The sequence below is a fragment of the Quercus robur genome, chromosome 2, assembly GCF_932294415.1.
Source record: "Quercus robur chromosome 2, dhQueRobu3.1, whole genome shotgun sequence".
NCBI lineage: Eukaryota > Viridiplantae > Streptophyta > Magnoliopsida > Fagales > Fagaceae > Quercus > Quercus robur.
Genome location: NC_065535.1, coordinates 71,818,574 through 71,890,662, shown reverse-complemented (window position 1 = coordinate 71,890,662; position 72,089 = coordinate 71,818,574). Strand labels below are relative to the sequence as shown.

General features: G+C 37.7%; 4 protein-coding genes and 1 non-coding gene across 11 annotated transcripts; all 5 read right to left on the bottom strand.

Moving 5' to 3' along the window:
* Nucleotides 1-3,469: 3,469 nt before the first annotated feature.
* Nucleotides 3,470-4,392, bottom strand: LOC126714875 (uncharacterized). The gene has a single exon (XM_050415276.1). The coding sequence runs from the start codon at nt 4,103-4,105 to the stop codon at nt 3,665-3,667; it is 441 nt and encodes a 146-aa protein (XP_050271233.1). The 5' UTR covers nt 4,106-4,392; the 3' UTR covers nt 3,470-3,664.
* Nucleotides 4,393-5,645: 1,253 nt separating this feature from the next.
* LOC126714874 (uncharacterized) lies at nt 5,646-20,315 on the bottom strand. Of its 7 annotated transcripts, none has more exons than XR_007651695.1 (4): nt 19,914-20,315; nt 19,425-19,831; nt 16,063-18,600; nt 5,646-5,989 (listed from the first exon to the last, which is right to left on the bottom strand). XR_007651695.1 is itself a non-coding variant. In XM_050415274.1 (2 exons), the coding sequence occupies exons 1-2, from the start codon at nt 13,998-14,000 to the stop codon at nt 5,923-5,925; spliced, it is 546 nt and encodes a 181-aa protein (XP_050271231.1). In that variant the 5' UTR covers nt 14,001-14,878; the 3' UTR covers nt 5,646-5,922. The 7 variants fall into 7 exon arrangements, 1 of the variants encoding a protein (XP_050271231.1); XR_007651696.1 differs by having other exon boundaries at nt 16,063-18,486; nt 19,914-20,314; XR_007651697.1 differs by lacking the exon at nt 16,063-18,600 and having other exon boundaries at nt 19,914-20,303.
* LOC126716254 (small nucleolar RNA snoR135) lies at nt 14,629-14,773 on the bottom strand. The gene has a single exon (XR_007652065.1). It is a non-coding gene; the product is annotated as a small nucleolar RNA snoR135 (small nucleolar RNA).
* Nucleotides 20,316-35,846: 15,531 nt separating the features above from the next.
* Nucleotides 35,847-45,420, bottom strand: LOC126714871 (probable phospholipid-transporting ATPase 8). Its single transcript, XM_050415272.1, has 11 exons — nt 44,430-45,420; nt 41,677-43,013; nt 40,493-40,603; nt 40,126-40,402; nt 39,828-39,916; nt 39,637-39,745; nt 39,348-39,557; nt 39,096-39,221; nt 38,496-38,594; nt 38,044-38,235; nt 35,847-37,130 (listed from the first exon to the last, which is right to left on the bottom strand). Exons 1-11 carry the CDS (start codon nt 44,820-44,822, stop codon nt 36,543-36,545), a joined length of 3,531 nt encoding a protein of 1,176 aa, XP_050271229.1. The 5' UTR covers nt 44,823-45,420; the 3' UTR covers nt 35,847-36,542.
* Nucleotides 45,421-56,550: 11,130 nt separating this feature from the next.
* On the bottom strand, nt 56,551-59,485 carry LOC126714870 (pentatricopeptide repeat-containing protein At4g21065). The gene is made up of 2 exons (XM_050415271.1): nt 59,370-59,485; nt 56,551-58,912 (listed from the first exon to the last, which is right to left on the bottom strand). The coding sequence occupies exon 2, from the start codon at nt 58,758-58,760 to the stop codon at nt 56,892-56,894; it is 1,869 nt and encodes a 622-aa protein (XP_050271228.1). The 5' UTR covers nt 58,761-58,912; nt 59,370-59,485; the 3' UTR covers nt 56,551-56,891.
* Between the last annotated feature and the right edge of the window lie 12,604 nt (nt 59,486-72,089).

Below are 72,089 nucleotides of genomic sequence, written 5' to 3'. Positions count from 1 at the left end.
TTTTAACACCATTACTTTTAGATGAATTGCATAAGCCTGATAAATAATCTCTCTCTCTCTCTCTCTCTCTCTCTCTCTCTCTCATTGTAATCCTTGCATAATTATATTTGATGATCAAAGTGTATTCTCAACTAGGATTGTTGTTTATAACTAAATTACTTATTGCCATTCATTTTTAAGTCATTGTCCCTTCAAGTAAAATAAATATATGTAAGTTTTCTTAAACTATATCATGCATCGTATGGAGTAGCAATTAGTCTATTAATCTATACTCTATATATAAATAAATAAATAATATAAAACCGAAGCATTGTAGACTTTTTGTTGACTCATAATATCTTGCCACATCATATTTGAATTTTCCACAATTTTCCATGTCAAACGTTTTTTTATAAATATCTACGATTTTCTGCCAACTTAATTTGCGAAAGGCTTTGCCTTCTCTATTGATAATAAAACATGCCTGCCTGCTGGCTTCTCAGACTCCTCTGTTTAGGGAGAGAAGAAGAAGAAGGAAGATGAAGAGGGTGCATGGTTTCAATTTTTATTCGTTCAACTCAAAATTAGGGTTTTTGTTAATTCGTTATATTTGTTTTGGTTGGAACGATACTGACTTTATTATTTCTTTCTCTTGAGTCACAAAATCTTCTTCTTTTTTCGTGCAATCTCAATACTCAGTACCATGGTACCCCTCTCTCTCTCTCTCTCTCTCACTCTGAATCTCTGCCTCAATCTTTATAGTATATGATACCATGCTCATCCTGCATAATCATATATAACTGAGTTATATTTTAGATCAAGTTACAATTTCAACTACAAATACTACTGACATAGGAAATTAACTTTTGTTTGAAAAATTCACATTACAAGATTTTTGTAATTTCCTCTGGCGGAATTATAGCTATAAATTGATTTTCTCATGCTCAACCTTCACCACTTATTCAATATCTCGTTTTCCATAGGATACTTTGAATAGCTCGTTTTATTCAATATCTTTTTTTCCATATGTTTTTTCAAACGGCAACATTATACTATGGAACAATGCTCATTTTTTCTTTGAGCCTTAGTTTCAAGCCTTTAACCCAAAAGCTAATCAAAAGAGCCATCGCTTTGCTACTCTCATGGGTTGCCCGTTGCCCTCACCTAATAAAAGTTATATAATAGAAATGGATTTTACTGTCCCATCCCATTGTAGTCATCAAAATCTTCATTATTAAATTGCAAGCGTTCGATTGATCAAGTCAATTTTCATGTGGGGATGTGTCAATGGCGGGAAGTCAACAAATTTTAATTCAATGGGATCAAGCTAGATGTCAAGTCTTTGAGTTGTCCGACTCATTGTGATTTGTGAGAGACCATGACCTCAATCTCCCAGGTTTTATATTGGGTCAAACCCACATGAATGAGTGAGATCATGATTTTGTCCCTCAAATAGTGGGAAGCTCACTTGAAATGTTTTGACCCCTTGATTAAGGGTTTTAGTTTTACAATAGAACCGCCACTTATTTTATTAATAAGGAAAAAATAAGAAAACCAAAAATTGATTTGAAAATTTAAATTTCATTGAATAATTTGATATTTTACATTTGACAAAAATTACAAGACCTTGGTCCTATATACAATCTCAAAAAGTACGTAACTTTTAGTCCTAGTTACATTCCATCAAAATGTAGAAATACATGAACAAAGCACTATCTAGAACCTAGCTAGATTAAGGATTGGGGACTAGGTTATAAGGTGAAAAGGTGTGAGGCACCCATATGAGAGTTATGCAAACAGTAGACAAACTGAACTTCTTTCCTTCATTATTCTCATAAGATAAGGTTTAGTATCCAAAATAAGCACAAAAATGAAAAACCATTTACTTGTGAACTGCAAAAAAGGGATCTGCTGGCTGCCCTAAGCTATTGCTTTAGCAAATATGGTGAGTCTTTACTTTATAGTCCATTATGCTTTCAGATGGGAGCAAACATTGAAAATTTTAAGTGCTCTTAGTTGGTGGTAATAGCACTGGAGTAGCCAAAACATCTACAAATCATGATAACAAAATGCCATATGTTTCTTAGTAATTTTCTCTTAATAGTGATCATTCACATTCGGGTAGTGATGACTCTCTCACAGGGCCAGCCCTTCCACTAGGTCAATTAAGCCACTGTTTAAGACCCCCAAGTAGAAGAGGGCCCCAAAATTTTGAAAAAGTAGTAGATTTTTTTTTTTTTAAAATTAGTTTTAGATAAAACTCCAAAAAATCTTATACATCTTTGTGACCAAAGAACAAAAAATCTAGAACATCCTTGTAAATATTGGTACCTAAAAAATTCTTTAGTCTAAACAAAATCAATTATCCCAAAAATATCATCCTTAACCTCTAAAGAAAGAAGAATTGAGAAGAAAGAAGACGAAAACATAGTTGAGAGTTTGAAGAACTGAGAAGAAAGAAGCATTATAAACTTACTAAACTGTAAAAAAGTAATAAATAAATAAATGAGAGAATAAATGCAATGGAAAAGTTGAGGAACAGAGGTGGCCATGTGGGTGGGAGCTTGGGAATGGAAAAAATTATTTGAAATGAAGGTTCTAGGAAGGTAGTTTTATTTTCCAAATTTGTTCTTTTATAAAAAATAAAAATAAAAATTAAATTTGACCACTTATTTTGAATATATTTTAAAACACTATTTTTTTATATATATAATTAAAATATTATTTAAATTAATCTATGTAATTTATCTATTATAGTAAAAAGTAATATTAATTACTCTAATATATATAAACTAGCCTCATCATATGTGCTTTGCACGTGCCATGAAGCTTTTTTTTTTTTTTTTTTTTTTTTTTTAGTATAGTGTCATAATTTTCCTTTTTTTTTTTTTTAAGTGGATAAATTTGTTTTGAAAACATGGATTAGTAGAAGAATATCCTATTTTGTAAGAATTTTAAATGGAGTTGGAGAATACCCCATTTTAGTTTTTGCCTAAGACCCCAAAATGTCTAGGGCCAGCTGTGCTATTCTCACATTCCTACAATAAGGACTGGATTTTGGTCCTATTTTTGCACAATCAGTAGCAGAAATGCCAAATTTCCAACTGTGGTTGCACAATTAGAGATTATGAATAGTGCAATTTTTTTTTTAAGTCTTTTCCTTTCCTTTTCTTGTTGGTTTCCTTTTGTATTTAAATAGAAGTTTAGAGTATCTTTAGGTGTTGAGCATCCACAGCCGGAATTCTCATCTCATCCTATTTTACCATCCCAAAAAGTCACTTTATCAGTTATACAATACAATTTTACAATACTCCCAACATCCCAACTTTTATTTTCCTATTCTACTCATTAAAATAATATTTCTACACAATAAAATAATATATCCTAAAATCCAAATAAAAACAAAAACCCAAAATCCAAAACAACTCTGCAACCACCTGCTACCACCATCACCGCGAAGAACATACCAAACGGTTGTTTTCTTGAAACCCCAGCCACAAACTCATGGCCATCGAAACCCAGAAACCCATAGAGAAAACAAAATCAAATCAAACCAATAGCAATAGCAAACCCCAACTCCGGCAACCACGGCAACCCACAAATTACAATTTCAATTACAATTACAAATACAAAAATAAAGAGATCGAAATCGTGATCAAAATGTACAGAAGGTCAACAATCACCGTCAATCTCCACCATCACGACGTTCCTTCTCAATTTCTTGCCTTTGTTTCTTTGCAAGCTTTTCGAGAGCCGATTCCACAGCATCTTGACCACCAAGAAGCAACCGGGTCACGATTTCTGGGTCGGTCTCGAACCAAGTAGCTTCGAACTCCTTCCGGGCGTTCATTCTCAATATGTCTCGCCACAGGAAGCCCCGCGAATCGGTCCACGTGAAGAACCGGGAAGCCCTGAGGATGTCCCTGTAGAGACTCAGTGCCTCGCGCCGAGTGCTTGTGAGTCGGCGACGATTTAGCAGCTTGGCCTCATCGTCGTCAAGGGTAGGTTTTTGTTCCTTCGCCAAGTGATGGTCCAAGAGCTCTTCATGGGTGTCAGGTCCGTTATGCAAGAGCCAGCGGATACAGATGACGTCGCAGTGAGCTATGAGGTTGTTCAAAGGAATCATCGATATGGTAGGCGAGAGAGAGAGGGGATGAGAAAGAGAGAAGGAAGAGAGAGAAAAGAAAGAGAAAAAATGAGCCAGGAGAGAGAAATTGCCGGGTAAAAAGCATTAAAAAATTATTTTTTTTTTATACCATTCAGCTACAGTACCATCTTACATTTGAGATGGTACTGTAGCTAAATCTAAAAAAAAAATTGGCTTTTACCATATGGCCTTCCGGTTGTGGATCAATTTTTGGGCCTGTATGCCAAATGTACTTTACATTTGGCATATAACAGGCCCATTGTTGATGCTCTTAGTGCTCAACTTCAAGACGCATTCTATTTGCTGTTGACGAATTTCCAATAATAATTTTATTGTTAAGAAGCTCTCCACGCAGGGGGGGATATTCTACTTTTTCTTCTTATTGTTATGGTTAAAGTTATTTAATACACACTTGTCAATGATTGGGTTGAAAAATTTTAATGATATCTTTCACAAACCTAGATTGATATTAACTGTTATTATTCAGAAAGTGCAAAACAATTTTTTTTTTGTTTAAGCTTATCCGTAGGGTGGATTGAAAATTGCTAGTTTTGCATAAATGTACAGTCAAGAAACAAGAGACATACCAGTTTTGGATAAATATACCGTCAAGAAACAAGAAACATACCAGTATGGAACTAAATGCACCATGCAATTACACCACTTCCTTTACAAAGTTTTTTTTATATTTTTAACTTTTTAACTTTAACTTTTTACTTCTTTTTAATATTTTTTTATTTAATAGTTGAGATTAAAAGTTACTTTTTGCAACTTTCAATCTCAATCATTGTTATTACATCGGTATTGCACCAAATTCTAATCCTAAATGAGTGAATGTTTTATTTAATTAGCTTTGCAGTTGAGCAAGGTGGCAACACTTACGATTATAGAAGCATTTGGTCTTGAAGCATGCACCAATTTTTTTTTTATATTGGTTATTCTGTAGGAAGGTATTATGATGGTGGGAAATGTCGTTCATTCTCGAAGGTCAACTACCATGTTTTCATTATAACTCTTATTACAATTGTTTTTTTTTTTTTTTTTCGTAGTGTATATTTTAATAAGATTTTGTTCATTTTGGATTCAAGTTTTTTTCTTGTTTACCTCTATCTTGGATCAGTTGTTTGTTAAATAGGCCACGCATCCTTGGAAGACTCTTGAGTTGTAATCCTTGTTTTCAAGAGAACATATTGAGCCGGTCAAGAAGTTGAAAGCTTTACCAATAATTAGAGCATTAATCAACAGCATTTGCATGAAATTCCATCATAAAAACTGCTTTTTGGTGGAGAGGCTATGTGGACAATTTGATATAATTCATGTTTTTTAGTCATGCTTTTGGATATACACCATTGTTAGTTTCTTTAAAATCTTCTCCCCTTACACTTTGTGTGTATGTTAAAATACTTAGTATTCTCAACAAAAAAAAAAAAAAAAAAAAAAAAAATCATCCCCAATTTTTAGTACTTACTCCAAGCTAAGACCCAAAAAGCTAATAACATAACTCCACCACAATATGCTATTTGTGTAACAAATTTGTTTAAATTACATCAATTTATCAACACAAAATCAGCTACAACATGAAGTAGTACTCCATCACAACATGCTATTTGTATAACAAATTTGTTTAAATTACATTGATTCATCAACACAAAATCAGCTACAACATGAAGTTACAACTTGCTCAACAATTCGATTATACAATAACAACAGAAGGGCAAGAAGAATTATAACATGGAAGATACAGGTTCAACCAGACTTCGAATTATCTGGTTCTGCCCATTGCATAAGATGAATCTTTAGAAGAGAATCAGCCAATTAAGAGAGTACTGGTGCATTTCTAAGCATGGTGAATCTCCCTCAACACTGCACAACATGCATAGAAAATAGCTTAACATCACTTCAAGTTTCTATCAGTGCATTTCCAAAATCAACATAAAAATAAAATAAAATAATCAACTACTGCCAAACCCAAACCACAATAGTAACTAACAAAAGGAATGGGAGAAAACTAATACATTGTGACGAACTCAAACTAAGAGCTTATTATTAAGCTAAGAAGCAAAGTTGTTTCAGTGAAAGAAACCAAGAAAAGGATTATTGTTAGTGCTATAAACCAAAGAAAAGGATGATCTTAGGCAAAGAAATATAATTTGGTATCAAGATTTCTTAATTGCCAAAGCCAAGAGACCGTACACACAACAATTACAAGAGGACCACTTTTCATTCAATCACAGCATTTGGCCATATCCCAAAACCCCATTTTTCAAACTCAAGCCAAAGGGGTTTTGGTCATGTCTAGAAAACAAATAAAAATTGAAACAAAAATAAAAAATGAAATAAAGAATATAAGAGATGGGGACCTGATGGCCACCAACCGTTTTGACGCCAGTGAGAAGCACCACTAGCGGCAGTGGGTGTGGGTTTAAGCAGAAGCTTGGCCACAACAGGACTTGAGAGATCAAGAAAACAAAGAGAGGCAGTGAAGGAGAGAGTATGGTACAAATCTAACCTGGGACTTATGAGATTGAGGACCAAATGAAAACGTGAGAAGGGAGGTCGGAGGTTACTGTCGATGGAAGTGGCGCGATGGTGGTGATGATGTTATGGCTACAACAATGGCTAAAGGTAAGACAGTGGCAGCCTGGCAGGCGGCGGCGACTATGGCTGATAGTGCGATGGTGGCTAGTGAGCAGTCGGGATTGAGAGAGAGCAGAGGGTGAGTCTAGGCAAGATAGAGGGAGAGAGAAAAAGAAAAGAGTTTAAATTTCAGAAGTGAAAATTGCAATCAACGCAATTGATGACATGTCATCCAATCAGAGCCGTAGGATTGAATGGATAGCCACAATCTAAGGTATTGCACGAGGTGGGTATTCCACCATATCTAAAACTGGAGGAACACAGAACACAGTCACATACTCACATACATCATTTTTTTTTTTTTCTTGAAGCTGTAACTCTTCTCCAAAAGTGAGTGTTGGACTTGGAACGCAACACATTTAACCTAACCAAATTATTTTGATAATTGGGGGAGGGGAAATTTAAACCCTGAATATCTCCGTTGGAAACACTAATAGGTACCAAAAGAGATAACTTTAAAGAATGTGAAGGTAAAGAATTTCCCTAATTCAACCTATCTATCAAGATGGTTTTATGTATAAACGTTACGTAATATACCTCACATATAACAATGGTTCCAATATTTGTGGGCTCTACACCCATATGACAGTGATGCTACATATCGCTGTTACAAAAAATAAAAATTCCTATATATAAAGCTGGTATGCACCATGATAGCAAAGAATATAAATCTCAACATGCCTGAATGTGTGGAATTCATGCCATGACAAATGTGATGATTTCCTACTCTTGGAAACCATAGCCCTTCACTATAGAAAATTTCATAACTTTGAAAACTACATGGACCAAAGTAACTGACTTACTGATACCAATAATGGTGCAATGTGGCGCAGTACAAGGGAACAAACAAAATCTGATTTAGAACACCTGGGAAAGATCAGGTATTGCTTCAATTGAGGGTTTAGGGTTAGGTTTTGGTGGGAAATGGCTGGAAAATAATAGGGATTATGGGGTTTCCAAAGGGACAAGGATTGGTAGGGTTTGGGAAGGAACAAAGGAGAAACAATTTTCTAGGTATCACACCTAGAGTTCCTTAGCATCACACCTAGAAGTAGTTTGCATCACACAAACCGTAGACAAAGATTCATAGCTCTAAACTGAAAATATTATTACAATTCTTCTTCAATAGAAGGTATTACAACCCTTTAAATATAAGTCTAATATGGATACCTATTCCTAGTAGAACTAGGATTTCTTAAAACCCTAATAAGACTTGGACTTTGGGCTTTGGGCTTTTATTACTAAGCCCAAATAAATAACTAAATTAAAATAAAACTAAAGTAAGACCCAATGGACCATTAGCAAAGCCCATTCTAGAATATTAAGAAATTACAAATTTTCCCTCGATACATAAAATCAAATAAAATATAATAACTATGTCTTTCCGATGTCTCCAGCATCACGATAATTGCCAAGCATAATTAAGGTGGTTGGATGGCTACTTGCAACAAACTATGAGATTAGGCAGTGTAGTAAAGTGTATGGACCTAGTAGGCGTGGCTCTTACATCCCACTTTTGGTTCTTTACTTTTTTGCTTTCAATTGATACCCATTAAAGGAGATTACAGTGACACGGTTTAACCTCAATAATAATGTAAACTTTGCCATCAAAGTACAGCATTTGCAATACATATGCATATCAGGATTCAGGACCCCTTAGCAAGAAAAAATTAACACACAAAAATAATGCAAATTCATCTTATATGCACTGACCTTAAACACTTTTCTGGTACTAAGCGTAACATCTGACTCTGACTCATCAAGATTCAGCTCAAGAGAGACAGAAATATTCTTCTTGCGATTACCACGCAGCACCCCCACGCATGATAAGAACATAACAGAAAACCAAACAATTATTTTTGCATGCTTTAAAATTTTCTATTATGCCTTGTAGATATGAGCTCATCATGCAATAATGAGCTCCATCTGCCTTGTAGAGTGGTGTTGCATGTGCAAGAACAATTTAACTTTTTGTTGACTTCTATCTAATCAAACCCTTCTATCTAATCAAACTCCAAACCTTCCACAAAAGGCCTCCACTCCTCTAACTCCTTGTACAAGTTTTTATAAAACTGTATAGCTTGGTCTGCCATCTCAGATTCATCCTTATAGATAACCCCATTCACCTCCAACATGCTAATATGATTATACCTTCTCCAAGAATTGGTCACCTTGTGGAAGAATTTGGTATTGTTATCTCCTCCCTTAATGCAAAGCATCCTCGATTTCTGTCTCCATGAGACTTCTTCCAATGAGAGAAGGTTTTGTATTTGAGATCTCAAACACAACCCTCTCACCTAACTCCACTTCAGAAAGGCTATGCTTCCCTTCCCTAACATCCAATAATTTCGAAGCCTCCAACAATTCTTTTTTTAGACGCTCTACATTTCGAAACTCACTCCGGTTCCACAGAATAATATCTTCCTTCAATGCCTTCAACTTCTTAGCAAGTACGAAACTGGGAGTACTTGAGAAGGAATATCAATTCCACCAAGAATGAACCCTATCTTTGAACCCATCCTTCTTTAGCCACATGTTCTCAAACCTAAAAGGACTTTTCCCCCTTAATATCCTTCCTGCTTCCACTAATATGGGGAAGTGGTCTGAAATAGGATGAAGTAAAACCCGTTGGATCACATCCGGATAGTGATCCTCCTAGTCATGAGAAACCAGAACCCTATCTATCCTAGACATCGAGGGCTAATCCGAACCACTCGACCAAGTATAACTCCCTTCTTCCAATGGCAGATCTATCAAGCTAAGCTCCTTAATGAACTTAGAAAAATTCTCCATAGCCAGGGTAAGTTGTGATCCTCCTAACCGTTCACTTGGGAAACGAACAATGTTGAAATCCCCTAGTAACACCATGGGACTTCCCAAAGTTGCTAAATTCCCATCAGCTCATCCCACATCTGCCCCCTCAAGTTATTATCATTCAGGCCATAAACCCCAGAACATACCCAAATAAAACCATCCCCCAAACCCTGTCACCAAACTGATACGGAAAATTGACCCACCAATACCTCTAGCTTTTCTAAAGCCCTCCTATCCCACATCATCAAAACCCACTAGGTGTCTGATCCGCATCCAATGCTACCCAGTCTACGTAGGGACAACTACACAAGCTGCAAATCAGCTGTCTATCTATGCCCGCAAGCTTAGTTTCTTAAAGGCAAACAACATCACAATTCCATTCCCGTAATAAATTTCTAACTACCAAATGTTTCCGCGCATCATTCAAACCTCGAACATTCCATGACACCATTCTTAACTTCATTGAAAGTGTAAACTCCCTACTACAACCTACAGTAATGCTATCAAAGAAAAAAAAACTATCTCCCTTCATAATTAACCGAAGAAATCAAATTCCTCAGCTCCCTCTTCCCTTTATCCTTGGAGACAGCTTTTCGGTGGGCAGCATTCCTATGCACCAGATTGGCCGCCTCAATCTCCGTCTCAAGTCTTTGTAGTAGCATAATACACCTCTTCTCATGTCGACCCACCCCATTATCTTACTGAACCCGAGGAGTCAACGTTTCACCCAATTAGAAACATTCAATGTGTTATCCAACCTCATCACCTCAGTGTTACTATTCAATTCAGCCATCACAACCAACCCGAGAGGATTAAAAGTCATCAAGGGAGAAGAGCTATCCACATCATCCAGGCCCTCATCGACCTCAGTCAATGCCAACACCAGCTGGTTAGTCTGATGGGGTGTGTCTATCCCCTGAATATCATAAGCACCCTCAACCGTACCACCTTCAACTCCACCCGGAACACCCAATTCCTCAATCCCAACTCTCGATAAACTCAGAACATAATTAGATAACACAAGACCTTTTAATGCCCTGCCACCCTCAGTTTCTGCCTTACCCAGTATGATCAAAGGCCCATCGGTGCTATGCCCAACAGAAAAAGGACACTCTGCCTCCACTGATGTCTCCGTAAGGCTACCCATAAACTCAATTGGAGGAACAGACATCGTATCTGTCCTCGTGGTGTGGAATGGAGCAAGATCGGCCCTATCTAGTGTCGCCGGTGAGTCCTCGGCGTGAAACTCATCGAAAAAAGGACCACGGTTCACCACCGTTGCCTTTGCAGGACAAAAGTTCATCACAGATTGACCCACCGAGCTCATCGCCGACTTCAAGGCATGTTGTCTTGCTGTGACGACCATTACCGGTGGCGCCAATGACTCCTCAGTGAGAAAAACATTAGCGCCTTTGACATTCTGAGCATCCGAGGTTGTGTGAGGTTCTTTGGACATCACTGATGCATGGGCTTCCTTATTTAAAAGTCTCAAGTCACCCACAAATGGGCTTACACCCTCTTCCATCCTAGATGGGCTGGTGGGCTCTGGAAAAGGGATCATTGGAAGGCCCACTTAGATACCATCTTGGTTTAAGCCCACCACAGGTTTGTGAACCTGTGATACACTAGAAGAACCCACCATGTGATCCCTCTGACCCCTTGAAACCCAAATAGAACTCCTCAGACCACCTTTTCTCCATGCCACACTCCTTTTTCCTTTCCCATTCACTTCTACAATCAAGCTTTTTCCTGTCCAGTCTGAGTTCCTCAGTTCACGTTTTTTTCCATAAACCTGTTCAGTCCAATTTGATTTGAAATTCAACGGAGATCTCCTTTTATTTCCTACTCGATATATCTTTCCAAAATTAAAGTCCTTTGTACTGCACTAAGAACCCCCTTTTGTACCTCCTAGAGTCGCTGAACCTAGTAAGTTTAGTGCCGTTTCGCTCAGCAGGTTTTGCTTCTCCCCTTTATTATCCCCTAACAGTCATTTCCCTTTATCATGGGCGCTTAACCGATAAGGCTAATTTCTGCCCCTTACCTGCACCTGATGCCCACACACCGTGTCGGCAAAAGATTTAAAAGGTTGAACCCTTAATCTATCCTTATGAAGTGAGCCACAAATTTCAATTGCCCAGTGCCACCATTCACATAGTTTTCAAGTTCTAATATCTTCCTTAACTCTAACCCAAAAACCCTCCATCCATTCTTTGCTTTGCCTACTAGAATAAAAATGGACCTCCTAGACCCGCCAACTTTAAATTCAGTCAGCAGTAGGAACAAGCCAAAAGAATTGGAGCTCCGTTGGAGGGTGTAGGCTAAATCACCTTCCTTAAACGTATAAAAATACTTTGGACTGACCCCAACGACAATATGTTCTATACTCTTCATCAACCATTGTGCCACATTCTTACCCATGAAGACCGACTTCATGAAGTACCTACTCCGCTCAAAAATCCTTAAAGAAAAATACAGTCCCCCTTCCTCTACCACCAGTTGAAAAAGTTTGGATTCAATAAAAAAGCAACTATCGCCACCCATAATAAATGACAAATCACTAAGACCACAATCTCTATGGAACCTCTCCTAGCTCAATGACAAAACGCTTATTGACAAATTATAATGATCTTATAAGGCTGCACCTCCACTACGAATTTTGCCACTAGTAGACTAACATTTTCCCTAGTTATTCTGCTCATTATGTTCCGTTTTTGTTTTTAAATTGTGTGTTTGCTATATGATGCCATTGTGGTTTTTAGCAGTTTGAAGAGGAATGGATCTGGATTCATTTGGGACGATATGGGTCACATTGTTACCAATTGCCATGTCATTCAGAATGCTTCTGATTTTAGGTTCGTTCATTTTTTTCTTTTCATTTCCTTGTTTATCAATTTTCTCTCTTTTTTTGGTCTTTTGTTCATTATGTTATTGTTGTAAAAATGGGATTCTTTTTTGTGCAATCTCCAAAGCTATGGAGGGTGGAGAAAGCCCGGTGTGCAACATATATTTCCTTATTGTTCATGGTGCTATTTATGAACAAGGTCACTATTTTTGACAGCACAGCTTATGATGCAAAAGTCGTTGGGTTTTGCAAAAATAAGGATGTTGCTTTGTTGCATGTGGAAGCAACTGGAAGGCAAAGTGAAACCTATAAGCATTTGTCACTCTACGAACCTACTTGTTGGTCAATCAGTTTTTGCTATTGGAAGCCCTGTGAGTATGAGTTTTTAACGCTACTTGCAAAACATATTTTTTTCAATGCACTATTGCTTGAAAGTGTATTGTTTATCTGGTAAGTGTAATTTCTACTTTACATACAAGATAAACAATACACTTTCAAGCAATATTGCATTGAAAAAAATATGTTTTGCAAGCAGCGTTAAAAACTCATAATCACAGGGCTTCTAATAGCAAAAACTGAATTACCAACATGTAGGTTCGCACAGAGACCAATGCTTAAGGCTTCACTTTGTCTCAAAGTTCTACCGCACGCAACATAGCAACATCCTCATTTTTGCAAAACCCAATTACTTTTGCACCATAAGTTGTGCGGTCAAAATAGTGACCCTGTTCATAAATAGCACCATGAACAATAAGGAAATATATGTTGCACACCAGGCTTTCTCCACCCTCCACAGCTTTGGTGATCGCACAAAAAAGAATCTCATTTTTACAACAATAACATAATGAACAAAAGACCAAAAAAAGAGAGAGAATTGATAAACAAGCAAATGAACGAACCTAAAATCAGAAGCATTCTAAATGACATTAATGACATGGCAATTGGTAACAATGTGACCCATATTGTCCCACATGAATCCAGATCCATTCATCTTTAAACTGCTAAAAACCACAATAGCATCATATAGCAAACACAATTTAAAAACAAAAACCAAACATAATAAGCAAAATGCGATAAAAGAGAAGAGAATAGTGTAGTGGACCTGGAGATTCCAACAACAGAGGCACAGTTCACACGATAAACCCGAATAGCAGGCTCATCCTCCTCCGGATGCATGGGGTGCCTGTGATCCTCCTCTGGATGCATGGTGGGCCTGTGAAGCGCAGGCTGATCCTCCTCTGGTTGCATGATGGGCCTGTGAAGCGCAGGCTGATCCTCCTCTGGATGCATGGTGGGCCTACAAAGGGCAGGCCAATCCTCCTCTGGATGCATGATGGGCCTGCGAAGCGCAGGCTGATCCTCCTTTGGATGCATGATGGGCCTGTGAAACGCAGGCTGATGCTCCAAGTGTATTACTTTTCCATTGAGGATTTCAGGGATCTTCATTATATCTCTCTCTCTCTTTCTCTTTGAAACAACAGAATCATAATCAGGAATTGTGTTTTTCATTCCCGTATACAACCTCATCCAATATATAATAATAATACTATAATACTTAGTAAGTAAATAGATGTCAATCATTATTTTGCTTTGCTTTTTGCTGAAAGCTTTTTACTAATGAAAAAGCTGGTGCCAAACAAAGAACGCTAGTAAGTAATGAACTTCCTTCCCGGAATCAAATATCTTCATCTGCTCGTCTGGGCTAGAGGCAGAAATTTGGATTGTTTACTGGCTTTATCTCCTTGGTTTCTGTTTTTGACGGAATTGATATGGGATTTAGCTTTGTTCAATGCATTTAAGGGTTTTCTTTAAGAACTCCTTAAGATTGCAGGTTAGGAAATTCACCTATCTGGTTTCTTTTCTTAGTTGCAGGATATAATTTCATTGTTAGTTTGTTACCCTTTGTAAATTCACAGTTCAGTTTAGAGAGGTTGTGGAGGAAGTAAATGAAATGAGATTCAATCCTTCCACGATGAAGTTTGCTTGCCTATACGCCTTTTGTGATTAATTTTAGCACATTCCCATTCCTATTATATCTTTTAGACAATCCAAAAAAACAGATTAAACAATTAAAGAACAATTTCAAATATAATGTTAAATGATTGCCCAAAAATAAACATTTAAAATAAATAAAAGGGCCTCACAAAAAAAAAAAAATCAAAGGGAAAATAAAGATGTTTTTATAAAAAAAAAAGAAAAAGAAAAAAAGCGATGTGGGGAAGATGATTGTTGAAAATATCAACGGTAAAGATGAAACACAACTGCCCACCTTCCCCAGATCAATGTTGCAGAGAACTCTTTCGGACACAGTGCACTTATTGTTGCACAACGCCGATACACACAATCCCTGCTTTAACTTACAAGCAAAACCTTTGTGTTTATTTACACACAAATTAAAATTAAACAGACATTGAAACAAAAACAATAACACAGAAAATAGAGACCGAGAGAGAGAGAGACACGAGAGGCTGAGTGAGTGTTGGGTATATATATATATAGGTGAAGGGGTAAGCTACGATTAGGGTTTTGCGGGTTATGGAGCATGAGGATGTAATTACTAAAGTACCCTTTTCTGTGGTCATTTTTTATTGGAGCGGGCAAGGGTATTAAATGGGCTTGGACTTTGACCCGGCCTGCTTAAAATGTTTCCGGGCTTATGTTTTACATTTTATTTTTATTTTTGGGAAACTATTATTATTATTATTATTATTGGTAATATGGCTATGCAAATATTAAATAATTGTAAATGAGTCTGTTACAAAAAAAAGCTACAAAATAGCACAGTCTCATCAAAAACCAGCAAGTTCTCCACCACATGCGGTAGGTTATCAAAATACAAATAGTCACTAGATTGGTTAACTCTTAACTTAGTAAATACATCAACATACTAGTTTACTTCTTTAAAATATGTTGAACTTTAAATATATGGAAATTTTTCAATAGGGTCATGCAATCATTGAGCAAGGGCTCAATTATAAGATTATTCAAGGAATGGTTGTACATTAAAGTATTATTTTATATTAATTCCTTAAAAAAAAGAAAAAAAGAAAAGAAGAAGTAAAAAACAAAATATTAGTTTATGGCTTTATGCAATTTTTTTGTTTGTTGACGAAATGGCTTTATGCACTTATTATATGAGTAGTGCATCCCATTATGACTATGACTCTTAAGAAATTTTAAGAAATTTCTTAACAAAAAAAAAAAAAAAACAAAATGAGATTAAGAAATTTAAGAAAGATTATCTTAACATCAAGCGGGAGAGAATTTTAACCGATAACATTAGCCAAATTTAAATTCCTTCTGCTTCTACCATTTATTATGATTATAAAACCATTTAAAGTTTATAAATGAGTAAAAGAGCACAAGAGCCATATAGGTTATATAACTTATAAGTTTATAACGGATAAAAGAATACAAATATTCATCAGAATTAATAATATTATTTGAGTAAAATAATATGATCAAAGAAGAAAACTTTCTTCTTTTTTCTTTTCTTTTTTTATAGCAAAAAACTTTCATAATTAGATATTTAGTGGACACATAAAAATCATTAAAAATTTATAAATTATAACTCATAAAAAGTAAAAACACCCCAGATTAGTAATTAATTAAATGCATACTCAATTCTCAAATAAATATGTACCTATCATTGTAAAGAGATCCAGGAAAATTCACTGCTTTAGTCAATGCTGCCCTCCACCTCTGAACCATCTCCACATCATCTAATTCTGCTTCATGTTTAGCAAAGTCTCTCTCCAACTTTTCCTCTATCTCTAATGGATTTACTCTAAAAATAACCGGTAATACCAATTGACCATTCTTCTCACACTCAAAAATCTTGACGAGTTCAGTCAAGCAACATCGACAATTCAATGACTTTGAGAAGTTCAGCTGAAATATTTTCTCCTCGTGGAAGACGGTCATTATCCACGAAGATGTAAAAACCCACGTCACACAAAGCTTTATATAAATGGCTAACAAAACCATGACGGGTTTCTTCACCTCGAAAACTCAAGAAAAAATCATACACCCATTGGCGAGTGGAAGAAGAAGAAGAAGAAGAGGTTCTTTCATCGGTCAGGATAGACATCGGGATGTATGTTAACTGAAGATTAAGAAGATTCAAAAAAAAAAAAGGATCGGAAGGTAAGAAAGTAAGAAGATCTAAAAAACAGGAGCTGTAGGTTAGAAAGATGATCAAAGATGTATTGAAAAGTTTTGCATTTGATTGGGAAATTGATGAAAAACTCATGATTTTCACCAATCGGAGAGAGATGAAATGTAGCTGGAAATTTGGAATTGATAGAGAAAAATATTGGGGACGAAGGACAATATATAGAAAAGGTAGGGCATCCCGTGCGATTCCTCTCTTCTCAGCCATAGATTTAATCTAATGGCTTTCAACATTGACACCTCACCAAAAACAAAAATACTACTTCACCCTTAAAATCAGTTCAGCCCGCCCACTGTTTTGTAAGTCTGAGTAAACCCAACCTAAAATCAAATTTCTCTCTCTCTCTCTCTCTCTCTCTCTCTCTCTCCCCCCTTCAACCCATTCTCTTCCTCTCCTTCAATCCGTTGTTACATCTAGTTGTGAGTATTGAATCTTTGCTTACCTTTTCAGTTCTACCAAAATTTTGGAACTAAATGTGCTATTCTTCATATTTAAATGATTGAGAGGACAGGAACTGTAAAATAGATTATATATTAATTAAGAATTCGAGAATTCACCCATTATACACTTTAGAGAATGATATGAAGTGGACTACTTTAGAGAATGATAGTGTACTATTTTGAAGTGGACTACTATTTATTCTTTTCCTTTCCTTAATGAGCTGACTTTCTAATCTTGCCCAAGATATGTATTAGTTATTTCTTATACCCAAAAGAAAATCACCATTTTTTTTTGGCTAAATTTCCCTATCCATTGGAATATTTAGGCAAAACATAATTTGAGTTGAAAAAAGTTACTTTTTGATACCAGGGTTTATTGTAACTATCCACCATAAACTATAGGATTATTTGTAATGTCCATCCTAAACTATAAATTTTTGTGATCAATATATATTCAATACCCAGATTGGAGATCAGTTTACCAATCAAAATTAGTGTTGAATTTACCAAATTAGTGGGCTGGTTTATGTGGTAGTGTGCTGTAATGTATCAAAATTAATTTGTAATGTTCACCCAGGTGGGCCTTTACTAAATTTTGCATTTTAATACTGGTATTAGATATTGGGATGGGCATTGCAAGTTAATCTTGAATTAAGGTGTTGATATTGCAAAAATAATTGTGGGTTAGGGTGGAAATTGTAAATGAGTCAATGGCCATGTAGGTTAGTATCAATACGCAATAGCTACATTGAACCCTTAATACCAGAATTGCTTAGCTTCCAATTAGCCCTGAAATGACCCCCTTTAAGTCTTATAAGATTTTTAGATGATTTTAGTAATTCTATTTGTCCCACCAGTAGAGGTCTACTCATGATTGAAACCTTATTTTGTCATATAATTCAGGTAATTGAAAAATGGATAGTTGTTTCAGCGTTAATAAGTTTTGCATATTTTCAATAATAACTAAATCAAAATCTTATCATTTATGACTTTATTCTCTCTCAAAGATCAATGAATACAAATCATCCTCAATAACTTTACTGATGTCTTTTACATTCTAATTTGAAGTATCACTTGTCAATTGTCAATGTGTTTTTCATTGTTTCCTTGTCCTATATAAGTTTCTATCCTTTGGTTCTCTTCTTGAATTCTGAGCAAGACTGAAATTTAAAATTCTGTTAAAAGTTTAAAAGCAAGACCCCACCTCCTTTAGGATATTGGAAAACAAATGTTTCTGTAGGTAGGAAGGAATAGTATCTCCCAAATGGCCATCATAGATAGCAAATAGTCCTAATTTATGTCCCTCAATCTGCATAAATTTAGCAACATGGTAATCCTCCATGGGATGATTAGATTTCCCTTTTACTAGGCTGAACCAAACTTGATTAACCCTTCATGGCTTCTTCCTTGGCCAGAGCTATATGAGGAACACCCTCTTGGCTATGCAACAAAACTATAAATAACAAAAACCTCAATATTAATCTTGCGTGTTTTAGAGGCAGTTGTATGGTACAGATGCAAACAAAAGTAGTTGCAAGTTGCAACTTTGAAAACCATTTGCATGAGGCTGCAAGAAGAAGATTAAACGGAGAAATTACTATATTTAATCAACAACTATCATTACAAACAAATGAAGCATTGAAAGTTATCAAGATAAGAACTTTTTTTTTTCCTTCTTATTTTGGTCTCTATTACTCTATTTTGCTATGTTTATGATGGTTCTTTTTTGTTTTTCTTTTTTTAAAGGGGGGGGGGGGGGGGGGGGGGGTGGGTGTGGGGGGTGGGACAGAGGATGAAAGAAGAGGGTCACCAAAAGTTAGTTATATAAACTGCAAGTCAGAAAACATGCAGTTGGTTCAATTCTGATCATTAGTTCTTCCTAAAATATGTGGCCTAACAGTGTAAAAATGTCAAAATCTCTTATACCCAATTTCAGCAACCCTGCAAATATCAGTCCAATTCTGTGCTAAAAGTCCCCCATCAAACTCACTAAAGAAGCAAGAAGATAACTTGAACAGTTGAACCACTCAAACTAACTAGATGTGCCGTCATCACCTTCAAAGCCCCCCAATTATCCATTCTATACAAGTGATTATACAACAAAGAATGATCAATAATCTCACTAAGAACCTGCAAACGTTGAATAATTCAACTGAATAACATCACAAAATTATCATATTCACTCAAGAGTCTATACCCCTACTAAGAAAATTGGAGACACAAATCAATCACACAACACAAATAATCCTCTAACAAACAATTAAAGACTATGCCTTTCCAGCTTATTGGTTAACCTTTTCACAACACAGAACATATTGATTGGTATTAGAGACAAACTTATAGACACATGAAGTTAAAAAAATAAAAATAAAAAAAAAAAAAAATCTTTACCTTAGAGTAGGAACCACTAAAACAGCAGAGCCTATCCATAAAAGGAATTCAACAGCCACTTCAACTTCTTCAACTAAAATTTCAACATCCAACCCCTGTAGCCACCTTCAACCCAAATTTCAACCAAACCCACCTCCCCAATTTCACAAACTGCACAATCAAAAACAATAGTTGATCATTATAATATGAAATGAACAAAAACCCTTCAACTATTAAAACCCTAAAGCCTTAAAGCCCCCCAAGAAAAAGCCACAAAAGCTAAAAACAAGTAACAAGAACAAATCAAAACTGGGTTATTGAGAATTTCCTCTTATCGATCTAACTGAAAGCCAAAAATGGCTGAACTTCGTTGTTTTGGTTGTGATTTTTAAGCTTGCTCCTCTTGTTGTTATTAGCTCGCACACAAGCTACAGAATAAAAAAAATGATAATTTTTATTAATAAATAAAATAAAATAAAAGAAGAAAAGAAAAAGGGAGAGAGAACTCACCTCCTTGCGAAGTCCGATGTAGGAAGCGGTGATTTTAGGGATTTCCGATGAGAAAAAGGCTAGTATCGTTGGAACCGGAGAGCCGGGCTAGTGGCTGTGCCGTGAAGAGAGAGCTTCATCAACTTCTCTACACCTGATTCTCTCCAAACCCCAACTGTGCTCTCTGATCTGGGTCTAAAAAGCGCTCTACGAGGCATGGAGGTTTGGCTTCAAATGGTGAGTTGATGTTTTGGCTTCGATTTTGCTGATGAGTCTGAGTTCAGTACGCTGGTAGCGGTGACGATGAGGTTGAGGGAAGCGTGGAGGTTGAGAGAGTGGTGGAGGTGAGAGAGACACTGGTTGAAGTGGGAGAGAGAGAGAGACAGGAGAGAGTGTTTTACTGAAAAGTGATGCTAAAATGAAAAGAAAAGTGTGAGCACACGGATTGCCAGCGTGGATTGTGAGGTGTCAAAGGCTTAAGCCAGTAGATTAAATCTATGGCTGAGAAGAGAGGAATTGCCCACCGTAAAAATGATTACATTATAGTGTAGCCATTGTAGGATGTTTATCCGTAAAAATTGTTTTAGGATTTTTACCTGCATGTGCAACTAAGAATCTTGGAAATAGCCACTTAAATGATTCTGTCGTTTCATCATATAAAAGAGCAGCCTCAAAAACCGTTAACCCTTTATGGTGATTGAAACCGGTAAACACCTCTAAAAGTCTTAGCTCTTTATTAGTACCATATGTAGTGTCAAATGTCATCACATCACCAAAATTAGAATAATCAATAATCATTCTAGCATCAGCCCAAAAAATGTTTGTAATTTGCTCAACATTATCTAATTGTATTGCATATTGAAAGAATGGATTTGTAGTTAATTGTTCTTGAAAGTATCCTAATAAGCATGCCGCTTGACCATTTATCAAATTTTTTTGCCGTCTTGTTCTAAGATAATTATACTGATCAAGCTCAATGAATCCAAGATTAACTCTCCCACCAACCTCTCTACTCATTAACTTATGTGCTGCTTTTGGCTTGATTCCAGAAGAGGATGCTAACTCAATCAATCTTGCATGAACTTTTGAGATTTTCCGTTGAGATCTTATCATATAAATTGTTTCTGATAGATGAAGAGTGTGATTATGTTCTTCAATAAAATCAGTCACTTTATACTTTCCAGTTTCTCATATTAATGAAACATATAGCTTTACAGGACAATTAGTCCTTGGATCATCTCGGTTACGAGTGCGAATCATATCTTCTTTTTTTGGACCTTGAATGCCCTGCTTTGCACCTACAAATCCCCTTGATGTTATCTTTCCATCCTTCTTACTTTTATTTATGTAATGCTTTCTAACATCAAAGCCCATTTGTCTTCCATATTTTAACCAAAATTCCCATGCATATCTAACGTATCGAATTCCATACCAACTCTAGGACTCAAATCTTCATTGGCATCCATGTTTTGAGAGAATTCTCTCACCATACTATGCAATGAATTAAAGAATAATCCTGTAATTAACAAACAAATGTACAAAAAATCAACTATTATAAATACAATGAGGACCTAAAAGCATAGAATTCAAGAAGAGAACCAAAGGATAGAAACTTATATAGGACAAGGAAACAATGAAAAACACATTGACAATTGACAAGTGATACTTCAAATTAGAATGTAAAAGACATCAGTAAAGTTATTGAGGATGATTTGTATTCATTGATCTTTGAGAGAGAATAAAGTCATAAATGATAAGATTTTGATTTAGTTATTATTGAAAATATGCAAAACTTATTAACGCTGAAACAACTATCCATTTTTCAATTACCTGAATTATATGACAAAATAAGGTTTCAATCATGAGTAGACCTCTACTGGTGGGACAAATAGAATTACTAAAATCATCTAAAAATCTTATAAGACTTAAAGGGGGTCATTTCAGGGCTAATTGGAAGCTAAGCAATTCTGGTATTAAGGGTTCAATGTAGCTATTGCGTATTGATACTAACCTACATGGCCATTGACTCATTTACAATTTCCACCCTAACCCACAATTATTTTTGCAATATCAACACCTTAATTCAAGATTAACTTGCAATGCCCATCCCAATATCTAATACCAGTATTAAAATGCAAAATTTAGTAAAGGCCCACCTGGGTGAACATTACAAATTAATTTTGATACATTACAGCACACTACCACATAAACCAGCCCACTAATTTGGTAAATTCAACACTAATTTTGATTGGTAAACTGATCTCCAAATGAATTCCGTTCCTATTTTCACTTCAAATGAATTCCGGACCGAGAGAGAGAGAGAGAGAGAGCGAGAGGAAGAAGAGGCCCCCGCTCCAGTCCAGTCCGACGATCGCCGGCAAACCCTGAGCTCCAGTCCGCGCCGATCGCACGCACCAATCTATCTGGCGAGCTCCAGTCCGATGATCACACCGCGTCGCTAGATCTCGCGAGCTCCAGTCCGACGATCGCACCGCGCCGATCGCACCTTCGATCTCGCCTCCGCGCGATCTCGCCTTCAACCCACCGATCTCTCTCTCTCTGTGATTTTGATTTTTGTTGTTGTTATGGTGGTGTGGTGGTGGTGTTTTGGTGGTTGTGGCTTTTGATTGCCGGAGTTTGCTGTCGTGGGTTGAATTGCTGTGTGAAAAATTTGTAGGAAAATAGCATTTTCAACCATACAACCAAACACCAGAAAATATTTTTCACAACATTTTCTGAAATGCAACCAAACACTTAAAAATATTTTCCTTTCCGGAAAATAGCATTTCCGAAAAATAAGTATTTTCCGAAAAATCACTTACATGAAACAAACACAGCCTTAGTTTCTTACACTCTAATGTAATTATTTTAGGAATTAGTGAAGACCATGAAACTGGCTTTGTTCATGATTTTTTTTTTTTTTTTTTTTTTTTTGTGTGTGGAGAAATTGTTCATGAAATTTTAGATATAAAGAACATGACTCGTATCTGTTTTAGTTGATCATAATCAAGATGTAGCTATTTTGGCTTTCTTGAAACACTGAAATCACATATGTATATTGTGAAACTAATTTAGCTAAGCTATAAAGCCTTTTTGTTTTGGGTTTTGTTCATTTGGTCGTCGATTAAAATTTCAATGAATTTTTGTTGTTTATAACAAGTGAATCTGGTGGCCCTACTACTAGCATAAATGGTTATTTTCTTTTGTTATTACTAGATGGTATGTGAACCATAATTATTAACTTGTCTTTGAGAAGAAATTATTAGCTTTTATGTGCTTTGATTGTGCCTTTTATATAAGCATTTTTTAACATCTGATGAAAAGAAACCACGGCACCATGTTACACTTAAGAATTTTGATAAGCTCATTGTGTTCTCATAATTTCCAAAGTGGATTGTTTTCCATTGCATGCACATGCTCATTACTGAGATTTTACAGAATGACAAGACTCACAATGTTTTCTACCATTATGTGGCTCCTATTTTTGCAATGACACCATTTATAAAGTATGTAACTTAGCCTTCTATCAGAGAAATGGAATACAAATGGGATCAATCCAATTCATTGAGAATATCAAATGCACCCCAAATAGACACTTCTAATGTCTTTGCATTGTTATTTTATTAATTTCATGTGTCATCAAAGTTTCAATAAACAATTGAAATTTTGACTTGAGGTTCAAAAACTCGCATGTTTCCACAAAAGGTCAATCTTTTGATGCATAACATAGTTCGTTATCAATGGCCAAATTTATATATTTTTCATAAGGATCTTTTCTCTTCAACAAAGCCATATGACATAGCTGGCCCACTATTAGCATTAACCATTAGCAACTGTAATCACTTGCATTCAGAAAATGAACAACAGACATGCCATTGCATTTAAAAATATTAATCACTTGTATATATAATTAATGTCTAATTAGAAGTTATTCAAATATGCACTTGAACAATCTAACATGTTTGAATATCTTCTTTAGTTACAAAAAATTATCCAAAAAAATTGTTATATGTGCAATCAATTATCTAAGTTGTCAAATACACTGTTCAAAAAACTATCCAAAAAATATTGTCCATTGTGCAATATAGTCATGTCCATTATGCAATATACTCTCGACAACCTGCTAAAAAATGTTGTTCAAGCCATGTCCACTCTGCAATATACTCTCAGACAACCTGCCAAAAAATATTATGTCCACTGCAATATACTATTAGACAAACTGCCAAAAAATGTTGTCCTTCATACTACAAAATCAATATTAGCCTAAAAAAATGTCAACAAAATCAAGTTACATTTTGAACTTAAACAAACATGAGAAAATTTCACTATAATTGAACTTACCATTTATTAGATTTTTACATACCAAAAAAGTGTTGTATTTGCAGGTAAGCATTTGTATTTTCAACACATGGAGTTAGTCAATAATTGAACCTAACTTCATTTCCCTGTGTATATATATAAACAAATAAGTTTATTCATTTGGTGAGTAGAGAGGATATAAACACATGGATTTATTTTTTACTTGACCAATATTCATTTGGTGAGTAAGAATTAAAACTAAATATTTTAAATTTAAGGGACCAAAACCAAACATGCCTCAACCAAAAATATAATAAGTCACTCACCAAATTGTTACAGGTGGAACTCATACAAAGGGACAGTCAGAAATGACCTTTTAATAAAGTCACTCACCTTAGGTCAAGCCAAAACCCAAATCACCCATTTCCAAGTATGCATAACCAAGAGACGATCAATAGCCAATCACACCCAAATCATCTATCACTATCAACCATCAAAGAGCCAACCCAAATAACAAGACAACACACAGCTAAGCCATAACAATATCCCAACCCATCAACTACCTAATTGGCAGCCAAGCCCTACTTAAATCTTATGCATAAAGCCACTTCAACAAAAACTTTGTAATACAAATCAATCAAAAAAATAGACTTCAAATCTACCACACAAATTCAAAAGTTTCTAAATAGTTACTTAAAACATGAATATACATCACACAAATCTAACAAGTTCATGAAAAAAAAAAGGGGGGGGGGGGAAGATTGGTAGAGCTCAATTGAGGGAAGATAGTCACTTAAAGCAACATTTACATTTTACCTGAAAAACAGCTGTATCATTTGACACTTGAGACAATGATGGAGTTAATGGTGCCTATATAATCACAATGATCATAAGAGAAATAATTTACGAAATTATCTAATTACTTATAATTGCAAAACAAGTAAACATGTAAGTTTTTTCAAAATTTCATGTATGAAAACATTTACATTTTACCTGACTAACATCCGCAAGATTTGATACTTGAGACAATAATGGAGTTAATAGTATCTATGTAATCACAATGATGAAGAGAGAGTATAAGAAATCATTTAATTACTTATAAGTGCAAAACATGTAAACAAGTATGTTCACCCTTAAGAATGACGTGAAACTAGTTTGGTAACTATGGATTGGTCCCAATTCAGATGTCATCATTGGCGTGTAAAAAACGACAGGATAAGTCTGCTATATCACAAAAAAGAAAACCTTATTAATAAATTCACAAATGAAAAGGCAAATGTAGTACAACATCTAACTTCACAAATTACTAAGTTATTCCACTACGAATAAAAAAATATCTTACTTGATGCGAATAATGTTCTCCATGTGAGCCATAATTATTGTATTGCATGTTAGGAGCAAAACCAGGTTCCTATATGAGAAAAAAAAAATATATATATATATATATATATTGTAAGGTTGAATTTATTCAACCATCTAATTGGCTTTATTCCGTGCCAAATTTGCTTGTAATTCAGCATTTAGTAACCCTGTATTTAGGTGGGTTTGTTGTAAGGGTAGTGAGTGAGATAGAGTGAAGATTGTTCAAGAGTGTGCAAGAAAACAGAGACTCGCGGCTGGGACTCGCGGGTGACTCGCGGCTGCAAGCCGCCAGAAGCAGCACACGTGCCAAGCATGCTGGAAGATGAACAGTCATGCTAGCTGGAGCACTACAGGACAAAACAGGACAACTGGCCATACGGTTAACTCGCGACTGGATCTCGCGACTTAGTCAAGCCGCGAGGTCAAGCCGCGAGCCACCCCTGTTTTGTAAAACCTGACGTTTCACATTCCTCTCCCACTCCAGTATAAATACCCCTTTTACCCACGATTGAAAGAGAGCTTCCAAAGAGAATTTTGAGAGAGAAACCCTAAAGAAAAACCAGATTGCTTCACCCACAATCTTTACCTTAGAGTCTCTTCAAATTCCTCAACTCTCTTCCTCTCCATTGTCAAATCCTTGAGAGGCATTATACCAAACCTGGTTCTCACCATCATCATCACTGTGAGACAGTTGTTTGGATTTCTGGGAAGCAGTTAGGAAGGAACCAATCTTCATTGGTTGATGCTATGGTCTAGTAGCGGAATCCGGGAAGCTAGAAAAGAAAAAGGTTCGGCGCAACCTCGTTGGAGCAAGAAGCTTGGAGGGCTTAGGTGCACTAGGTAGATTAGGCTTGGAGGGTCTATTGCTGTCCTTGTATCCCAACTATATTTTCTAGTGAATTGATTACCGCTTGGAGGGCGGCGGAGAGGTTTTTCGTCGAAGACTTCGGTTTCCTCTTTGATAACACATCGCGTGTTGTCTTTGTGTTTGCATCTTCCTTCCTCTCTATCTTTGCCTTTATATTCCTGCTGTGGTTTTATTTTGTTATGGCTTAGATAGTATTTAACCAATTTCGTATTATAGCATGTGTTAAGTTTCCGCACACTAGTTGTTTGACATATTGCTTGTATTGGTTAAGTTGTATTTTGGGGGTCTAAACGTTCAAAGGTGTTTTGTACACGTTTTTGAACTTTCATATATATATATATATATATATATATATTATTAGCCATAACAATATAAAAGTTTACCAACAATGGAAACTTAGTAAGGGACAAAAATAAATAAAATTTACTTTGGAAAACTATTGGCTAACTTCATCATTTAATCCAACTCTACCCCCTTTTTTTTGCTTCTCAACCCAACTTTTCTTTCTTTTTCCACCCTTGTGGCCTTCTTTTTTCTTAAGACCTTTTGCTCTTTCAACCAAATCTTCCAAATGTTGGTTAGGATCAAGATTTTCTACACCACTACATAATGGCATTTGATGGGGCAATTGATGACCAGTCACATTTTTTGTTGCAATGTCTTCAACCTTTTTTTCATATTCCTCTATCATCTTCTCTATTAATGCAAATGTTTTTTCATTGTCTACCGCTCGAGAAGCTAATCGTACCAACTTAGGACATAATCTTCTATATTGCTGTGTAACACTTAAGTTGACATCCTCTTTCACATTTGTTCTCTTATTGTCCAAGATACATCCATTTTTTGTCTCTCTTATCCATCTTTTTAAAATGTACATATCAAGAATTGTTTTTATATCAAGGAAGTCAAAGACTTTTAGAACATGGAAATATAAAATCCTAACAATTTTAAACTTTCTACAACTACATGAAAATGTCTTATCTATAGTGTTATGATAGACTATGAACTCACCAGGCTTATGCATAAACTCAATAGTGTATGTATGCACTAACAAGTCCTCTTGGCGATTTTTTATCCTTGTTGCTGATGCAAGATCATATTGATCGTGAAGCATTCAAAATATTATAGGTGTGTACACTTGTACAACTTACTTCAATAATGGAGAATTTTCCAAGCCTAACTGGGGAAATTTTTGTCTTGCATTAAATTCAGCTTGTAACTCTCTTTCTCGTTTTTGCTCAATCACTCGATCAAAATGTTCAAAAAATTCTGCCACATCCAAATCAGATGTCAAGTGGTCTTTCCAATCTCCATTCAAGCTTTCACTGAGTTGGGTACCTCGTATTCCCAATGTAAATTCATTCTTTCATACAACACTTTGCCCATTTTCCTTTCAATTTGTAGACAGTATCCAACCAACTACGATCATGTATAGCATATGTGTCAATCATGTCCTCCCAAGTTTTTTCAAATTCAATTTCATCATTAAACTCAAACATACAAGTTTTAAAAACTTGAAGAAAAGAAAAACCATCTTTCATCAAATTCCCCAAATGTTTTATCCCATTTTGCATTATGTGCCAAGTACATAATTTAGGGTAAGTGTTAGGCATTACCTCACTCAATGCCTTTGCCATTGTAGGATCTTGATCCATAAAAATTGTTTTAGGTCTTTTACCTGCATGTGCAACTAAGAACCTTTCAAACAGCCACTGAAATGATTCTGTCGTTTCATCAAATAAAAAAGTAGCCCCAAAAACCGTTAACACTCTATGGTGAGTAAAACCAGTAAACACCCCTAAAGGTCTTAGCTCTTTATTAGTACCATATGTAGTGTCAAATGTCACCACATCACCAAAATTAGAATAATCAATAATCATTCTAGCATCAGCCCAAAAAATGTTTGTAATTTGCTCAACATTATCTAATTGTATTGCATATTGAAAGGATGGATTTGTAGTCAATCGTTCCTAAAAGTATCCTAATAAGCATGCCGCTTGACCATATATCAAATTTTTTTGCCGTCTTGTTCTAAGATAATTATACTGATCAAACTCAGTGAATCCAAGATTAACTCTCCCACCAGCCTCTCTACTCATTAACTCATGTGCTGTTTTTGGCTTGATTCCAGAAAAGGATGCTAACTCAATCAATCCTACATGAACTTTTGAGATTTTCCGTTGAGATCTCATCATATAAACTGTTTCTGATAGATGAAAAGTGTGATTATGTTCTTCAATAAAATCAGTCACTTTATACTTTCTAGTTTCTCGCACTACTGAAACATATAGCTTTACAGGACAATTAGTCCTTGTATCATCTCGGTTACGAGTGCGAATCATATCTTTTTTTTTTTACCTCGAATGCCCTGCTTTGCACATACAAATCCCCTTGATGTTATCTTTCCATCCTTATTACTTTTATTTATATAATGCTTTCTAACATTAAAGCCCATTTGCCTTCCATATTTTAGCCAAAATTCTCATGCATCTTCTAATGTATCAAATTCCATATCAACTCTAGGACTCAAATCTTCATTGGCATCCATGTTTTGAGAGAATTCTCTCACCATACTATTCAATGAATTAAAGAATACTCCTGCAATTAACAAACAAATGTACAAAAAATCAAGTCTGAATCGCCGCCTCGGTTGAATCTCCCTTAAGTCTGAATCGTCCTTCTGGCTTCTCGGTTCTCGTCATACCCCATCTATTTCATTCCTTATTCTTGACTTCACAGGACGACCTTTGGCCCGCAACAGATTTGGGTCAGGCACTCACTATGGCCCGCTAATGTATCTCCACAATGACTCTGACTTTGGCACCACAAATTGATGTGAATATGTATGAATGACGTTGTCCAAACTATAACATGGGTCAATATAACTAGTTGGATCAACTCACAGACTCTGAAAAAAATTTAATTGCATGTGAATAGGGGATCTTAATGTTTTGCCAATTTCCACAACCACATGTTCTAGCCACTATGTTTATTTCATGATTGTGGTTTCCCCCGCCACCGTTATAGTCCTTGTATGGGGTAACTACTTGATATATACCAGCTTCATGATTAAATGCCCTTATAAAGTGTCTTGAAACTTTGCGAACATTTGAGCCATAGATCCCCATGGCATGATTACTCCACACCTTTCCTTGAGAGAGATCAAAAGTAATTTCTTTATGTCGATCATGGAAATATGCAACAAGTTTGTACCAAGTGAACTCAACCATTGCAACAATGGGCAAACCGCGAGCGCCTTTAAGTATCCCATTAAAGCACTTAGAGATATTGTTTGTCATTGCCTCATAACGTCTTCCACCATCATGTGACTAGATCCATTTGTCCAGATCCTCACTCATTAGATATGTGTATGGCATATAGTGTTCAGTTTCGCCAGTATTTTTTTGTATCAATTGATTCCTCCTAAGTGCATTAATCTCAACATCCTTAATGGTTTGCATTATGGACTCAAATTTAGCTTCCTGAGCTGCATATCTAGCTTTTAAGGTCAATGCCTTTAAAATCGGGTCATCAAAGTGTGTGTTGAAGTTGCTAACAACATGTCGAAGGCAATATCGGTGAAATACCCGTAATCTTTCGTCATCACCTCTATGCCACTCTGCAATGGCGCTTTTGATACCTTTATGTCAACTAAAAATAATGCAAATGCCCTCGTTAAGTATCACATGCCCTATCGAAATCCTGAGGCACTCTAAAAACTATCCCCAACTAGGCCCTGACTCCTTGTTTACAACAGCAAAGGCGAGAGGCAAAAGCTTGTTGTTAGCATCGATTTCCGTTGCAATCAACAACACCCCTCGATAATTACCATACAAATGAGTTTCATCAATACTGATCACTAGCTTGCAATATCTGAATGCAACAATGCATAGAGCGAATGCCCAAAATACATAGCGCAGTAACGTAGTACCAGGTACGCTCCTGGGTATGGTGTGATAGTTGTACTGGGTACCCAGATCCTGATCCAAGTATGCCAACAACAAATTTTGCAACCAGGAAGCACGGCCTTCCACGAGTTGAGAGTAGGTTGACCCAGGATGGCATTGTAGGCAGATGAGCAATCGACAACAAGGAATGTAACATCCTTAGTAATCTGCTAAGGGTAATCTCCAACCGTTACAGGCTATGTGGCCGCACCGAGAGGGTATACCCTTGTTCTTCCAAACCTAACGGGTGGGGCGTTGGTCGAAACCAACCTCTCTCTTTCAGTCCTCATTTGATGGAATGCTGGGTAGTAGAGGATGTCAGCAAAGCTCCCATTGTCAACTAGGACCCGATGTGTGTTGTAGTCCTCTACCTGTATGCTAACAATGAGTGCATCGTCGTGCGGGTGGTGGAGACATTGATCATCTTCCTCTGAGAATCTAATTACAAGGTTGTTGACCTGCGCCATCTTCGAGACGAAGCCCATCAGTTAGATGAACCAGAAGCTGCAGTGCCTCCCACAATCATTCTTATGTCTCCTAAGGGTGGCCTAGGATGCTGGTTCTCTCTTTGGGTAACCTGTTCTTGTGGTGGGTCCGTTCTTTCCTTACTGACGAACCTCCGCAACTTTCCTTGTCTGATAAGAGTTTCTATTTGTTACTTCAAGTCATAGCAGTCAGACATATCATGATTGTGATCACGGTGAAAACGGTAGTACTTGTCTTTGGACCTCTTACTGGGGTCTCCCTTCAGCTTGCCAGGAAATGTCAAGGCTTCTTCATCCTTGATCTGCATCAAGACTTGATCAATCAAGGAATTTAGCGGGGTGAAACTTGCGAAACATCCCAATAGGGGGTTTGAAGCACCTATCCTCCCGTCGATCTCAATTCCTTGTTGTCTTTCATCCCCTGTCCTGCCATGCCTCTTCCTGTCTTTCCCTCTTCTTAGGTTTATCTTCTTGAGCCAGCAATGCGTCTTCCGCGTTCATGTACTTAGTAACCCTGTAGAGTACATTCGACATAGTCTTTGGGTCATTTTTATATAAAGAAAACAAAAACTTACCATTCCGTAACTCATTGGTAAATGCAGCCATGAGTATCTTGTCGTCAGTTTCATCAATCGAGAAGGCCTCCTTGTTAAAGCGGGTTATGTAAGAGCTCAGCGTCTCCTCCTCCCGTTACTTGATGTTCATCAGGCATGCAGTGGTCTTCGTATGCTTGTGCCCCCTAATAAAGTGCGAGGCAAACTATGCGCTCAACTCCTTGAAGGTACTGATGGAGTTTGGCATCAACCTATTGAACCATACCCTTGCAGGACCCTTCAGCGTAGTTGGAAAAGCTTGGCACATGATCTCATCTGCCACGCCTTATAGGTGCATCAGCGTTTTGAAAGACTCCAAGTGATCTAAGGAGTCCTTACAGCCGTCGCAGGCCTCTACCTACGGCATACAAAACTTTGGTAGAAGGGGGAACGAAGTGATGAATGCAGTGAAGGGTGAATCCGTCCGATGGACCAACTCGTCAAGGACGCTCGACACCTGTCCTCTGAGGGCATTCATCATGAAGTCCATCTGTTCCTTCATCATCTGCATCTCTGCGACCATGTATGGTGGAGCCATATCTGTGGCAGATGGACGGCTTGTATCCTATCGCTCTTGTCTGCTTGGGGCGTTGCTGTCTTCCGACCCTTCTTGATCTCTTCTCCCAATGCCGGTACCATCTTAGTCCTCCTCCTGAGTGTTAAGTCCTGCGTTCTTTTGGTGCAGTTGCTCTTCTAGGTCATGGTTTTGCTTGGTTAGGCATTTCACGGCCGCGGCAAGAGTCTGAACCTGTCTTTTGAAGGCGGTGGTACGTGGTTCATCTCCTTGGTTATTATTGGTGGTAGCTATCGAGCGAGTAAGTACCATACAACTTTTTGTTCAGGAAGCGGTAGTATTGCTTCTACTACGACGTCTTTCCCACAGACGGCTCCAACTGATGATGCCAAAAATCGTCAGTAAGTCACACAGTCCTCATGTGCTCGAAACAACACTTGCGTAACAAATAAAAAGAAGACCCTAACAAAGAGTACCGATGTGGTACTGGCCAAATACCCTCCGAATGTCAAGTTAGAGAACTTTCTCAACTCTAGAGTGTCATAGTTAGTGTAAAGTTATGCGTACCTTGGTTTGTGAGGGTTTTGGGGTTTTTATAGTAGCATAGAGTTGACATTCGTTTCTTGGCGGAGAGGGCTTTTCCTTGTAGGGAAGATCCTCATTAATACACATATCTTGCAGGATCCTTTCCTTGTAAGAATCCTCTTGGTTAGGGTTAACCGTGGGGCACAAGATGTTTCCTTATATACACATTTGTGGAGGCCAAGCAAGGCCATGTTGGACCTGTCTTAGATTTCTTTCTCTCCATCAGCTTCCTTCCGTCAGCTTCTTATCCCATCTAGGCATTCTAGTTGTCTCACACAGATGTCATCAAACGTTGAGGTGGAGTCATCGGCCTATGATATTGTCATTTTCATCTCTCCGAATGCGCAAGTAAAGCTAACTGGTTCATTGGAACCGTCGGCTTCATCAAATGTTTATTTTGACTACATACTTTTTCTTAGTATCATGCATCTTGGAAATGTTTATTTTGTTAGTGAAAAAAAGGGCTTAGATGAGTAGTTGGGTAGTTTCAAGGTAAAGTTTAATATGACATATCAAGTCTTATGTCATTATGGAATCATTAGTCTTTCACCGATGCATAAACTAAAGATTTTGTCATCCACTATCATGGACATTAAATTAAACAAGTTTTATTTAGATTGGGAGATGATGAGATATTCTTGGGGTTGGTTTGTATTTTTATAATTAAAATTGTCTTATCAAAGTTAGTACAAGATTTGATGTCTACATCTCTTTAATTTTTTTTCCTGTTAAACTTAGGTTCATGGGTTCAATTTCTTTAGCTGAAGAAGTATTAAGATGAAGGGTGTGAAATGGAAAACAATCTTGCTTCTTCACCAATTTTTGCTTCCATGGAAGGATGGTCACACCATTCTCTTTAACTGGATTTTTTTTTTCAATTGCTAGAAATATTTTTCTCTCCATCATAGTGGATGTTACAGTTTTAGTTGTTTAGAATAGGCTTAAAAGAAAGTCTATTTGTAAGACAACACATATTTTTATGGATAGCATACTAAGTGTTATATACATTTTAAATTTGAAATTCATACCAAGTGTTATTTTTTAAATTTTATAAATTCAATTGCATTAGCTACATACTTATTTAATTAAATTTATTTAAGTATGACTTTTGAAACAAAATATTTCTCCAAATATTTTCCTAAAATTATTTGAATATATTTGCTTTCTCGGATTCTAATTATTTCTATGTACAAAAATTTATTTGTGGACTCTTATAAAATTTTCATTATTTTTATTTCTATTTTGTTGAAAATAGATGTATTTTTTTTCCAAGAACCCGAAAATACATGTAATTATGTAATTCCTATGCATTTGCACGAGTTCGAAAGCTAGTATATCTAAAAGCTGAAGCATAGTATTTATTGTTATTACGCTCCTGTTGAGCCACATCAACGGTCCCACTAATTTTTTTTTTTTTCCTTTTCCTTCCTTTTACAAATTAACATTTTCCCAATTATTACTCTATCACATAAAAAAAAAAAAACCTTCGTCTCTTAATTAACGTATCCTAACTTTTCAACTTTTCATTTATTATTCCATCAATCTCAATATGATAATAACCAATCTTCCTTTGACTCTATGACTCTCCATCTCTCAAATCAAGCAATTATGAAAACTACTCAATTGCCACTCTATTAGAATTCCACCAACAACAAAAAAAACCTATTGATTTGTTGTCTATATATATTTGCAATTGCTCTACCTCACTTCTGCAAATTTGGATAGTCCCTCTAAAGTGAGTTTTTTATTTTTATTTTTTCCCCATATTCTTCAAGTTTTTCAAATTAATTTTATTGGTGATGTGCCATCGAAGATCTCAGGTGCCAACAACATTGGTTCCCATAAACCAACCAAAAAAATCTCAAAGCCATGGTTGTTCACAAGGATACTGACACAAGGATAGGTCACGATATGTAAAATAGATTAAAACATGTGTACTCTTTCTATATGGTGATTTCCTTTGATATGGCTACATGGTTTCAATCTCACAAACATTCAAACTAGGATTGACATAAGTGGGCTCATACATACAATGGGTATTTGATCGAGCACTTGGCATGGCTATTTTATGATAGCTATTTCATGGGGGTGCAAAACAAAGGCTCAAAATCAAGAACACAACTCTCTCAGTTGGTCAAATAGCCAACAACAAAAGAATCGCAATGGGCTCTTACTACTATAGTTTATGTGGTCGTTAATCATGGATGAGTTTTTTTCCATTGATGGATACCTCTTATGTGTATTTGTATGATGTATTCACCATTATGGATAAAGAATTCTCTTTGTGTATGCACTTATACAGGATATGTTACTTTTTTTGGTTTTGTATTGTAACAAATTTAGATATTATTATGGGAGAGACCAATTGAATTGAATTGAGTTTCCTATCACAAATCCTCTCTCTTCTTGTTATTGTTTTGATTTAATTTTTGTTTGAGCTACTACTAAGCTATTTTGAAAGTCAGAATTTAAATTTATATCAAAACACAATCTTGGCTATGTATTTGAGTGTGCCTATCAGTTATTTGACTAATATCAAAGGTATTTTTGTCATGAGTTTTGATTATCATGATAATATATTTTAAGAGAATGAGAATTTTGAATAACAAATTTGAAACTTAAAAAGTTTAGTTGTAAAGGAAAAAAGTTAGAAAAACATAACGCACTATAACATAATTTAGAGGAATATGAACCACCTAAAAATGGATAAATATCAATCAAATACACCCAAAAATAATAGAATGGTACATATTTGTAGAGATAGAAAGATAAAAAATAATTTTAGAAATTGTTTAATTTTTTAAAAGTGCTACATCTACAACGTTTTCACAACAAGTTATAATTGGCAAGTTGTTATCAATTCTAATTTAAACCTATCACTAAATTTACTTTTTTACCCATCAATAACAACTTGCTACATATGATTTGTTGTGGAAGGGTTCTAAAATTATTGTTGACATAACATTTTCCTTAATTTTTAGGGAGAGTAAATTATTTTCAACAAATTTAGGATAACAAATTATACTTATGTCAAAATTACAAAGTAATTATCCATTTCCACGCATCGCGTGTGTCTGCGACTAGTTACAATTATAACTAATGTCATAATGCATGCAGCAGGTCTAAGTGTGACAAAAATTTTATAATTAAAGCTTGACACATAACATCACTTTGTGGATATTATTAGGGTAAGGACACAAACAAATTAATGATCAAGGTAGAAGTTTGATGTTTTCCTTCACAATTTAACAATGTTGAGTACTAACATGCAAAGAAAGTAGGCATCAATTACCATCAGAAATAGCAATAATCTTATGCTCCCACACTTTGCATAAAGGTCCAAAAGGGCATTATTAACATGCAAGTTTACACTCAAACCAATTTTCAATATATAAACATGGGCCCTCCTACCCAATGCCAAAGCTCCAAGCTCAGCACAAGCAGACAACAAACTTACCATGGTGAACCCATATGGCTGGACACCCTCCAAAACCCATTTCCCTGAAAACTGTAAGAGCCTCACTGGGCATCCCATTAAGAGCAAACCCATTAATCACAGAATTCCAAGCCGAAAGATCTCTATCCCCATTAAATCAAACATCTTGTTTGCACAATCGGCATGTCCACAAGCAGCATACATATGAACCAATGAGTTCAGAACAAATACCAACGACTCAAACCCATTCCTTATAGAAATAGAATGTATCTTTTCACCCTCTCTAACAGCAGTCAACTTGGCTACAGCCTTTAAAAGAAAAGGGTATGTGTGTGTCAGGTTCAACGGAAGACATGCATTTGGCGATTAACTTTAAATGGGCAATGCTCAATTTTGATGGCAATCAAAATTGAGAGACTAACAGATAACTAATCTACATGAAAATGTGAGACTAACAGATTCTACCTACATTCTCATCCCAACCTATGCTTCTAACACCAACCATAACATATACAGCCACCAAATATCCCAATTCATATAAGCTAAGAAAAATACTGTCCTTCATGAATTCAAATTCCTCTGCATCAATCTCTCCATGAGATGTAGTTTCTTCCTGACTCGCCGAGGTAATTCATCAGCCTCTACACCTTCAAACTCATTTATTTGTATCATGTCATGGTACATTGGTCTAAATCGTGTTTGGAAAGCCCTGAAGGTAAAATTAGGTAGCAGAGTGCAAATGACAGCTAAGAGGGTGACCAACCAATAGAGAACACTCGGGGCACATGCTTCCACAAAAACCCTATATGCTGTTGTTGACAACTCTGGTGGGAGATAACCATAAATAATTAAGAATTTATACCATAGGGCAATGCTGCCCCAGATGAAGAAGTGCTGGATCCAAGTGAAGTAGTTGATGGAGATTGCCATTTGGCAATTTACAGCCCACACGACACAAGTATACATTGTGACTCCAAGGACTTCATAGTCGACTACTTGCCCATCTCTCCGAAAGGCTTGTTTAATCATCGACTTTGTTGTCCAGAAGAAGATAATTATGGAGGTTAGAAATCCATTAAACAGCCAACCAAGTATACGGGACCAGCTGAAGAGAATGTTCTCGACTCCCTCCAAATATAAGAAGGGATACTGCAAACAAAGAAGCATGAAAAATAAATGGTTATTTAGGCTCCTACATAAAGCTCTCAAGGAATATTTAGGAACCAAAAAGGTGAAATTATATGAAATGAGTATTCTGTTTAAGATATACCTACTTGCCTGCATTGTTGTTTATATAGAATCACAGTTATAAGTTGCAACATAAATATTGAAACATTATTTTCATGTCATGATACTATTTAGGCATCCTCTAAACTTAAATGAATCCACTGTATTTGATTTTGAAGAATACTTGTAAAGATTTAGTGTGCTTAATCTATCAATTTGAGAAGCAGGAAAGAGAGATATGGGAAACAGAAGTGAGGAGGCATAACCCAAAAAGAATATTGGAATTGCAGGTATAGAATCAAATTTGCAGAGCAAAAGGTTAATGAAGAAACACTTGTGAGGAATTGTGTCAAAATGTGTAATAAGCACTACTCACTGTAAAATACATGAAGAATTTAAATAAGAAACAGAACATTAGGAATCCCACTTCAATTGTATTCCAAAAATATAACCTGTTACAAAGCATTACATACTTCAAGCAGGTTCCACTGGAGAAATGTAAATCAAAGAGAGTTTTTTTTTCCCCAATATCAAGAGAAGCAGACCATGCATAACACAGAAAACCCTTCATAGCAGAAAAATATTTTAGTATCAACTATTTTAAATAATGCATAGATGATAAGGACTGATTTGTTTTAACTGCTTATGTTTAAGTGGAATTACCCAATGCTATGCGGCAGCTGTAATATGCTGATGTGTAAAACATGATTATGCAGGCCATATGTTACGCTAAAGGTACAACAGGTTTATTCTTATCTTTATTTTTTTCTTCCTGGGTTTCCATTAGTTCTTTTACTATGTATATAAAGCCTGGAGAAGGGCAATAATTCCGTACCTTGAGGCAAAGTTGTGCAGAAACATCCTGGTCAAAAACACCAAGAGCAATTATGGGAAGTGAGGTGAAGAAGACATTGTAAAATGACATGTACCAATCATTATACGCAGGTTGACCAGAGAAAGAAGCATGGGCCTCAAACCAAAACAGAGTGAACCCAAATGCTATGTTCTTGTAGAAGAAGTAGCATATCTGCATTAACCAAACAGAAGATGATACTGCAAGTCAACTGAAGATGAAGAAAGGAAAGCAAGAGAAGTAAACAAACTTAGTTTCTGTCCTTATTCCCTCCCCCCCAAACAAAAAAAACCCCACCAAAAAAAGAGTTAAAACAAAATTAATGAACATTTAGTACAAATATAATGAAAGAGTGATTTTTCTTCCTCAACTTATTGATAATAGTTTTCTTTTTTTTGGCCAGGGGAGGGGGGGTTGAGTTAGAACTATTTTACCATCATTGCTATTCGTCTGTAACACCAATGTCCATGAACCAACAACAAACGTTCTAGAAATCGGAATTGAGCTATCGAAAAATCACTTGCCATCACTGCCTGCAGTTGAGAAATTTTTGGAATCAGAAGTTGGGTCCTCACTTTTTTTCAGCTTGAATCAGTCACCAAATAAAACATATGCTTTGTGCATACATAGGTTGTATAAGACATATATAATATCTCCGGTTTTACATGAAAACACAATCTCTAGAAGGAAAATGTTTGAACCAGTTTTAATTGTCAGCAAAAGCAAAACAAAGAGAAGAAAAGGCAGTGTTTCTAATCAGAACTTCTTTTCATATGCTCTAATTTTTTGCAGCTTTTCACAAATCCAAATCAAATATAAATCATTAGTCACAAGAAATGGGCAAGAAACGTGTGAAACTCCAGCATTCATTAATTTCAACAAGAGCTTACATAAGCTAAAGAGGGAAAGGGGGGAAGATAAGGGATTTGAGAAAAATAATAATATAGACTCCAAACATCTGAGAAATGAAGATTCATATTAAGGAAAAGAGAAGAAGTACACATCATATAAATAAAAATAAAATATATGTTTACCTGCATCCCTTCAACACCACTAATGCCAACTCCAATATCGGCCTCTTGAAGCATGCTAACATCATTTGCCCCATCACCAATAGCGAGCATTGTCTTACCTGTTTCTCCTTTTAATAATCTTGTAACCTGCATAACTTTTATATTTCTATCAGATTATCCTTACGTCATCCAAAACAGTAACTAGCCATTCTTAAGATGCCTAGATAATTTAAACTAGCAGAAACTCGATATTAGCATGATCATAACACTTACCAGAGCTTTCTGCTTGGGCGAAGATCGGCAACATATAACAGAAGCACAACTAATTGCAAGTTCAAAAAATGACTTCTCTATGTCCTTCTTTAGTGAAAAATCCAAGGATTTTCCATCAATTATTAGGCCAAACTTGACATCACTTTCTTTTGCTGACTTTATCTGAGACATCCCTTCTCTAATTTGCTTCTTTATGCTTTCAAGAGAAGCCTATAACAATCAATGATTTAGAAACTTACTGCCTAAAGAATAAAAAATAATAAATTTTGTGTACTTCAAAATCTTGCACCTTTGCAATGGCCTCTTTATCCCCTTGCTTTTCCAAGGCATCAATGTCTGGTGAATCCAGAGTGATCACAATTTGTTTCATATCTTCTCTAAGTAAACTACAAGCATACCTGGAAAAATTAAAATAGTTAAAATATGTAACTCCAAGAAAAATAAAATATATAATCTCTACACCAAAATTTTCTTCAATACCCAATATTAATTGCTGTCTCCATCTTATCACCAGTTAATACCCATAGCTTAATTCTAGCTTGGGCAAGCTTGTCAATACATTCTGGAACCTGAACACCGGAGAACACAATTGAAGTGAAACTAATCACATAAAATAATGCAATCAAAGTTTCCAAAAATAGAATGAGAGGAACTGGTTTGGTCCTAATGGTTATTAACTTCCAATTGGCATACAGTAAGACAGCAGAGAAAGCTTAAACTTATAGTGAGTGAATAATCTAAAAATTAAATAATGAAACTGCAATTTTTCAATACGGACCCCCTTTTGCAGTTTGTCTTCAACTGCTGTAGCACCAAGAAGAATCAAATCCCTTTCTATTTTATCAGCAAGTTCATCCACCGATACATCACGCTCTGTAGTGACAGATGTTTTGGCCTTGGAAAACTCCACATCCCATGATTTATATTCTTCTTCACCAAGCTCACAGTATGCAATTATCATGGTCCGTAGACCTGCTTCAGCATATTTTTTGATGTGATCCTTGGTCTGTGACTCAAACTGCCGCCCGTTTTTTGAAAGCCTTTGAAACATTACACTATAATAAATGCAAATAAATTGAAATCAGTTGACTCAAACTGCAACTTCATATATGTAACATTAAATCAAGTATGCATAGGTTTCTAACCTGTCTGCCCCCTTGCAAAGTAGAAACAACTGATTTTCTGCATTCCTTACAATCACTGACATTCTTTTGCGAGAACTACTAAACTCTAAGACATGTAGACGCTTGTATTTTCTGGAATATAGAAACCAAGTTATCTGATGTTTAACAAAAATACATAAAAAGGAAACTAAAAGAAGTCCAAGAAAACAGAGATCAATAAAAAGAAAAATACAATGACACGCCTTGTCCAAAGGTAGCATTTTGGGCATTTGTCTCAAGATTGACCTAGATGTAGCTGCCATGGATTTGACACACACAACAATGAACCTGATTTTTAAGTTTTTTTTTTTTTTTTTTTTTTTTTTTTTTAAAGATGGAAAAAAAATAAGGAATGGCCTTAAAAATCAAGAAACTTACATATAAGCAAAATGGTGTTTAGTCTCTCTCTATGAGGGGTCAATATAGTTTTTTCTCTACAAGTTCCTCACATAAACACTCTTCTATTATTTTCTTTGCTCCCTCATCCCATGGTCTTTTTATACAAAAAGGCCTCATAAGAGTATAAGTTTTCTCGCTCAATCTATCATCTTGATGTCTCCCTAATGAATGCAAGAGCTTTCAGAAACCTTTTTCCTAACAGATCATTGAGCAGAAAATAACTTGTTAGATGTTCTAAAAGATTTATTTTTTATACATAATGCGACTGCAGACATCATCAACTCTATAAATAAAATATTTCTGACCTTAAAAAAAAACTAAAACATGAGTTGTGTGCTTATAGACATCATGAAATTAATTGTATTGTATACTTGCGGCAGATTGCAGTTTTCAAAAACAGAGAAAGTTGGAAATTGTATTAATCTAAATGTGCAACCAGACTGACTTTCCTCATAAACAAAAGCTGAAATTTTCTACATCAAAATAAAAACATGGTATCTCAAATATGACAAAATAGAGCAATTACCTATAATCATCAAAAGGTTTGTAGGCAGCTGCCCGCATGGGAAGTAGAAACTATATTTAAATGAACCTAAAATATATTAAATAACTTTCCAAGAGCCTTATAACTCAACTGGTACCTCATAGTTTTTCTAATGGAGACATTTAGGGTTCCAATCCCCCAACCCTCATTGTAACTATTGAATTATAGAAAAAATTTAAAAAACAAAAAAAAAATTAAAATAAATTGTTGCGTGAGAGCTTACCTAACAACCTTTTCTCCAGTCTCATAATCTAACTCACGCAATGAGATGCTTGTTTGTGTCACTCTAAAAAACTCAAAGCCAATCTCCTTTGCAGCTATGACAAAAGCAGCTTCATCTGGTGACTCAGCTTTATACATAATTTCTCCCAACTCTTCATTTTTTTCAGGAATCACTGTGTGACATATTGCCAAGACCCTGAAGAACTTCTGTATTATATCCCAATGGGGTTCATTAAGCCACTGACCATTCATGATTCGTTCATCTCTAAAGTTGAAACCCCTAACTGACTTTTCACCCTCATGCCCTTGAACATCATCACCAGTTTCAGGCAGTGGATCCCCCCTCCTCCTTGCCAGTGACCTCTCCACTTCTGTCATACCACGGCCATAAGCAGTTCCTGCTATTGAACATTTAACAAACTCCATGGAATTACATGTCAAAGTGCCTGTTTTATCAGACAGTATAGTATCTATCTGACCAAGTTCCTCATTTAAATTAGATGTGCGTGCATGTGCTGGCTTGCCTGTTTCTTCATCATACATATGCTGATCTTGGTTAATAAAAGTACTCTGTAAAACCTTCACAATCTCAATGGATACATACAAAGATATTGGAATTAGGTATCCATACAACATAAGGGCTGTCAGGAAATGAAGAAATGCAGAAAGTGATGGTCGTTTAGGGTCATAATAGACAGTTGTATCATCTGGATGAAGATACCACCTTCTAAGGTTTCCATCACTGAAATCTTTTTTGGTTTCAATTCCAAAAAACAAAGATCCAACAAAAGCAATCAATACCAGAGTACTGAAAAGTATGTAGACTATCTTATCCATTTTTTTCTCAATTTTACTTCTCTTGGAAGGAGGATCTGTAGCATTCTGCATCACTTTTGTGTCATGTCCCGCAAAAATAACAACACCAAAGACATATTCAGTATTTTTAAGCTTAGAACCTCTTAGTAGTAGCTGTTGTATGGAAAGTGGGTATTCTTTGCCATCACAAGACAAATTTCCAACGAATGAATATAACTTTTCATTGGGGTCCTCACACTTGATCACTGCCGTAAATTGTTTCAAGGAATTTTCTTCATGAAGATGGGACGTCACCTCCAAGGCATGCTTCAATTTCAAATTGGTCTCTCCATCAAGGTTCATGGTCTCAACATAACAAACCCCATCTTCATGGCTAGATGAAAGCAGAACTAAATCAGCAGGGAAGTATTCATCCTTACACACCTTTCCAATATCACCAACTCGAAGTTCCTTCCAATTGGTCTCATGGAATGTATAATTACTACCATACACTTTGACCTTTCGATTATTTTCCTCTATATCCTGAAAACATTTTCAACATTCAGTAAGTAGCAACATAATTAGAAAAAGAATACCAAAGAATAAAGGGATGGAGTAGGTGTGCAAGAAAGGATTCCAGCAGAATGAACAATATGAAAAAATAAATAAATAAAAGATAAGGAGGATTCATTTCGAAAAAACAGGTAAGATTAGAATAGCAAGACACATCTAAAATGAATCATTAGACAGAGAGAGATAAATATTCCCTCGAAGTGATCCATATAGAAATATCATGCTCACATAGAGAACCTGAGGCTAAAGTGGCACCCATATCTTAAATCAAATGACTTGTTTGGATGTGCAACACTTTATTTCCTACATTTTTTTTGGAGAGCCCACCATAGAAGTTAGGGTAGAGAATAATAGATGGATAAAAGCAGTGTTTGTGAACCAATGCAATCAGAATGAACATTATGAAAGCAACTATTGAATACTTCTTTTAATTGGTAAGTTACACACAGACACACCTAAGATGTCTTGGTCTCATGATCTCACACTCCATATCATTATTGAAGGAGGAAGTTCCATTTGAGCTAGAGCTCATTGGCAAAAGGCAACTATTGAATACCAGAATGTAGAAGTGAGTCTGGTTGCTAAGAGTTATGTGTTTTTTCAAGAGATTCAAATTAGAGCTATGACTTATGAACTTACGAAAGTTATTTTTTAGACATTCTATGCCTTCAAAGTGGTGGTATAAGAGATTGACAATATGGATGATCTTATGAAATGTGTGAGAATCTTTATTCTCTTCAACTGATTCCCTAGAATTTTAACTTTTTCATAAAGTACTGTTTAATTATGACATCCAATTGGTATAGTAATGTGGTTCATTCTAATCATGCAGCATCCATTTTGGTCGTAAAACAACTCTTATCTTGAAGAAGCGTTTTGATATCATGGTGTGGTTCATTACAATATTTATGACCATTACCCCACATTATTTCAGAACTTATATGGTACCACAACCACAAGTGCCAGAAATAACATACCAGAACTTAACTAATAATACTTGATAAAGGAAATGTATGCTCACTATCTTGTTTATTATGAATCTCCCAATCAAGGATTCTGATGCCTTTGCACTCCTAGTCCTAATGGCAATTAGAAGAAGCCAATGCTAATTGCCCATTTCCTTAAATAAAATTTATGACCACAATCCCAATCACCCAGTTCCTCAATACACTTCTAATGATATCAGCATATCTATTTAAACGAACTTTGTTTGAACCAATACAGAGTCTTTTTACCATAGATGTAACTCAAAACTTGACAAAAATATATTTCAGTGTGGAATAATTTATAACAAGTGTATCAACATACAGAATGAAAAGTCCAAGGATATCTACAAGATTCAAAATCCAGAATAGCACAAAAAATAAAATTGATTTCAAATATTACCTGCTTTCTTCTTCTCCAATCTTCCACGCCTTCCTTTGCCATAGTAGCTCCAATCACCACTATCAATGGTGCAAGAATACTAAGAGACGAAAAAGGCGCCAATGGGCTAAATGAAACACAAGCCACAACAAGAAAGTATATATTTGCAACCCTCCTGAACTGCTCAAATAAAGACTTGGGAATAAAATTAGCTGCGGAATACTTAGTAGTTGAGACATAATTTCCCCGGTAGTTCAACTTAACTGCCTCTGAATGATAGGGATCATTACAATACACTACCCTTGAGTACCCTTTCTGCCCAATTTGGGAATGGCTATGTTCATACTTAGAGTGAAAACATGCAAATGAATAGAGTTTCCTAAAATGTATCCTTTCCCTTCTCTCTTCTGGCATTTTCACACCTCAACCAGAATGGGTCTCTTTCTTTTTTCCAAGAAAACCAAACTATCCCTCACATCACCATCCACATTGACATCTCTCTTATCACTTTCCAGAGCAATCACCAACCAACCAAACATGTCACAACTCACAACTACTTCTCTAGTTCTCTACACTTAATTCCCCATAGTTTGCAATATAGAAATATTCACATACTCTTAATGCATATGTCCTTAAATGACCAACAAAATTTGAAAAAATATAAAACCCAAGAAAAGTAATTTAACTTACACCAATTCCACTGAGATACATGTAATTGGTGCAATCAATCAAAAATAAAAACTACAACTTAATAAGTTCAAGAGCATTTACTACTTCGTTCGTAATCTATAGCCAAGCATGGAAAGAAAGTATGTGAAGTTGTGAACAAAGTATAACACCAAGCTCCATTCAATATCACCAACAGAACAGACTTGTTACTCTCCAAACATTGCAAGTAATATGGCAAAACAAAACTGGCAAATATTTGTTGGCAAACATTAGAGTTCTATGAAGTTCCAGAGAGATCTCTTTCCTGTGGGGTTTAGCTAAATTGTTGGAGAGAGAGAGAAAGGTGAGGTTTGTATTGTATGAGATATATACTAGAAGAGTAGTAGTAGTAGTAGTTAGCTTCTTTTGCCGCTTCTATAAGCAAAGCAAAAAAGAAAGAAAAAAAAAACAAACAAAGAGAGGATAAAGTAGGAGCGAAGCAGGAGATTGTTGCCCCTGGACTTACAAAACAGAACAAAACAAGTACAAGGTGTTTCTCAAGAAATCTAGCTAAAGTTCACGTAATACTGTAGGGAGACATGCCACGATTCTGTGCTTACACGTAGCCCATAGTGCTGGGACTTACAGACGTCTCTCTCTCTCTCTCTCTCTCTCTCTCTTAACAGCCGTGTAACACGCCAAAAAAGATGGATACGAAATGAGAATATATATATAAATATAAATGTTTAATTGATAAATATTGATATATAAAAAATTGCATTTGAAGATAAAAGCAAATTTAATCTGAATTTATTTTTTTAGTTATTAATTCGAATTTATTTTGTGTTGGGTTATTTTATCAATGAAATACATCCATCAAAAAAATAATTTTGAAATACAAGTCATTTTTTGGTAATTAGCTGAAATGAATATTGATTGTGTACAAATTTTGGGGACAGGGCTTCTACACTAGAGTACTAGATAGTAGTAACATTGTCCTTTGACTAATAGTACTTGTATCTTATACTTATACCCAAAAAAAAAAAAAAAAAGTATCTGGTACACATGGTAAAACGACAATTAATGAAAAAACAAATATGGGAACATTCAGGGATTTTTCAGAAAATAACTACAAAACCCAAACAATATCATTAGTTAGGAAACGTTTGAAACTAATTTGGAATATAACAACTCGAGTTCAGAGGGGACGATTTCCTGGGTTTTTTATTTTATTATTGCGAGAAATCGAGTTGAAAGAACTCGACTTCTAAGCCTGGAAAATGAGTCCAAAGGACTCGGTTTTAAAGCATGGAAACCGAGTCCCTTGCACTCGGTTTCAAAGCCTGGAAACCGAGTAAACTACACTCATTTTCTAGGCTTAGAAACCGAGTCCTTCGAACTCGGTTTCTTTGTATACAAAACCAGTCCAATTCTCACTCCCATCCCACGAAGCAGAATTTGTACAACAACAGAACTCAGATATTGGCATTCAATTGCTTGCAAATGAGATTGACAACAATGTCAATGAACTAAAACATCCATCTCCAGTTCAGACCGACGGAAGCGAAAGGCAGCGACGGCGACGGAAGCGAAAGGCAACGACGGCGACGGAAGCGAAAGGCAGCGACGGCGACGGAAGCGAGAGGCAGCGACGGCGACAGTGCCGGCGAAGGAGCGACAGGCTCGGAATCTCGTGTGAGAGTGAGAGAGAGAGATTGAGAGTGAGAGGGAATGAGAGTTTGAACTTAGCTTTTTTTTTTGTGTGTTTGGTGTGTGCTGAAGTGCTGTTTGGTTTTTTTGAGTGCGTGAGCCTGCGATGGTTGACCGTGGGTGGTTTTTTTTTAAAACAAAACGAGTTCATTGAACTCGATTTACACCTATAAAAATTGACTTTAATAAACTCGGTTTGCAAGAATACAAACCGAGTTTATTAATCTCGTTTTCTAGTCTTACAAAACGACTCCTACGAACTCGATTTCTAGCATATCAGACCCACCTGGGGGACAGTGCAAAATAGGAAAATCGAGTAAACCATACTCGATTTTATCGCATACAAATCGTCCCCTCTGAACTCGAGTTGTTATATTCCAAATTAGTTTCAAACGTTTCCTAACTAATGATATTGTTTGAATTTTATTGTTATTTTCTAAAAAAATCCGAACATTCATGTAAAACATTTTACACTATAGTTGTTTGGGTATTGTACATTAAGTTTTCTGATTAAATTTATATAAATATGAATTTTGTATAATAACTCTTGATGTATTTTATTGTGATTTGTATATAATAAAAATAATGATAACATAATCATAAAAAGGTTTATATTAATTTAATATGACTCTTCTTCCCCATCAAAAATATTAAAATATTCTTCTCAAAAAAAAAATAATTTAAATGTTCCCTCAAAAAAACATGAAAAATTATTGAACACTATGGGAGTATCATAAATGCGTACCCCCCCTTTCACATGAATTGTAAGTCCATAAATCTAATTAGTGGAACTTACAGTTATGTGAGAAGGAGGAGTTCGCATTTATGGTACTCCGGGAATACCCAATAATTACCCAAAAAGTATATATTAAAATGTATCACTAGTGGAAATGTTCCAAAACTCCAAATTTTTTGGTGTGTGCATATATATAAATATATATATATATATATATATATATATATATGTGACATAGTGTATCTTTGCCTCGATAATAACTAATATTTTTTTTTATAGGAATATCAAAACTTTATTAAGAATAAAATAAATTTAATACATCTTGAATCAATGTAGACCCAATCATATTAGGATTTTCCTCTAAGTTACATAACTATCACTTCCCTTGGCAAACTATGCCAAAAAGTGTGATGGTTTGTTCTCTTGATGCTGTGGAAATCTGAGTAGCTCTAAAATCTGATAATAATCAATAATATTAGTTACATACACTTGTCTCAAAAAAAATATTAGTAACATACACTTTGTGTCTGTTTGGCAAAGATTATTTTTGCCAACTTGTTTTACTATTCAGCTTATTTTTGCTATTACTCATGAATTTCATAGCACTTTTTGGTACTATTTATAAGTCTCACTGTACTATTTCAGTTAACTTTTACCTTTATTTACTGTACTTTCAGCAAAAAGTTTTCAATTTCAACAAAATAAACGAATCTAAAACAGACATTTTGTCATAATTATCTTATATGTTAGATTATAAGTAATGGGAGAAAAATTAATGGGCTCATATAATAATAACAAACAGTCCATTATAATTTGTTACATAAAATAATCATAACTTAACGAGAAACTATGTGCGAAAGATAAAATAGCATTGTTTGGTCATATCAACCAAAAAAACATATCATTATTTGACTATTTGTGTAGCAAATGGCACTTCCCATGACAGTGGGTAGAGGTAGACCCTATAATCACAGAATCGCACCTAAGTGATTGTCACTTTTTTTTATTTTTGCTGAAAGTGATTGTCACTTATGAGCAAAGTAAAGCTTCTCTAATTTTTCCCGAAAAGGAAAAAGGGATAACTTGTAACAAATATATTTCAAAAATAAGATATGAAGGCACATAATGTTTTTTTTTTTAATGTATTTTCTATTTACATATTTATTTATTCATTTAATATTACTAGCTATATTTTTATTTTATTTTTTATTATTAATATTGTGGGGCCAGAGAATTCGTGACCCAGACCCACTCTACATTAAGGCCCAAGGCCTAAGCCGAGGAGAACTATTGCCGAGGACGCATAATGAAAGCCCAAAAGAGGCACAAGGATATTGCCGAGGACGATATCAAGCTCAGCACCTTACAAAACACCCGAAGAAAAGGACAAACTAGATACAGGAGCGGGATAAGGGAGAAAGCTGCCAATATGGTATTACAGAATCCTGCATCTGACAGGCCCATACTCCAAACCATGCTATTTAACTTTCCCAACTACCCCCAACCACTGGAGGTATAGGTCGATAGGACAAGTCTGCGCCCCAGAAAGTAAAACTGGCAGATGAACACTAAAAGGGGGAGGATCATTAGTATAAAAAGGGGAAGGAGGAGAAAAAATGGAGGGCGAGTGGAGAAGGGGAAGAATACTAGGCTCCTCGGATTAAATCCGAGGACCTAAGTCCTACAACCCATACCAATGGAACGCTTAGCCAGTCAAGCCAAATTCAACCACGTAAAAGCTCCCATAAAAATCATAACTAAATCGCTGACCGGTGACCAAGGCCCTGCCTTTTAAGCCCACTTCTCTACAAATCATATTGTTAGGGTTCTTTACATATGAGCCCAACGTCATTCTTAGGTCGTTAAATAATCGTGTCCCTACAATTGGCGCCGTCTGTGGGGAAGCTCGCGCGTTGGCACAGGTGGCGGTGGAGTTAAGCCTCCGTCAAGCAAAGGTCTACGAAAGTTCCTCCATTTCCAGCGACACGCTGTTGTTGCCCTGACATAAATTTCCGCTAGGGGCTACGCCTCGCAGTGCCAATGGCACGGACAGCTCTAGAGGTTTCCAACATTAAGTTAACTCTCCCTACCTTGGTCGAGGGGCTAATCTTCGAAAAATAAATGAATAAGCAAATAAATAAATATACCAATACAAGTTTTGGACAGAACTAAGGTCTTGTATGGTCCTCGAACTCAAGCCTCTGGGGAAACCAACTACTTAGAAGAACCAATACAAGTTTTGGACAGAACCAAGGCCTTATATGGTCCTCGAACTCAAGCCTCTGGGAAAACCAACTACTTAGAAGAACCAACACAAGTTTTAGACAGAACCAAGACCTTGTATGGTCCTCGGACTCAAGCCTCTGGGGAAACCAACTACTTAGAAGAACCAACACAAGTTTTGGACAGAATCAAGGCCTTGTATGGTCCTCGGACTCAAGCATCTGGGGAAACCAACTACTTAGAAGAACCAACACAAGTTTTGGACAGAACCAAGGCCTTGTATGGTCCTCAGACTCAAGCCTCTGGAGAAACCAACTACTTAGAAGAACCAACACAAGTTTTGGACAGAACCAAGGCCTTGTATGGTCCTCGAACTCAAGTCTCTGGGGAAACCAACTACTTAGAAGAACCAATACAAGTTTTGGACAGAACCAATGCCTTGTATGGTCCTCGGACTCAAGCCTCTGGGGAAACCAACTACTTAGAAGAACCAATACAAGTTTTGGACAGAACCAAGGCCTTGTATGGTCCTCGGACTCAAGCCTCTGGGAAAACCAACTACTTAGAAGCAACAATACGAGTTTTGGACACAACCTGGACGTTATGTGGCCCTTGGACTCTACCCCGGAGAGGAATTACCCATTAATAGTTGGGTCAATCCCTAGACTGAATGGAATTCCCAGTCTACCCTCGGATCCTCAATACCAGGGGAACTGATGCGATTGTGATAGGGTCAGGTGTTATCAAGACACGGCCAAAGTCCCTCACTGCTCGGCAACCCTCTCGGATGGTTTATTTTGAGTTTATCATTCTCAAACGGTTACCTCACATGTATTACGGAGCACTCAGCTGTTATCTCGGTTAGTCTCATAAGTTCAATCTACTGTGAGTTAGCATTATTGTACTTGATAATGTCAATAAGTTCAAACTAGTAGGTTTTTGTTTCAAGGTTTCCTACTCTAAGTATCATTGAAGAAAAATACACATGTAGTACCCCATTCACAAAGTAATTGATGCAGAAAAGAAAAGTATTTAGAAGGAAACAGATTCATCTCTTATTAAGACAAAGAAATAGTACAACGTACAATGAAAGAGCTTGAATAAGCTCATACTGAAAACTAACTACAGAAGCAACTACATAAGCAAAAGAAAAAATACAAGGAAATGAGGAAAAACAGAGGAAGAGGCGCAGAGATGAGAGATGTAGCAGTTCCAGCACGTTGTCTACGAAAACCATTCCTCAATACTTTTACATGCCCATAACTTGGCAACATGGGGCTAGCACCTTTGAAGAAAAGGTGCAGGGAGCCGGAAGTTGATAAGCCTTCATGTTAGCCATGCCTGCGATAGAGCAGACGGCGCTGATGGAGGAAAACCTTACTTCGGACGCACCAAGAATCTGATGCGACCAGTACCTGCTTCGAATTTTGACTGAAAGAGGCAGAGATACCATTCCCCCCCTTATCAAAACGGAAGATTATCTTGAATCTGTGCCTCCCCTGTCCAGCTCGCACCACCTTGAGTCTCGGAAGGACCCGGTGCCTCTGTGGCGGGTGTAGTTCCTTCACCCCTGCCCATGCCTCAAACATATTGCACTAAGGGTGGATAGCACTGGATATGGGGACTGTGATTATAGCTGAAGGATTATGATTTTGAAGGGAGCCGAAGGGTTTATATATAAGGGGAATAACCCCCTATCCTACTTACATAAAGGGTAAGGTGGTAGCATTTAATTTATGCAGCTTTCCAAGGAATGCTACGGACAAGGCAGTTTTGGCTCGATTTCCAACACCATCCGCAACCGTAAGATTTGAAGATCCTCGTGAAGGCGCGCCTCGAGTATTGAAACGTCAAAGGACACTGCGTGATTGAAAAATAAAGGGATGCCTCTTAATTCGACACATCTCCCATGCAAATGGAAAAACCCAAACATCAGTAAAGTACAGAATTTGAGCGAGCCGTGATGTGGGCCCAACATCACCAAAACCCTCCTTCCCAACTAAAAGTCGGGCAGCAGGATTTTGAGGGGCTATTGTGGGGCCAGAGAATTCGTGGCCCAGGCCCACTCTACATTAAGGCCCAAGGCCTAAGCCGAGGAGAGCTATTGCTGAGGACGCATAATGAAAGCCCAAAAGAGGCACAAGGATATTACCAAGGACGATATCAAGCTCAGCACCTTACAAAACACCCGAAGAAAAGGACAAACTCGATACAGGAGCGGGACAAGGGAGAAAGCTGCCAATATGGTATTACAGAATCCTGCATCTGACAGGCCTATACTCCAAACCATGCTATTTAACTTTCCCAACTACCCCCAACCACTGGAGGTATGGGTCGATAGAACAGGTCTGCGCCCCAGAAAGTAAAATTGGCAGGTGAACACTAAAAGGGGGAGGATCATTAATATAAAAAGGGGAAGGAGGAGAAAAAATGGAGGGCGAGTGGAGAAGGGGAAGGATACTAGGCTCCTCGGATTAAATCCAAGGACCTAAGTCCTACAACCCATACCAATGAAACGCTTAGCCAGTCAAGCCAAATCCAGCCACGTAAAAGCTCCCATAAAAATCATGACTAAATCGCTGACCGGTGACCAAGGCCCTACCTTTTAAGCCCATTTCTCTACAAATCATATTGTTATGGCCCTTTACATACGAGTCCAACGTCATTCTTGGGTCATTAAATAATCGTGTCCCTACAAATATATCTTATTAAGGTATTTGATTTATATTTAATAGTTTTGTTAGCTCATTTATATATAATAAATAGGAGTTTGACTTCAATTACCCTATTATATCGAAAATATTGAAAAAACCCATCTCAAGCTTGAACTATAATATTTACAAAAATTATTGCATACTAAGAAATATAAAACAAAATTTAGGTATAAAACTTGTTGTAATCTAAAACTACAACCTTTATTATCTTTTTGTTTGAGGCGCATTTTGAAAAATCCACCATTGAATAACATATTTTTCTTATATACTTTATTCTTGCAAAATTTATAGAAAATTAAAGATCAATAACTATGCCATCAATAAATTATTTAAATTGCAAATTTTTGTAATTTAAAATTATGCATAATATATAAGCTTATAAATCCTATAGTAAATAATATCTGATTGACACAAAATTTGATATGTGTATTAAGAGTGTAAAAAAAAAAATGCAATTCAACAATTAGATTTTCAAAATATGCAGTAATGTTTATTTTATTGAGTAATGTTATAGCCTTAGGTTACAACCAGTTTTGTAACTAAACTTTGTCTGAAATATAATCCTTGTGTTGTTTTCTTCCAAGTTCAGAGGAAACAAAATCATAAGATACTAACAAATACCAACTTCCCAAAATTGTACTCCTCGTAGTAGAAATTTTACTATCATTTATTATTGGGAAATCTAAAATGTAGACTACAAGACTTCCAAGGAAAAAGTCCCATGTTTGAATAGTTTAGATTACAAATGTATCTCTTCTCACAGAAAATTGAAACTCATCTACATCTTGTCTGTTTTCATGTTGCCCAGTTATATTTGTGCTAAATTGCTAACACTACCAGTTTCATTAACAACTTTTAACACAATATCTACTAATGGAAATCTAATTTACAATCAGAATGAAAATAAAAAAATAAGAAAATTATAGTCTCCAACGAGTTTTCCATTCATCTTTTTCATCATCTCTTGCTCGTAATTGACCTTATAAAGATCATACCTCTACGAACAATATGCCGAGAGCTCCCAACTGTGGATACCCCATTGCTTTCATAAGGCAATAATCTATATATATATATATATATAAAACCGAAGCTTTTGAAGCTCCCACAATTTTCCACATCAGCACAATATTTAAATTAAATTTAAATTAAATTAAAATTTCCACCTCATCACTGTTTTCCTTTTCCAATGCAAATTAGACTTCTAGCCAAATAAGGACACTCTCCCACCGCCTCTACTCTCTCCTATTTAAGAATTGCTTGCGTAGAAAACCTAAGCCCCAAAAACTTATTTTTGCCGCAACACAATTTTCTCCTTAAAACTTATTTTTCTTCAAGATTTTTTTTGAGGGCGGCTCATGCTTCACAATTCACATATTCCACTTATGTATTGGACTCCTCTCCTTCTTCGGTCAATGCATCAAGGTTAGGGTTATTTGATTTGTTCAATAAAAATTATAGATTTGTTGCTTTTTCTTATAAGTTTGTTGGTATCATATTATAAATAATATAATTTTCTATCATATATATATATATATATATCAAACTATTCCTCTACCGTCAACTTTTAATCTTCAACAGCAGTCAAGATAATTTACAATGATCTATTTTTATTTATTATGTCAATTGATAAAAAAGTTATTGCAATTTTTATAAAGAGTCCTTACTTATTATTGTTCTTTTTTTTTTTTTATAATTATTTTTCATGTGAGAGAGAGTCCTTTTACCTTATGTTACCTACTATAGTTGGTACTAGGAAACTGGCACTTTCATATAAAAAGTGAAACTCGGAAACCCTAAGCAAATCAACGTAAAACTCAACAACAAACGTTTAAAAAAAACTATTTTTCATCCCAAAAACAAAGTTAATTAACTTTTTAAAAATCCTACAACCATGCCACAAAAATGTGAATCTCAAAAACCCTAAGCAAATCAAAAGTCTTTGAATTAACATGAAAGTCAACAACAAATGTAAAACCCAAAAATCCAAAAACCCTACACTTACAATCCAAAAACGGTCGCAACATCTTCTTTGTCGCTATTACCTAGCCACCCATGTGTGAGCCACACTAATATTTTTCTATAGTGTAATCATTTATTTATTTATTTTTTATGTTTCAATAATTTCTTAGCTCTAAATCTATTCTTTAATTTTTGGAAGTTTTAACATTTGAATTTTTAGATTAATTTTTCGCATTATTTGAATTTGCATGCCAGATTTCAACGACTATAACTATGAATCATTCTTTTGAAGGTATCTTTCTCTCATATCTCTGTGCTGTGTAGTCATAGTTTTTTTCTTTTTATAATTTGTAGGCTCTAAATCTTCTAATTCTTTTTTTTTTCTTTTGAAAGTTTTAAAATTTGTAGCAGATTTCAATAGAAGGTGACCAAATTTTCTCTTATATTTCTCTATTTTGTATCCACATATGTTTTAACATCTGATTTTTTTTTTTTCTTTGGCATATGTTTTCAGCAAATTTCAATAGCTTTAGTCATGAATTATTCTTTTGAGAGTAACTCATCTTTCTCTTATATTTCTCTATTGTGTAGTTATATATATATATATATATATATATATATATATATATATATTTGTTTGATTTTTGTAACAATTGAAACTGTCTTGCAGATTTTAACAATTATAGCTATGCATTATTCTTTTGAGGGTAGCTCATCTTTCTTTTATATTTCTCTTTTGTGTAGTCATATATATATATATATATATATATATATATATATATTTGTATTGTTTCAATAATTTATAGGCTCTGAATCATTTGATTCTTTAATTTTATTTGTTGGTATTTTGAAAGTTTTAACATCTACATTTTTGCATTAGTTATTGCAATATCTGAACATGTTTAGCAGATTTCAACGATTTTACCATGAATCATATATTCCTTTGAAGATAACCAATTTTTCTCTTATATTTCTCTTTTGTGTAGTCATATATATATATATATATATAATTTTTTTTTTTTGTTTCAAAAATTTCTAGGCAGTGAATCTTTTGATTTTTTTTTTTTTTATATATTTTTTGGCCTTTCAAAAATTTTAATATCTGAAACCAATTGGTAGATTTTTCACAAGATATTACACATTCAAGCAATAACTTCTTTATCAAATTGTAACAAAAATTGAAGTGAAACAGGAGAAATTCATGCAATTAATGGTATAGTTTCGTAATCAATTTAAAATTTTATATAATTATTTTAGTCTACCACACAAACAGATAGATTCCCGTGCATAGCACGGGTTTGCGACTAGTATTTCACTGATGATCATTGTTCTTGGCAGATTCCCACTAATTCCGAAGTAAAAAGTAGCGTGCGACACACCACTCAAAGAAGATGAATCTCTTTCTATTTAAACTTCTATAGTAAAGAATTACCATTAAAAAGGCTATTAACTACACCATTACTCATATTATTTGTCCAATGACTAACATTCCTCCACAAATTCAATATCCCCAAACGAACAAGACTCTCTAAAGTCGAAATGTAGGAAACAGTAGAGTACGAATATTGCTAGATGCATATTTTCTCCTTTGTGACAATATTATCCTTTTTCTGTGTATTAAGCAAACTAAATGATTTGGAGATATACCAAAAAAAAAAACCAAGGTAGCCACAAAAATTGAGATTATAAAAATCAAATTATTGAAGTGCCCAAGTAACTTTTTGAACATTAATAAAATGGTAAAACATGCTATTTCTACCCCCTTTTTAATACCAAATGTGTCCAACATGAGATAATCATGTCCAAAATCCAAGACAAAAGAATTTTTTTTTAAAGTCTTCTTTATTTGTTTTTTTTTATTATAAATAATTAATTATAAAAGTCTCCTTTATGAACAAATTATTGCAACATGAATTTTCCAAAATCCATGACAAAAGAGTTATTGAAGTGTGCTTTGTGAACAAATTATTGCAACAAGAACGTCATTGACCATAATGAATGATGCAGTCCTCAATATTAGTCTAATGCAGTACAATGGCATTATGTTTTGTTGCAAAGGCGGATAGTAGCAGCATTACAATTATAACTGCTGACTTAATGCATGCAGCAGATCAAAGTTTGAAAAAAAAAATTATAATTAAAGCTTGACACATAACATCAATTTGTGGATATTATTAGGATAAGGACACAAACAAATTGACAATCAAGGTAGAAGTTTGATGTTTTCCCTCACAATTTAACAATGTTGAGTACTAAAAAGTAAAGAAAGTAGGCATCAATTACCATCAGAAATAGCAATAATCTCCAAGTTAAGCATAGATTGGCATCACACAAACACGAGGAGAGGGTAACAAGTGAGTGAAGTTTACAGGCATATCTCCAGCAGCAGCTTCATCTCATCTATGTGAATGACTTATCAAAAAAATCTCTTTCTTATATGAATGCAAACCTCTACCATATGCTTTTAGCCAACAGTTACAAAGTATCCTTCAGTTACCAGTAATCTCTACAAGAACAAGAACCATCTTTGAAATGGTGAAACCGACTACGATCCCTCACAACAATCTCTCGCTTAAAAACTTTTGATATGAGTTTAATTGCTAGATGGCAATCTGCACAGGCTCTCAGATTTTTCACAACCCTAATTGGGGTCCCTGGTGCTGTATTAATGAGCATAAAAGCAATTGCAATTTTCTCACTGTGATAAGACAAAGCATTCTCCTTTTCCTCCTCCTCTATGTCTGCAAGCACATTTGTTGTATGAGGCATATAACCTTCCAATTTCAACAACTTTGTGATCTCTGCTAACATCGAATATATATCCTTACTTTGAGGATGAGAACTATCTCCCATGGTAAATTCATAAACACAATTCCCTAACTCAACAAGGCTATAGCCAGGAGTTTTCCTCACTCCTTCGGTAAGCATTATCCTCCTAACCTTTTGCACGTCTGACCAATGATGCTCTGCTGCATAGAGATTGGAGAGAAGTACATAATCCCCACTGTGTCCAGGCTCCAATTGTAGGAGTTGGGCCCTTGCAACCTCCCCAAGAGCCAAATTTCCATGAATTGTGCATGCTCCTAACAAGGTCCTCCAAACAACAGCATTGGGTTGCAATGGCATGTTTTGAATATATTCATATGCTTCTTTCACTTTGCCTGACCTACCTAACAAATCAACCATGCAACCGTAGTGTTCTATCCTAGGCACAATGCCATATTCATTTTTCATCCTCTTAAAATATTTAAAACCTGCATCCACCATTCCACAATGACTACAAGCATACAGGACCCCAACAAATGTTATCTCACTTGGCACCAACCGTTCTCTTTCCAACTCCTTGAAGAGCTCAAGTGCTTCCTTACCAAACCCATTAACAGCCAACCCAACTATCAAAGAAGTCCAGGAAACCACATTTTTGTCCTCCATCTCATTGAATACTTTATGTGCCTCTCTTATGCTCCCACACTTTGCATAAAGGTCCAAAAGGGCATTATTAACATGCAAGTTTACACTCAAACCAATCTTCAATATATAAACATGGGCCCTCCTACCCAATGCCAAAGCTCCAAGCTCAGCACAAGCAGACAACAGACTTACCATAGTGAACCCATCTGGCTGGACACCCTCCAAACCCATTTCCCTGAAAAGTGTAAGAGCCTCACTGGGCATCCCATTAAGAGCAAACCCATTAATCACAGAATTCCAAGCCACAAGATCTCTATCAACCATTAAATCAAACATCTTGTGTGCACTATCGGCATGTCCACAAGCAGCATACATATGAACCAATGAGTTCTGAACAAATACCAACGACTCAAATCCATTCCTTATAGAAATAGAATGTATCTTTTCACCCTCTCTAACAGCAGTCAACTTGGCTACAGCCTTTAAAAGAAAAGGGTATGTGTGTGTGTCAGGTTCAATGGAGGACTCGTGCATTTGGCGATAAAGTTCAATGGCTGGCCACGGGTTCTCACTCTCAGCATAGCCTCTAATCATGGTATTCCATGTGAAGATGTTGGGACCCTGTATCTGTCCAAATATGTGTTGGGCATAAGACATGGGAGCTAAGAGGGACACAATGGTGAAGATGAGGTGTTTGCCCATCTCTGGGTTTGACAGTGGGACAGCATGTCTGATTGAGAAGGCATGGATTTGCTTCAGTTTGAATATGGAGGAGGCACATAACTGCAAGTGAGCAATGCATTTCTTGACAATGTATGGTACTGGGTTTTCTGTGTAAGTTTGTTTCAAGTTTGGCAAGGAAGATAAGTGGTTCCTAGTGTTGTGAGCTAAGGTTGGTGTCGAATAATGTAATATGGATGAGCGAACAAATGAGGACCGGTTAGAGTGCATCAGATTATGTTTCTATAATAAAAGGGCTAGTAGTAGGTGTGGAGAATATTCTTACTCCACCTTTTGTGCTCCTCTTCATCCTCTCCAGAACTCTTTCAAAAGCAGGCTTTCCAGTAAGTCTAGCAATGCACCTATCCTGCCACTATAAAATTCTAACCAAATCCAAAGCCCCAAGCAGAAAAATCAAATTTCAGCAGCACATTAACATTTAAAGCGCGCACACACACACACACAAATGCACAACAAGTTTGGACGTACTTAAACTATATGAAGCATTTCAACAAGCACCTTCTGTGCCAACAGAAAAATAAAGCGCTAACACCATGAATATTATCAACGGCTAGAAATTTTGTTTTATACTACTAGATAATATAAATTTTGTCGAATTCTGTAAAACTATATTTCAGATTTTGATGCATAATCATAACCTATCAAAGTACCCAACAAGAAATGGACAAACTTTAAAAGGGCAATGCAAATTCACGACCCACTTGATTGCAATCAAAATTGAGAGGAAAATACGGGAAAATTCGGAAGAATCAATATTTATTTTCTCTTCTCAAATTTCTAGGCAACCAAACAGACGGCTAAGGTGAAAGTTTGAATTACCTAAACGTTTTGTTGGCGGAACAAACACCATGCGAACAACAACGTTGTTCTGTGATCAAAATAGTTGAAAAATGAACACTGAAAAAGGCCGAGATAGCGTGGGAAATGGGCTTAATAAAGGCCCAAATATAACGATGTAGGAGAATAGTGAATAGCGATTCGGCTGGGTAGGCCTTACAAGTTACAACTAGTGTTCATTTTGATGGATGCTATTAAAGCCCACCCAGTCCTACCCTTCTTCTTTTTTTGTTAAACTAAAGCCCCTAAGTCCTTTTTTTTCTCTTTGTTTGGATAATTCGTTAATTACAATGAGAAAAGACAAATTTGAATCCTGGATGTTTCCTTTTAAAATACCAAAAATTGTCAGTTGAGTTATAAAACTCTTAACTACCAAGTTTAACTTATCTAAGCAACTTCATATAAGATTAGTCTTGTAGGCAATTAAGGTGCTATTAAGTATTATAATTTTATCTATTGAAAATAACGTATTAGTTTGATATTTGAATAAAAGCTCTCAATCATAAAGGATATGAAAAGGCAAGTAACTCAATTGACAATGTATGTCACACTAAAATTGTATTCCTAGGAAAGAATGAAATGATCCATCCACTTATGGCTTCTAGAAGTGTTAGAGAGAGAAAATGGTACAAGTTAATTTTCATTGCAATAAATTGCAAATTTGCTACCACCAAGAAAGAGTGAACCATTCTAAGTTTTAAAATAAATACTATAGGGGCGGTTTTTGGGGCCCAGGCCCAGCAAGTAAGTGGTTCTAGCCCAAAAGACCCTAGACAATGAATTTGTAGAGAGTGGGTTACAGAGCTAGGGCTGGACGAAGTGAACGTTGATTAGTTGTATGCCATGCAACAGTCTAGACGTGAGAATGTTTTATTTATGTTCACAGGATACCAGTCCGAGGAGACGTATGAGTGCATCTCTTACTCTGATTAAAGATTACAGAATTCTTTAATCTCTCTCTCTCTCTCTTTTTCTGTAAATTTTCCGATCCCCTCTTCATGGGGATTTCTTTCTCTTATATAGCCTCCTTAAATTGATAAGAGCCTTACACTTGTTAACCATCTGGACCTTCACTTGAGTGTCTGTCCCATCGGACATCCACCTTATCTTTTTGTGAGTTGCTCTGGCCAATGTAACACTGTTTGTCTGTCTTCTCCACATTAATGCGGCTGAAAAAGTAGCTTCCTTGCATTTAATGCGGTAGTTGCGGCCTCTCCCTGGACGCCTTACATTTTTCTCTTTCCTGCTGTGCGAGGCTCATCCTACTACCCACATTTGTCTGGGATGGTTCTTCACTGTAGAGAGGGCGCACATTGGGCCCGTATTTGTGTGTCCGAGGAGGCATTCCTCCTCGGACGTCTTTTTAAATAAACTGGGCTCAACAGGATTGGGCCAGAAGTCTTTTGGTCCCCCTTTCCCCTTTTGGTCATGGTTGGGCTTCGTACGGGGCCTAAGGCCCATTGTTGACTTTGGGAATTTCACCCCTACAATAGCCCCTCAAAATTCCGGCTCTTTCTTTTTTGTCCGAGGAGGAAAGGCGGGATTTTGACATTCACGGGATCATTTATTGTGGATTCCTGCTTCACCCGTGCGGAGATATGCTTCTCACGTGCCTCATTAATGATGGAGGCGTTTAATGACCCATGAGGCGCTAATTATTGCTTTTAGCGGTTTTATATCTTTTAAATCCGACGGTTGGATGCTAGATCAACGGTTGGTATCATTTCCATTTCTCTAGGCGGGAGTATGTCTGTCCAACTTCTCCAGGATACATAAGATTTTTCAAAGGCATTTCCTTCCCATTTTTTGAACAAGCACTCAAGCACTCAAAGCACTCCAGTACTTTCCCTTTCAAAGCGTTCAAGCCTTCGCAGTCGTCCCCTTGAAGATTTCCTGCAAGTTCCTCACCCGTAAGTGCACATTTCTTTTCCGTTGCCTTTTCCGGCGTTATTCCTTAAGTAAATCGTCTTCGCGTCACCTAGGATTAGGGGGATGGGTAAGCTTGAGAAAATGGTAGATTCCTTGGCCGGTATGGAAGGCTTCAGGGCTAAGTACCGTATCCCGCCAGAAGTAGGTCTAGAGTATTGTTCTTTGGAGGAAGTCTTAATCAAGAGAAGGACGGGGCAGGTTGCCATTCCAGTGATAGCCTTTGTGGAAGGAGGAATGATCATCCCTATGGGGAGGATAACTAGGGATTATTTGCGTGGTCATAGGTTGGCCCCTCACCAATGCGTCGCGAATATGTTCCGGATTCTGGGGTGCGTAGACATCTTGAACAATCAGATGAACCTCGGCCTTTCATGGCATGACGTGGTTCATCTATATGAATTACATAGCCTCGGCGACTCATATTACATGAAGTCCAGGTCCGATGAGGTGAGGTTGATATCCTGCCTTCCCAAGTCCAACAAAGGCTTGAAGGACGACCTTTTGATCGTCTCCAGACCATGGCACGACGGTATTCACTACCCGGTCAGGGTAGGAAAACCAGGTGGGGCACCATAGAGTTAGATCCCTTGGAAGGGATCTTAGTTTTGATCTTTCTTTTTCTTCGTTTCAATTTTGATTTCGCTTGTTTGCCTCCTCAGACTAACGTAACCCTTTCTTTGGGCTTTGCAGACAAGGCGCATACGACTCCTCGGCTAAGTTTGGTCAACGTCTCAGCACTCAATTTCCTTCTAAGGTCTGAAATTTACATGAGTGCAGACGAGCAATTGCGGGCTGCACCTCTGATTTCGGACTACGAGCCCCTTACTCGTGCTCTAGTGGACGCCGGTCAAGCAATCAGGACTGGCAGTCCGCGATTAGCACGAATCGACGTCTCCATACCAGGTTTTCTCGCTTCGAGAGATTTACCTCCCGTCCAGCTGCCTGTTCAGCGTGCTTTTCCCGCAGTAGTTGTCCCAATGGAAGAAGCCGGTTCCTCGCACTTGTCTTTGGAAGATCAGATAGACCAGTTCCATTTCGCCGAGGAGGGAGAGGTGTCGGCCAGGCCAGTAGAGCTCTCAGACTCTGATTCAGATTTAGACCACGCCTCGGCAGCCCCTGATCTTGGTTTAGTAGTTGCACAAGTCGATATCAGCCAAGAGATCGAGGAAGAAGGAATGGACCTGAAACCAAGGTCTGGCCTCAGGGGCCTCCTTTCCAACAGGAATAAAGGGCAGTCCTCCAAGGATGTCCCCAAGGAACAGCCTACCTCTAAGGCTCCTTCTCCTCTTCCTCCCACATCGGATGTGGCACTGCAGCCTATGCCCAATTTGAGGCGAAAAAGGCCTGTGGAAGAATTGGAGGAGGGCGAGGTTGGCCACGAAAAGGCCAAGCCTCAGAAGAAAGGCAAAGAGACCAAAGAGCCTAAGGAGAAGAGGACCAGGTCCGTTGATAGCCGAGACGAGGCGGCTATTCAGAGAGAACAGCGGATATGGTCGCCATGGCTCGAATTGGATGGCGCCCCAATTTCCTGGGATGCGACCCTAAGGGAATCCCAACGAGGGCAGGCGACACTCTTAGCTGAGGCCCTACAGCAGCCTCTTCTTTTGCCTCGCGATATGAAGGGTCTCCGGGATACTCGGCAACCAGACCTTTTCATGTCGTTGAAGAGGGACATGGCTATGGTAAGTGAAAACCTCTCCTATCTCGTTTTCTTATTACGTGTCTATTTATTCGTCATTCTCTCTTAATTAGGCCTTTACTTTTCTGGCGCAGGTCACTCAACAAATCTTTGTTACTAAGGAATGGGCCAAGAAGGCTCATGAGGACCTTCACAGTGAGGTTCAGTCCTGCTGTGTTGCCGAGAAGACTGCTAGCGACCTCAGGCAGGAAAATGATCGCTTGAGCAGTGAGGTAAAGGAGGCGAAAAAGGGTCGTGCGAGCGCGGAGGCCGGCCTCAAAAACGCCACTAAGCAGGCTGAGGATCTGCGTCTACAGCTCCGTCAGTCCGAGGAAAAACTCGTGACAGAGAAGTAAGCGGTTTCAGATCTCAAGGCCGAGCTTGCGAAGGTCAAGGAGGAGGCCTGACTGGCCAGGGAGGTGGCTGAGAAAGCAGTGGCAACCTCTTATGATCGCGGAGTCAGGGACACTGAGAATATCTTTTTTCCGGAGGATATTCGTGAGATCCCCGACGTGGTTGCCCCTGAAGAGCCTCTCCCAACGAAGGCCTTAGTCTCGGACTCCACTATGCCTGAAGTTGAGGATGCGCAGCCGGCCGTGAAGGACAAGTTGCCCAAGGACAGTCTTTCAATCAGGGAGGTTGTTGCACAGGCTAAAGAGACTGTTCCGGGACCCCAGGCAGCAGACGATCAACCTGGGCCTACTCAGGGTTCAGACTTGGGAAAGCAGTGTAGGATTTTATTTGTTTTACCCTTAATATTTTGTTTTGTTAATGTTTGTAAAAGGATCGCTTTTGGATTTTAATGAAAGGTGTCGTTTTCCTTTAAGTCTTGTTGTTTTACTTTCTCTTATGTTTTCATCATGAATGGATGTCTATTCTGCCATTAACTGTTGAAAACCAAGCATGAGTGAATGAATATGTAAAAAATGATAGTCGATAATTAGACAAAATGACTTGGGTTCTGTTTAACACTTAGTGAAAATAGCTGCGAGGTTAATTTCTCCCAAGTCTGTGGTCCGATGAGCCAGGCAGGACTTGGGTTCTGTTTAACACTTAGTGAAAATGGCTGCGAGGTTAATTTCCCCCAAGTCTGTGGTCCGAGGAGCCAGGCAGGACTTGGGTTCTGTTTAACACTTAGTGAAAATGGCTGCGAGGTTAATTTCCCCCAAGTCTGTGGTCCGAAGAGCCAGACAGGACTTGGGTTCTGTTTAACACTTAGTGAAAATGGCTGCGAGGTTAATTTCCCCCAAGTCTGTGGTCCGAGAAACTAGGCAGGACTTGGGTTCTGTTTAACATTTAGTGAAAATAGCTGCAAGGTTAATTTCCCCCAAGTCTGTGGTCCAAGGAGCTAGGCAGGACTTGGGTTCTGTTTAACACTTAGTCCAAGTAGCTGTACAGTAATGCGGCATCAAGAATTGCGTCTTTCATTAATAACAATACATTTTCAGGTTATTTACATTCCAAGGGCGTGGCATTACATGTTCATCCAAATCTTCCAAAAAGTAGGCTCCTATACCGGCTACGGAAGTGATACGATATGGGCCTTCCCAGTTTGGTCCGAGTTTTCCCCATGTAGGGTTCCTCACGGTGCCCAGGACCTTCCTCAGTACTAGATCCCAGGGCGCCAATGGCCTTGACTTCACCTTGGCGTCGTAACCCTGCTTGAGCTTTTGATGATAGTATGCTAGGTGGACCATTGCACTTTCCCTTCTTTCTTCGATGAGGTCCAAGCTTTTTTCCAGAAGTTTGTTATTAGCAATGGGGTTGAAGGCAGTAGTCCTCTGCGTGGGGAAGTTTATCTCCAGTGGGATGACAGCCTCGGCTCTGTAGATCATTGAAAAGGGGGTTTCTCCCGTGGACCTGCGAGGTGTGGTGCGGTATGTCCACAGGACATGGGCTAACTCTTCAACCCACCTCCCTTTCGCGTCGTCCAATCTCTTTTTGAGCCCATTCACTATGGTTTTATTGATGGCTTTCGCCTATCCATTACCTTGTGGGTAAGCCGACGTGGAGTATTGATTGATAATTTCCAGCTCATTACAGTATCTTCTAAAGGCTTTGCTGTTAAACTGGAGGCCGTTGTCCGAGATCAGGGTGTGCGGGGTCCCGAACCTAGTGATAATATTTTTCCAAACAAACTTCTTGACATCAACGTCCCTAATGTTTGCCAGTGCCTCAGTTTCGACCCACTTTATGAAGTAATCGATGCCGACGAGAACAAATTTCTTGTTCCCTACCGCTTTGGGGAATGGTCCTAGTATGTCTAGGCCCCATTGTGCAAATGGCCAAGGGCTGGACAGCGGGTTAAGTTCTCCGCCTGGCTGGTGTATGTTCGGGGCGAACCTTTGGCACTGGTCGCACTTCTTCACATATTCCAAAGCCTCTTTATGCATGCTCGGCCACCATTAACCCAGCGTTATGGCCCTGTGGGACAGGGACCTACCCCCCGTATGACTTCCGCAAATTCCTTCATGTAACTCCTCCAGGATGAGTTCAGTCGCCTTTGGGTGCACACACAGCAGGTATGGCCCTGAGAACGAGCGTTTGTAAAGTTTGGAGTCCTCGGACAACCAGAATCGAGAAGCTTTCCTCCTGATCTTGTCGGCCTCAACCTTATCGTCTGGCAAGGTGTCTCGCTTTAAGAACAGCACTAGAGGATCCATCCAGCTAGGCCCTGCCCTGACGTTGTGTGCCCGAATTTCGTTGGCCTTCTCTGTTGTTGGGCGGTAGAGATCTTCTACTAAAATAACCCGAGGAAGTGGCTGAGCCAATGAGGTGGCTGAGCCGAGGAGGTGGCCAGCGTTGTGAGAGAATCAGCATGGGTGTTCCTGCTCCTGGGAACATGCGTTAAACGGAAGTGATAGAAATGGGTCCGCAGGTGCTTAGCCTGGACCAGGTACTCTTGCATTCTTTCGTCCTTTGCCTCCAACTCCCCGTTTACTTGTCCCACGATGAGTCTCGAATCTGAGAATATGTTCACGAATTTTCCACCCAATTTCTAGATCATCGACATTCCCTCCAATAGCGCCTCATACTCGGCTTCGTTATTCGTGGCTGAGAATCCGAGCCTTAACGACTTTTCTATGGTTATCCCTTCGGGAGAGACCAGAACGAGCCCCACCCCTGAGCCCCTTTGGTTCGCTGCACCGTCGATGTGTGCTTTCCACCAATTGTGTTCATGCTGAGAGACTGTGCTGATTAGTTTCTCATTAGCACTTAGTGATCCCGACACTCCCTTTCCTTCTAGTGTGGGTTCCACAAATTCAGCTACTAGATCGGCGAGGACCTGACCTTTTACGGCAGTGCGAGGCATCTATCTAATGTTGAAGGCACCCAGAATTGTTCCCCATTTTGCAATTCTGCCTATGTAGTTGGCGTTGCAGAGGACGGATTTCAACGGAAGTTGAGTTAGCATAACTACAGTATGTGCCTGAAAATAGTGGGGGAGCTTCTGCGTGGCTCATACGACGGCCAAGATAGCTTTTTCGAGGGGGAGATACCGGGTCTCTGCCTCCTACAGTGATTTGCTCACGTAATAGACGGGTCGCTGCGTGCCGTTGTCTTCTCGGATTAACACTAAGCTCACCGCATGAGAGGCTACTGCGATGTAGGCGAACAACACCTCGTCGGCATCGGGACTGGACATAATCGATGGTCGAGCGAGGTATTCCTTAAGCTATTGGAAAGCTAAAGCACACTCCTCAGTCCACTCGAAGCCCTTCCACTTGTGCAATAAGAGGAAGAAAGGCCTGTACCTGTCCGCTGAGCAAGAGATGAAACGGTTTAAAGCAGCAATCATTCCAGTGAGCTTCTGGACCTCTTTGGGATTCCGAGGAGGCTGCAGGCTATGAATGACTCTTATTTGGTCAGGGTTAACTTCTATACCTCTGTGGGTCACCATGTAGCCTAAGAATTTTCCTGATCCCACCCCAAATGAACATTTGGATGCGTTCAGTCGTAGCTTGTACTTTCTCAGAATTTGAAAGACGTCGCCGAAGTCTCTGATGTGGTCGGCCACCAATTTGCTTTTTACCACCATGTCATCCATATACACTTCAACGCTCTTACCCATCTGCTGTTCAAACATCCTAGTCATCATCCTTTGATAGGTCGACCCGGCGTTCTTCAAGCCGAAGGGCATCACCTTATAATGATAGTTTCCAACTGGGGTGACAAAAACAGTTTTTTCTTGGTCTTCGGCAGCTAGGGATATCTGATGGTAGCCCTGGAAGGCGTCCAAAAAACTCATTCGGGGGTGTCCGACAGTCGAATCTACCAATCGGTCTATCCGTGGCATGGGGAAAGGATCCTTCGGGCAGGCCTTGTTTAGGTCCGTGAAGTCTACGCAGACCCGCCATTTCCCGCTCTTCTTTTTGACCACGACTGTGTTGGCTAACCATTCGGGGTAGAATACTTCTTTGATAGCCCCTGCTTTCTTCAATTTTGAGACCTCTTCTCTCACAGCGTCTGCATGTTCTTTTAACGGTCGCTAAGGAGGTTGCTTCTTAGGTGTTATAGCCGAGTTAACGTTAAGGTGATGGCAAATGAGATATGAGTCAACCCTGGGGGCCTCATAGGGATCCCAGGCGAATACGTCCACATTCCGTCGGAGAAAATCAATTAGTGTTGACTTCTCCTAGGGTGGTAATTCTGAGCCGATCTGAAAAAACCTCTCAGGGTCTGATCCGACGAGTACTTTCTCCAGATCCTCACAGCTCACCTCCGTGGCTGGTCCTCCACCACCCGCAGTTGGGACCGGGGTCATTAATTGCTATAAGCTGTTCTCGGCTGAAGTGGAAGGTTCCCTATTTGATCGTCGTGAGATTGCCGACACCATGCATTGCCTAGCCATTCCTTGATTCCCTATTATTTCTTTGACTTGACCTCCTGACGAATACTTCACTTTTTGGTACAACGTTGATGGCACAGTCCCTAGTGCATGAAGCCACGGTCGGGCCACAATAGCTGTGTAGGGGGAGTACGCGTCTACCATAATGAAGTTCACCTCCACCACGTCTAAGTCTGTTTGCACAGGCAGCCTAATCATGCCTTTTGGGGTGACGGTTTTTCCTTCAAAGCTGACCAGAGGGGAATCGTATGGCTACAGGTCTTCTAGCTTCAAGTTCAACCCCTTATACAAGTCAGGGTACATTACTTCCACGGCGCTGCCTTGATCAACTAACACCCTTTTCACGTCATAACCTCCAATTCTGAGCGTGACGACTAGGGCATCATCGTGGGGTTGAAGGGTTCCTTGTTTGTCCTCCTCCAAGAACCCGATTAAGGGTGTGGCAATCACTCTGGCTCTCTTGGATTCCCTGTCGTCCGGCTCAGTCGGGAACCTGCCCATTGACATTACTCTGAAAGGGCTGGAACCGGTCCTTCCAGGTGTGGCAAGAATGACATTTATTGTGCCAATGGGTGGCCTCAATGTGCTTTGTCTGGTTTCGATATTTGACTGTTCCTGCCATCCTTCAAGGCGATGCAACAGATGCCTCAACTTCCCTTCTCGGACAAGCCGATCCAAATGGTTTTTTAGATTCCTGCAATCATCGGTGGTGTGACCTGGCTCCTGGTGGTACGCGCAATACAGATTCTAATTACGTTTCGAGGGGTTACCTGCCATCCTGTTCGGCCATTGAAAGAAAGGTTCACACCTCACCTTCTCTAGGATCTTATGTAATGGTTCTCAGAACACAGCATGGACTGCCTGAGCCCTAGTAGATCCGGACTGTTCCGCGTAGTCTCTTCTCGGACTGTTACTGCTGTTAAAGCGGTCTGACCTGAAGTCCCTCCTCTCCTGAGGGACAACCTTTACTTTGCCCTTCCCCATCTGCTAGTCCTCCTTGACCCTTTTGTACTTGTCAATTCTGTCCATGAGTTGGCGCACGCTGGTGACTGACTTCCCAGTGAAGGACTTTCTTAAGCCATACTCTGTCGGCAGGCCCCTTTTGAACGTACTAATAGCGACGTCATCGTAATTTCCTTCTATCTCATTATACATTTCTCAGTACCTGTCTGAGTAGGCTTTCAGTGTCTCTCCTTCCCGTATCGACAAGGATAGGAGGGAATCTAGGGGCCGAGGGACTCTACTGTTGGTGATGAAGCGGGAACCAAAAGCCTGTGTCAGCTGTTTAAAGGAATCTATGGAATTCGGCTGGAGGGCATCAAACCATCTCATCGCCATAGGTCCCAAGCTGGACGGAAACACCTTACATATTAACGCCTCATCCCTGGAATGGACGGCCATCCTCTGATTAAATTGGCTTACATGCTCTACTGGGTCAGTCCGACCATTGTATATGACAAACGTTGGTTGATGGAACCGTCGAGGAAGCACTGCCTTCTCTATTCTACACGTGAAAGGCGACTGGGAGATGCGATCCAGGGCCTTGCTCATGGCATCGTTGGCCAGGCCTTGGTAAGATGGGCTTTTGTGGCCGCTCTTCCTCGTAGGAAAAAGTCTCGCTCGGAGGGGTTCTTGATCTTCGCCTGTATTTGTTATTCTCATCACTGCTAGTGTCTGAGCCGGGCGAAGGACGTTTTCGCTGCGCTCGGCGCAGCTTCTTCTTCAAATCATCAATCTCTTGCTGCAGAGCCTTCCGATTGTTTTGCTTATGGGATGCATGACCTTTCCCTTTTGAGCAGCTTCTACTCGTGTGAGAGGTATTCACACTGCCCTCTCGTTGCTTATCTTGGTCCTCATCTTGTTTGAGATTCAAAAAATTGTCCTGCCGTTGGGAATCTACATGTCCGGTTTGGCGCGGACCTGATCCTTCCATTTCTTACAGTTTCACTTGTCGAGACACAAGTTCTTCCCACAGACGGCGCCAATTGTAAGGGCGGTTTTTAGGGCCCAGGCCCAGCAAGTAAGTGGTTCTGGCCCAAAAGACCTTAGACAATGAATTTGTAGAGAGTGGGTTACAGAGCTAGGGCTGGATGAAGTGAACGTTGATTAGTTGTATGCCATGCAACAGTCTGGACGTGAGAATGTTTCATTTATGTTCACAGGATACCGGTCCGAGGAGACGTATGAGTGCATCTCTTGCTCTGATTAAAGATTACAGAATTCTTTAATCTCTCTCTCTCTCTCTCTCTTTTTCTGTAAATTTTCCGATCCCCTCTTCATGGGGATTTCCTTCTCTTATATAGCCTCCTTAAATTGATAAGAGCCTTACACTTGTTAACCATCTGGACTTTCACTTGAGTGTCTGTCCCATCAGACATCCACCTTATCTTTCTGTGAGTTGCTCTGGCCAATGTAACACTGTTTGCCTGTCTTCTCCACATTAATGCGGTTGAAAAAGTAGCTTCCTTGCATTTAATGCGGCAGTTGCGGCCTCTCCCTGGACGCCTTACATTTTTCTCTTTCCTGCTGTGAGGCTCATCCTACTACTCACGTTTGTCTGGGATGGTTCTTCACTGTAGAGAGGGCGCACATTGGGCCCGTATTTGTGTGTCCGAGGAGGCATTCCTCCTTGGACGTCTTTTTAAATAAATTGGGCTCAACAGGATTGGGCCAGAAGTCTTTTGGTCCCCCTTTCCCCTTTTGGTCATGGTTGGGCTCCGTGCGGGGTTCACCCCTATAATTACACTTGTTAACCATCTGGACCTTCACTTGAGTGCCTGTCCCATCGGACATCGACCTTATCTTTCTATAAGTTTCTCTGGCCAATGTAACACTGTTCGCCTGTCTTCTCCACATTAATGCGGTTGAAAAAGTAGCTTCCTTGCATTTAATGCGGCAGTTGCGGCCTCTCCCTGGACGCCTTACATTTTTCTCTTTCCTGTTATGTGAGGCTCATCCTACTACCCACGTTTGTCTGGGATGGTTTTTCACTGTAGAGAGGGCGCACATTGGGCCCGTATTTGTGTGTCCGAGGAGGCATTCCTCCTCGGACGTCTTTTTAAATAAATTGGGCTCAACAGGATTGGGCTAGAAGTCTTTTGGTCCCCCTTTCCCCTTTTGGTCATGGTTGGGCTCCGTGTGGGGCCCAAGGCCCATTGTTGACTTTGGGAATTTCACCCCTACAAATACTATAGAAGCAAAGGCAAAAGTAAATCAGTAAAATAAAAAATTCATTTTTGTGGTTAAAATGAATATTATTTTACCTCTTTGATTTTTAGAATGTTACACTCAACCCCTTTTATTTTGGACTAGATTACAACTTCATATTTTCATCTAAATTGACAAAATATGATATTAAAATGACAAAATATACCTTTCATTTTTTTTTTTTCATTTGGTTTCTATATCTAATATGTTTTTTAGAATTATCATGCTTGAAGATGAAAAACTTAATAAAAATTAAATAAAAAACAATTTAAATATTTTTTCTTAAACTTAATAAGCATTGAAGTTTATTTAGTTGCCCATAAAAATCCTATATGTTATTAAGTGATTTTTTTTTTTTTTTGTTGAAGAAAGACATCATTTATTCAAATTCATCAAAGGTGGCTTTATCGGCCTGAACAAAAGAAGAAATGATGGGTGGAACATCCTACATCCACACTGTACTATTTAGAAAAAACACAGCTTGTCTAGTTAAACTGTGAGCAACTCTATTGTTTTCTCTCGTAGTATAAGAGTAAGTCAATTCTAAAAAGAAACTAGAGTAAAGAGTAGTATCCTTCACCAATAAGCCATACGAGGCCAAACTTGTATCAATAGAACATAGAGCTTTCACCACTATTGCCAAATCTCCTTCAACAATAACCTTGGCAACTGTTATCTCCCTACCAAACTCCATAGCTCTGCTCGCTGCCATAGCTTCAATCTCAACAACTTGATAAGCTTGGGGTAATAGTTGTACAAGGGATGCCATAACAAAACCCCTATTATTTCGGATCGCCACACCTATGCGTGATCTATTCTCAACAGGGAAAACCACTCCATCATAATTTTTTTTTTTTTTTTTTAATTTCATGCGGTGGTAGAATCCATCTAGACCTCTGTTTTTGTTGTTTTAAAAAAATGTTATTAAGTGATTGAAGCATTGAAAGGTCAAAATGGTATTTATGTTATTTTATTTCCAACTATGTCAATTTGAACAAGAAATATAAGGGGTCTAGCACAATGTTCTAAAAGTTAAGGA

Excerpts from the sequence above, each read along its gene's own strand:
- LOC126714874 (XM_050415274.1), bottom strand. The coding sequence starts at position 14,000 with ATGATTGACATCTATTTACTTACTAAGTATTATAGTATTATTATTATA. Across the intron at positions 5,990-13,521 it reads TCTGTTGTTGGAATCTCCAG|TGTTGAGGGAGATTCACCAT; the intron begins GTCCACTACACT and ends CATGTTGTGCAG.
- LOC126714870 (XM_050415271.1), bottom strand. The coding sequence starts at position 58,760 with ATGCACTCTAACCGGTCCTCATTTGTTCGCTCATCCATATTACATTAT.
- LOC126714871 (XM_050415272.1), bottom strand. The coding sequence starts at position 44,822 with ATGCCAGAAGAGAGAAGGGAAAGGATACATTTTAGGAAACTCTATTCA. Across the intron at positions 43,014-44,429 it reads ATTGGAGAAGAAGAAAGCAG|GATATAGAGGAAAATAATCG; the intron begins GTAATATTTGAA and ends AAATGTTTTCAG. Across the intron at positions 38,595-39,095 it reads GTGGTGTTGAAGGGATGCAG|GCAGTGATGGCAAGTGATTT; the intron begins GTAAACATATAT and ends TCTCAACTGCAG.
- LOC126714875 (XM_050415276.1), bottom strand. The coding sequence starts at position 4,105 with ATGATTCCTTTGAACAACCTCATAGCTCACTGCGACGTCATCTGTATC.